The sequence below is a fragment of the Amblyomma mixtum genome, chromosome 7 (assembly GCF_055824585.1).
Source record: "Amblyomma mixtum isolate Tamu chromosome 7, ASM5582458v1, whole genome shotgun sequence".
NCBI classification, from domain to species: Eukaryota; Metazoa; Arthropoda; class Arachnida; order Ixodida; family Ixodidae; genus Amblyomma; species Amblyomma mixtum.
The window spans coordinates 24,173,024-24,243,542 of record NC_143018.1 but is presented as its reverse complement, the minus strand read 5'-3'; the positions used below and the strand labels follow the sequence as shown (position 1 = coordinate 24,243,542).

Below are 70,519 nucleotides of genomic sequence, written 5' to 3'. Positions count from 1 at the left end.
ACGCTTGTGTTGCGACCTCTCATTTCGCTGTGTGGGGCTATATCGTACAACAGCGCTGGGATGGAAGTTATTTGCCGCGACTTAAAATCGGGGCCCAGAGGGCCTATGCGCGAGCTTGTCATTTGCCGGATTAACAGACAAGAAAGTTAGGTCCTTTGTAATCAATATTACTGGCCTCAATGGGTAGTTGATGACAGAAGAGCGACAGAGAAAGGCAAATAACTAATCTGTATACAAGAACTCCTCCTCGGCTGTTTAGAAATTACAGTTGCTAATGCCCTCATGACTTCATCTATCGTGTCCCTGTGTCCACGTTGTATATCCTCGGTGTTCAGAATGTGGCAAGGTTCTCAAGTTTTGCGGTGATTGTGAGAAGGGATTCGAAGTCCCACTCGTCTTGTCACCTGCGGGCTGCGACAGTAAGAGGTTGGTCGGGAGTAAGCTTGGCGGGAAGGAAAAGTTCCCGTGAAGATGGCCGCAAGCTTGAGTTTTGTTGAATGAAATGTGGTCCGGAATCGAACGTTGAATCGGCATTATGTATAAGGTTTACTCAAATGATTGTAGTCAAAGGAGGCCAGTGCGATCGTTGTAACGACGGTGAGTCGTTGACAGAGTATAGGGGTCAAACATGCTCGAAGGCTGCGGTCGACACCGATGCGCAGGAAAATTGCAGTTCAAAGCTCTATATAGCTTACTCAGCAGCGCACAGAAGGTTAACAGTCACTATGTCTTCCGCTTCAGCCCAGTCAAGCTGCAGTGTAGCAGATTTTATCCCGGCCACCTTTTTCGCCATGTAAAATTGCTTTGATTGATTGATTGATTGATTGATTGATTGATTGATTGATTGATTGATTGATTGATTGATTGATTGATTGATTGATTGATTGATTGAAGAGAGGACTTCTCGGCTGCAGGCTTAGCAACACGTCTGCATGAAATGAGATATGTGACTTGTCTGCCTATAGTTGGGAAAACCCTGCAGGCTGCGTCTGAACGTGTCAGTCAGCGAGGCTGATTGTATACGCTTTCGTGTTGAACACACCGTGCAGTGTGGGGCAGCGGCAGCTGGTGTGCCTGGCCCGTGCCTTGCTGCGCGGGCCCCGGATCCTGGTACTGGACGAGGCCACCTCCCAGATGGACGGCGACACGGACAGGCTGATCCAGGCCACGCTCAGGGACGCCTTCGCCAAGTGCACCGTGATGGCCATCGCGCACCGCATACACACCGTGCTCGACTACGACAAGTGAGTGAACGGACGGCTTCGAAAATTGACAAAGCTGCTTAGCCGACGCCGTATTTGGCTACAAAACCTGCCGTCCGTGTACCGGGTTTCCTACGTAATGTGATCGAACGGAGTAGAAAAGAAAGTCTGATGCATGTCGTTGGAGTAAACTCTGTCCCGCAGTGCTAGGAAAATTCAGCATAAATGCGTAGCATGACCACGACAGGGACACACAGGACACACACGCGCAGCACTAACTTCTAACAATGGTTTATTGCGCACAGGAATAGGTAAAGGTCTGTAAGTCGACTGCCACGATTGTCAATGTAATCGCTGCTAAAAATATATATATGTTTAAAAAATCGCAAAACCGGTTGACAAGTAAAGTCACTGAAGCCGATGGATCACATTTTCGGGAAGAGATTGTGTAAGCGCCCCTTATCTTATGGCTGTCTTAGCAAAAGAACTCGCGCATCTGGGTGATATTGTTTGCTATCTTCTCTCGTTCCTGCACTGGCAATGAGGCTGTAATATATCCCCATAAACAATTTTCTTATGTGCGATAAACCACTGTTGGAAGTTAGCACAGTGTGTTTTCTTTTTGTCCCTGTCCTGCTCGTGATACTTAATTCTCCGTATCATGTATCAACAAGTCCAGGTGTATACCCTTTCTAGGGAATATTATTTTACTTCATGATGTGCTCTATATCTACATTTAATGTTCCATCCTTTGAAATGTGTTAAAGAATATTCAAACAAACCACAAAGGCTTTATGGAGTTTAACGTCCCAAAGCGACTCAGGCTATGAGGGACGCTGTAGTGGAGGGCTCCGGAAATTTCAACCACCTGGGGTTCTTTAACGTGCACTGACATCGCACAGCACACGTGCCTCTGGCGTTTCGCCTCCATAGAAATGGGACAGGCGCAGCTGGGATCGAAACCGCGTCTTTCGGGTCAGCAGCCGAGCACCATAACCACTGGGCCACCGTGGCGGCAAACCACAAGGGTGCTATTTCTGGAAACCCCCTTTAGTAAGGGCGTTTCCTCCCCAGTTCGGATCAAGCACTCAAAGCCAGTGAGTAGGAACGACTGCAGTAATCCTTGTGCACTATAATAGCGTAAAGTAACTGACGAGCGAATGGAAAATGTACTCCACAGTTACAGCAACGTAACGCGATATTCACCATCATCTAGTGCACAGCTTCAATGTTGTGAGATCCGCTATCGGTAACGCCTCCTATATCGCAGTTGGTAAAGACGATGGCAAACGAGGTAATTGGGGAACTACAGACGACCGCATGCACAAGAACTGTAACGAAAGGAATTGTCCCGGAAACTGCTCGTGAAACGACTTAGCGGATGATTTGGCTTTTGCTTGCTTCCGACGCCTTCTTTCTTTTGCTTGTGCAGCACGCACTGCGGGGTCTTCGCGTTCTACTGCACGAAGTGCCGCGGTTCGACGGGCTCGCAGCTTTCTTTTTCTGCCTTGAGCACGTCGTAACGCTTGTGCAGCAGCAGGGTCTATTACGTGTGGTTGTAATGAGGGGATAAATACGCTCTCCCCCGGTTAATCGCGGCTGACACGTTTCAAAACCTCCAGGCCCCAACACGTGATCGCGTACGCTACCGAGTGCATGCCGACCACAACCGGCATTGCTCTGAGAGAAACAAAGGAACGACATTTGGCTGACACAAACAGGCATTTATTGCCACAACAATAACGCCTGCTATGCGCTAAAGAACCGAGGTCGTCCGACTCACCAGCATGGTTACGAGCGAATGTTCGCCCGTGCTAGGGCATGGGACACTCCACGGCCGGGAGGTCGCGCCCCGCTGGCGGAGAGCGAAGCGCCGCGCCTCAACTACAGTGTGCTATAACCTCAACGTGAGCGGGCGTCGAGTGTCCCAGCCGAAGAGAGAGTGCTCTCTCTCTATCGCGCGCGCGCAGCAGTCACGCGGCGTCCGTGGCGCTCGTATAGCTTAGAGTTCCTGTATATGCTACCAAAGGTGTAGCATATACAGGAACTCTAGTATAGCTGCGACGCAGGCGCCCTCTCTTGTTAGTTGAGGTAACTAACTAGGGAGGTGCGTCGCGGGAAAGCAAACCAAAGGGAACGAGTAGAGCGCGTCCCCACAATTATTAGACACCTTTCGCATACCGTGCACCATGTTACTATTACCGAGACCGAAGTGCTGGGTACCCACCACGAGTGAACACGCGCTGATCGGTCCCAATGCGGAAGGCTTGCGCGCAGCTACCGGGCACCTGGCACCAACTGGCGCCTTTAAGGCGATCTGCGCATGCGCGCTGACGGCGCGCAGGCTCCCGGTACTCCGGTAACGGTAACACGCATGGAGGAAAAAAAAAAACTGAGGAGGGAGCGTGACGTCACGCGGCCAGCGTTCGCAAGCCGAGTGTTTACGAAGCCGTTTTCTCCCTCAGTTTTTCGCTCTCCGAGTCAGTCTTGTGTGTTTTGATTCTGGTATGTTTTAGTGCGCGCGTATGTGCGACCCGCGGCGCGGGCGTCTACAGCAAGGAGGTTGATCTACAGTCAGTCTGCCGCGCTAAATCCGCGCATGCGCGCGCGCAGCGGGGCTAGATTTTTTCCGCACGCTATCACGTGGCGTGGTCAGGGGGGGGGGGGGGGGGGGGACAAACTCTTTTTTTTACTATATTTTTACTTGTTAATACTAGGCTTCGAGGCTGTCGCCGGAGGCTGTCCTCAGTTTTTTTTTTTTCTCCATGGTAATACGGTTCATGGTATGCTAAAGGTGTCTTGTTCGTGGTTTTTTATGCCGCGCGTTGCGGACGCCATCGTACGAGACCACGACCTTACGAGGTGCGGAATTAACTACTGTCGCTGAAAAAAACAAACAAACAAAAAGGTCTCTTGTGTTGCGCCTAATTTAAACACTTCGTTAATTACGAAGGTCTACATTAGCTGACTTCAGTTTTAAGAGGGTCTTATTATCTTTTTGTGGTCTGTGGCCAAGTAGCCAAGCCTGAGACTCTATATCGTTGAAGCATGGAAAGGATTTTAGCACATGCCTCCTCGCTTCGACGAATGTTTTCTTTTGGTGTTATAATGTTTGCTAGAGGTTCAGCGTTTTATTTTCCGAGTTATGTGTCGTAACTTGATGACCACTGAATGTAAGCGAGCGCCTTTCGCTTTTCTCCGCCGCAGAATTCTCGTCATGGCCGAAGGCGCTGTCCTGGAGTACGGTCCACTGCAGGAACTGCTCTCCGACCCCAACTCCGCCTTCCACGGCATGGCCAAGAACGCAGGAGTTTTGCCATTCGAGACCGGCATCAGGGATTCCACGTGCTGCACCGAACTATGAAATGCCGGACGGCGTGCACGTACATCATCATCAGCGATGCTCTCCACTCATCTCATCTCAACACAAAACCATATTTATGACGCCCATTGCCCTAATTTGGGAAGGATATCTACAGTGGATACGGGTCTATTAAATCCGCAGCCCAATATTCGAGGGCACGAATCGAGCGCTTACAATCGATGCAATTTGCAAGCCTGCGCCGAAATAAGGCAAGGAACGGTTAGGGAACTTTACCTAATGCGTCGACGAAGTTTCGCAACGAACAGAAGTATGCACCAAAGGGTCACTTTTATGTTGGGTCACAGCAGGCGTGAATCCTGCTTAATGAACCGGTTTAAAAATAGAAAACGAGCAGCGGTTATAGTGAGCAAGTCTTGCCGCATAATCAGTTACCAGAAAGTTCCAAATACTACGGCGTGTAACACATTCGAAATGAAGTTTTTACCATCAACGATTCCGTTTGTGTCGGAAAAAAAGCAGCAGGCAGATTGTGCTAAGTCAAAGAAATTTTTTCACACTCACTGACCACTTATAGAAGCTTGAAGCGAACGAGTAAAACTGCGCAAAGGAAACTGGACGAGGCACACATAAGCACAGGCAAGGCGCAGACTCGAGACGCATGTTGACAGGGCAATCAGGTTCACATAGAAGAGTGCGGCTTGTTCCTTGTTCTTGAGACGTAGAGAAGAGCCCAGGGGAGAAGAAATATACTGAAGTAGGACGCTCTGGCGGGCTACTTGATTCATTTAAAGCGAACGAGTCAAACTGCGCTAATTCGTGCCTTTCTTGCCGTTCTCTTTGCGCAGTTCTACTCCTTTTACCTTAGCGCATCGTTACCGTCTTAAATCTCTTTTAACATGCGGTAATTGTATCCGTACATTACACAGGATTATAGAATTGCGGCACAACATGGCGCGTCTCTTTCTATCGCGTATACTGCTGGAGATGCGCGACCCAGCGGATGTGGTAATTTTGAACTTCTGTAACCCACATAGTGCATTTACCGTCTTGATCAATGCGCGTGCCTAGGATCTGTACAGAGTACAGGAGCTGGATATGTATGCAAAGGTTTGGAGGCGGTCCTGATAGCCACTACACCGGCCGTTCTGTGGACGGGTGGGGGTTCTACGTGCTCGATCTTCTGTGGCGATGTGGAGGTGCCCATGGTACCTAGCAGGTGGCGAACAGAATCTAGGCCGAGTTGAAGGGTACTTTCCGCACTATATCCGACTAACCCCGCTGACTTTTTCGTTGCAATGGCGATAATGTTGTCGGCGTGCAAGGCGTAATGCAACTACGGAATGCCTGAGCAGCGCAGCGAGAGACAGAGCCTTGCGGTGCCCCGATACAGTTACGTCGAGAAAGATGCGGTCATCCATCTGGACGATGCGGCCCGTTCAGTACACGAGGATAAACCGAGAGGAGCGTTGCTACTCTTGAGTGGATGTGATTACCTGCCGGAAGCACAAAGTGTATTTACCAGGAACTGGAACTCTGGGTATTTTATGCAAGTCAAGACTGATGGCTGTGTCGCCTGTGGGGCGTGAGCATCCGTTATCAAACTACCACCGGAGTCTGCGCGAAGTCTTGTAGAGGAGAGTCTGACATCAACTAAGTGTTCTTAGAACCAAATCTCAAATTCACGTGACCACGGGGACGCGAGGTCTGCTACGTGCTGACCTCGCCCCTGAAGAAGGCACCCGAAACGTTGGGGTTTCGTTTTTACAAACCTAGAGACGACTCTATGTTACGAGGCTCAGCCCGACGGACTTCGGGTGTACACTCTAGAAGCATCTTGTATTAACTGGCGCGCTCCCCGTAAAGCAGTTGCGAGAAACTAGTTTCGTGCTTTGAGAAGAGTGATCAAAGAGCAATAGACAGAGCACAAAAAAAAAAAGGTTTATGGTTTATGGTTTATGGGGTTTAACGTCCCAAAGCGACTAAGGCTATGAGAGACGCCGTAGTGGAGGGCTCCGGAAATTTCGACCACCTGGGGTTCTTTAACGTGCACTGACATCGCACAGTACACGGGCCTCTAGAATTTCTCCTCCAAAGAAATTCCAGCCGCCGCGGCCGCGATCGAACCCGCGTCTTTTTGGGTCAGCAGCCGAGCACCATAACCACTGAGCCACCACCGCGGCGGCGTCAAAAAAAAAAAAACGGCGAGACAAACGCTCCCTTTACTTCCAACGGAGCTTCATTCCATTGATTCCGCTTCGGAAGTGCGGGTCGTTGCGGTCAATGTTAACTTAAAGATACTGCAATAAAAAAAAAAGAAGAAAGTAAACTGGGCAACACAAAAACATTTTATTTTACGGAAAAACATTCCAGCTCACATTTGAATCAGTGCACAAAAAACACACCCGCGTTTACTGAATCTTAACGCTGACACGCGAAAGAAATGTTTGAAAACGACGGGTTTTGAAACGCACTCGACTTCGCTACAGTTTTTCTCGCAGTGACCTTACGACGGCGCAAATCTTGACAGCCGGTCCCAGTTTCAAGTTCATCGCCTTTATCAGATGATGTTCGTTGAGAAGAAACAAAGCTTCTCCATCGATGAGCTGTTCGCGGAACGCCTCGGCGTATTTCGCACATCCTGGAAGCCTCTGGATGTAGAGCGCCACCTCGTCGATCGTCCAGCTACTGGGGGGCTTGATCCTCAACAGCGGAGGTCTATGGGACGCAGGCACGTGTCTCTTCCCCAAAACCCGCAGGCGAGGAGTACGCTCCGCAGTGGCACGCGTTATCGGGATCGGGATCAGAGGCGGGGCCGGAACCGGGATCACATTCAGGTTCTGGTTCATGGCAAGAGTTTGGTTCTGGGACATAGCGGCGACGAGGGCTATGAGTTGGGAGAGAACCGGCTCCAGACTTGGACCCGTAACCGGGGTAGGCGTCGCTTCAGTCTTTACCGCAGGGATCGAGGTTCGAGCCGGGGCAAGGTTTTGCAGCTCACTTGAACCTGGAGGCGGGGCTACTGCAGATGGTAATTGCAGACTGACGGGAAGAGCAGTCCGTGAATCATCGTGCACGCTTGCCAAATAGCTTACGGGAAGCGGTTCTAAGCTTTCTTGGATTATGTAGTCATCGATGACGTGGGTCGCGGCGTTAGGCATAGCCATGAGTCGGTTGGGCATGTGGCGAAAGAGTTCCGACAGCGGCAGCATTGTCACTTGCGGCTGCTGCCCGTAACAGGACGCGGCTCCGGATCCTGGAACGGCGTTTCCGGCGTCGCTCATCGGCGCTGCTTGCGAACGCAACTTATCGAGTGAAAGGCGAGATGGGATGATACGCAAAGCGATTGCGATGCACGGCAGGGCACCGCTCGCTTACCGCAGCCGCTGGCGACAATGAGCTTGCGCGTCTTCGTCTTCACTTCCAGTCTGCGTCGTGCACCTCGGGATTAAAACGTGGGCGAATGATGATGAACGCCGAAGATTCAAAACGAGTGCGCGAGTATGAGAGTGTGGGAGGGATATCTTCTGCGTTCTGGCTGGCCGGTTCCTGATTTCGGTCCTTTTCGTGGTTTCTTAATTTAAGGCACTGATCTGCGTTCGCGTGTACTGTGAATGAGCGCCTCCCAGTTTTTTTTGTTTTTTTTACATTGAGAAAGCGCAGGCCAGAAAGTTAGGCACTTATCGCTGAACGACGCAGCAGTATCGGCATAGTGTCAGCGCATGCGCATTGCACTCAGCCGGGTGAGTGGGTCGTGCTAGTTTCCACATTTTTAACCGGGACACATTTATGTATCTGATGCACAATACGATACGATGCGATGTGCGATACGGCACGGATAGATGCGATGTACGAAGCGATAGTCAGGAGCGATTTTTCTTTTTGATGTCCTTCTTTATCTTCTGTGCCCTTCCTGACAACACTGTATTCGAACGAGGCGCACTGCACTATCGGCCGGAAAAGTATAAACGGGCACCGAGATACGCGAGGCAGTTACTGCGCCATTTCCTTTCCTCAAAACCAATTTTCATTTACCACAGCTCAAGGCTGCGAAGCGGCTGCGAGGCCGAAGCTGGATAAATTTCTAGTGTGGGGTTTGGCTGCTCTGCTGCTGACGGTCGCGACAAAGAGGCGCGCGCATCTCCAGAGGCTGAGCACGTCGCGCTGTAACAGAGCAAGCGGATTGCCGCAGCGCATCAAGCCGCTGCACTGTAATCGAACGTGGAAATTGGTTTTATTGCGAAAGCAATATTGCTAGCACTTTTCTGCCGTCGGTGGAGGTCGTTCCTTCGCTGTCACGTGGCGTGACAGCGTGACGTCACGACCAGAGGAGAGCAGGGGCCCCAACACGTCTCTTCGGCCGTAGTCGTTCCTTCGCTCGGCGCGGCGGCTACCACGTGACGGCCTCCTCGGCCCTCCGCGTGAGGGCGCTCGCTAGGAGAGGATACAAGGGGCGCCGCAGGCGCGCTCCGTTTAGTCATGTCTGAGGAGTTGTACAAGGCGTCGCTGGAGCGACGTGCTGCGCGCAAACGCCGGCGCCGTGCCGAGGGAACAGATGAAGAAAGGCAAGAGCGGTTGGCTAATCAATGCGCATATGCCGCAGAATGGCGAGCCCGGCGGCGTTCTACAAGTTCTCTTTCTTTCAGTCGCAACATCAAGGCATCGCGCCGAACGGGTGGTGGCGTTCCTCCCTTCCTTTACGCTGCGGTTAGGGTGTCCACCGAGATGACAGAGAACTACTGCGCCATTTCCTTTCCTCAAAAAGCGTGACCTGTAGACGCGGCGCATTGCGTTCCAAGACGCTTTCAGTCGTCGCGTAGCGGCGGCCGGTAGCCACGCGTGACCTGTAGACGCGGCGCACTGCGTTCCTTCACTTGGAGGCGCTGCGCGCTTTCGCAACCTACCAGGCTTAACCAAAGCTAAGCCCCCGCCAATTTTTTTGAGGAAAGGAAATGATGCAGTAACTGCCTCATATATCTCGGTGGAGACAGTGGAGATCTCCTGCCATTTTATTTGAGGCCAACCAACCAACTAACCCCGGAAAATATTTCGACTACCTGGTTTGGTTTGGTTTGATTTATGCGGTCTAACGTCCGGAAGCGATCCAGGCTATGAGGGACGCCGTTGTGAAGGGCTCCGGAAATTTCAACCACCTGGGGTTATTTAACGTGCACTGGCATCGCTGGAGATCTCTAACGTGCACTGGCATCGCACAGCACACCGGCGCCTATTGCGGTTCGCCTCCTTTGATACTCGGCCGCCGCGGTCGGATCCGAACCCGGGTATTCCGGCTCAGTACACGATCGCTTACCCACTTAGCCACCGCGGCCTTGAGTTTCGAAAGCAGAGGAAAGGCGCATAACTGTCCCCCTGGGACAGTGGACACCTTAGTCGCGCTCTAAGCTACGGAACCGATGGAGCGGGAGCTTCTAAACCAAAGGAAAGGCGCATAACTGCACCCCCCCCCCCCCTTTGGAACAGAGGACACCTCATCACCATCATCAGCCTGACTACGCCCACTGCAGGGACCTCTCCCAGGTCTCTCCAATTAACGCTGTTCTTTGCCATTTGAGGACACCGTATCCCCGCAAACTTAAACTCATCCGCCCACCTAACTTTCTGCCGCCCCCTGCTATACGCTTGCCATCTCTTGGAATCCACTTGGCCACCTCAGTCGTGCTTTAAACTACCTGACGGTAGTGACAGATGTGCGCTGCATGCGTTGGCATCGACAACGATGTGGCAGAAACGCGACACTGAAGCCATAGGCCGTCGGCGTTCATTGCGTTCATTGGCGTTGACAGTAAGCAAAGTGCGCATAACTGGCTACCTGGATCAGTGGACGCCTGAATCGCGCTGTGAGGTACTTACGTGGGGTGGTGAGAGAGAGACGCGAGCTGCATGCGTTGGCATTGACAACGTTGTGACACAAACGCGGTATTGAAGCCATAGGCCGTCGGCGTTCATTGGCGTTGGCGTTGACAACGTTTTAGACTCCGATGATTTTAATGAAAGTGCGAATAACTAGCTCCCTGTGTCAGTGGACGCCTGAATTGCGCTTTGAGGTACGTGGGTTGGTGCGAGAGAGACGTGGGCTGCATGCGTTGGCGCTGACAACGTTACGACAGAAACGCGGCACTAAAGCCATAGGCCGTCGGCGTTCATTGGCGTTGGCGTTGGCAACATTTTATACTCCAATGATTTTAATGAAAGTGCGAATAACTAGCTCCCTGTGTCAGTGGACGCCTGAATTGCGCTTTGAGGTATGTGGGCTGGTGCGAGAGAGATGTGGGCTGCATGCGTTGGCGCTGACAACGTTGTGGCACTGCAGCAATAGGCCGCAGCGTTCACTGGGTGAGCAAACTCTCGCGATGGCGGCAGGGAGGGCGCGCTGCCTATCCAGTGTCCGGAACGCACTCAACGTTACAGATTTTCGCCCTCTAACCCGGTTGAGCAGTAGTTGAACTGGAGGTAATTCTTTTTTTTTTGTTACTTATCGCACCAACGTGAAAAAGCGCGCGTCACGGTAGCCGCCGCCGACGCGGGACCTTAGGTCATGTCGCCTAAAATCGAGCAGCGGTCTCATTCTGTGGGGAGGTGGCCGACACCTTCCACATGGTTGGGCATGCAGGAAAAATCCTTCTCTCCGCCCCCCCCCCCCCCCCCCCATCACCTCTTCCCCAACCCGAGAGGACTGGGAGGCGGCCCTGCTCGGCTGCCAGGAACTATCGGCCCAACAGGCCCTGGTTCGGCGGACCTGCGCAGCGGTCATGACCAACGGGATCCCGGAATGAGGGACTCCGCCTTGTATCGTAAGGGGCGAGACCCACTAGGGCCCTCTCTCAGAGCACCTCTCTGTACACTGCCAAATAAATGCTTTTCACCACCACCACCAGCAGCGGTGGACGCAGGCGACAGGCAACGGTATTTAAACTGAGGGCAATATAAAGAGACAACAAAAAAATGGCTGAGGCTTAGCTTAGATTAAGCCGATTAAGCCTAGTCAGATGCGAAGCATATTGTCGCCGAGTTGCATATCAAGCACGCCGCTTGGCTAGATGTTCTTCACGCTCTTCATCAGTCTCTGTAGCACGCCGCAACTTTTGCTTCTCATTCCAACGAGCAGCCCTGCCTCCAGGAGGCATCTCTATCCCGTGTATGCCTAGCAGAGGCAGGCGCACCCCCTTGTATACCGCCGCTCCAGCATCACGTGTTCACTACAGCGCACCTAGCGGCAGAAGCAGGAAACACATTGGTCGCGACGCCTCGCGCGACGGCGCGAGCTGGGGCCCCGTTTCTCCTATGTCGTTACGTCACGCATCACGTGGTCCTCCTTGGTCGCGACGCCTCGCGCGACGGCGCGAGTTGGGCCCCCGTTTTTCATCTGCTGTGACGTCATGCATCACGCGGTATGACATGGAGGTCACGAAAGGTCAGTGGTAACGACACCGCCGCGCTCGAGGAGCTGGGTTGGGCTATTTTAGTATGCTTCGCATAATAACAAACAGAGCCTCGTTCCTCCACAGTGAAGCAGTTTGATGCTCTGCGGCCATCCGCTTGTCTGGTACAGCGCGATGTGCGTGACCACTGCGATGCGCGCTTCCCTTCGTCGCGACCGCCAGCAGCAGAGCAGAAGACCGCCACGCCAAAAATTTATCAACCGTCGCAATCACCTACACGAGAGCGACCGAGAAGTTTGTCGTCATTCGGGGCACTGTAACCACTAGCGAGCGGCACGAGATAATAGCGCCGCGGTGCGATCTCGTAGCCGCTCCGCGGCCCTGAGCGGTGGCCCATTTACTTTTCCGGCCGATAGTACAGTGTAGCCTCGATCAAATACTGTGTTGTCAGAAGAAGCACACGAGATAAAGAAGGGCACCGAGAAGAAATAAATATGGCTGCTGCTTGGCTCGGCTAGGCACGGTTATGCAAGCGCAAGCAGTATGGCCCGACGCATCTTGACGTTTTCGCCCCTGGGACCGAGGAAAACTTCGGCACAGATGGACCAACGTCCTCGTTCTCTCCTTCCATCGCACAAAGGCTGACTGAACTGAAGCACTGGCGAGAAACTGCGAGGCGGCGAGACAGTGGCGCCGTCTCTCTTTTAAGCGATCGGTGAGTCATGTGATTGGTCACGTGGACGCAGCTGTGCAGGCGCCGGTCGGTGCAGCTGCTGCCAGTCACGTGATATCACTCCTTCGAGTCCAAAATCTTACGCACGGCGAAACTGGCTCGGCTAGGCCAGTAAAGCTTTCGCTTTAAAAAAAAAAAACGTTCGTGGATGGATGGATGAAAACAACTTTTTTACACACACACACAATAAAAAATCTTCCAGAGTGGTCTCCTACTGGTCCAGGAGTTCATGGGCTTGTGCTTCACGTAAAGCCCGATCCACCAGCCATTTCTGGCAGGCGGGCTGAACAGTCCGTAAAGCAGCCTCCCAGGAAGAATGAGTGGGATGGGGGGTACTGCCTTTGGGGAAGGACATTCCCAAAGGTAGTGAAATCGTTCGTGACTATCGCTCAGTGTCCGCGCATGATATCACGAATGAGATAGTTCGGACGCCGGGACAGAGAGCTCGCTTGTGGTAGACTGAGAACAACTTTTTCCAGCTATTGTTCTTTGTAAAGAGAGAGAGAGAGAGAGAAAATTCATGGGCACTTTGGCTGTGTAAAGTGCGTATAGGCGAAAGCGTTTTCCGCACCACTTTGACTATGTGACACTGGTGACGTTACCACTGGATGACGTCACACATAATTGATGACTATGTAATGACAAATTACGAATTAGTGACTAATTACTGATTAATGACTAAATACAATTTAACTGCTAATTAATGACGCTTAAGCTTCGCCTTTAGGAGTGTAACGCGACTGCGTGTTGTAGCGCTGCCAGGCAGTCCACGGAACGCCACCACCCGTTCGGCGCGATGCCTTGCCCTTTGAACGCGACGCTTTTTGAGGAAAGGAAATTACGTAGTAATTCTCTGTCATCTCGATGTACACCCGAACCGCACCGTACAGGAAGGGAGGAATGCCACCATACGTTCGGCGCGATGCCTTGCCCTTTGAACGCAACGATGTTTGAGGCAAGACAGCCGAACCTCACCGTAAAGGAAGGGAGGAACGCCACCACCAATTCGGCGCGATGTCTTGCCCTTTGAACGCAACGCTTTTTGAGGAAAGGAAATGGAGCAGTAATTCTCTGTTATCTCGGTGGACACCCGAACCGCACCATAAGGGAAGGGAGGAACGCCACCACCCGTTCGGGGCGATGCCTTGCCCTTTGAACGCAACGCTTTTTTAGGAAAGGAAATTCTCTGTCATCTCGGTGGACACCCGAACCGCACCCTACAGGAAGGGAGGAGGTGGGAGTGAAAGAAGAGAGAGAAAGAGGGGCCGTAATGAAACTGAAAATTGTATTTGAGGAATGGAAATTACGCAGTAACTGCCTCGCATATCTCGGTGGACACCCGTGAAAATTCAGGGGGCACTTTGGCTCTCTAAAGTGTTGCAAGGGGAAAGCGTTCCCTGGCGCACTGTTTGTTTCATTTACTTTTTTTTATTTTTCATATTTTGTTTTTTGCTCCTTTTGTTATTTGTATTGTTTTTATTTTTATTCCCATATCTTTATATTTTTGTTTATTTTCATATTTTTATTTTTCCTTTCCTTAACATTATTCCTTTTATTTCATTTATGAGACCCATGCATTCATTAGATGCGCCTTTATTCATGCTCGAATCTTGAGACTTCGTGGCGGAGTGGTAGCGTCTCCGCTTCAAATGCCAAAGGCCCTGGTGCGATTCCCACCCTCGGCGCAGTTTCTTTTAAGCAGTGACGCCGAAAGGCGGACAAATCTGCCGACGCGTCTGTCGACACGGCTGCCGACGCGTCTGTCGACACTTCTGCCGACACGGCTGCCGACGCGTCTGTCGACACTTCTGTCGACACTTCTGCCGACGCGTCTGTCGACACGGCTGCCGACGCGTCTGCTAACGACAGTATGAGGCATTAAAGGCTTTCGCCTTAATAACTTTTATTTGCACTCGTCAAAAATGACAGGGCGAAGGCTTTAACCTAAACCCGCATTCATTCCCTTAACCGTCGGCCGGAATCCCTTGGGACTCGGCGGTGGTCAAGGCGAGACCGATCACTTTTATCTTCTGCTTCGTTTGATGTTGATGTTTATGGGGTTTATCGTCCCAGAGCGACTCAGGCTGTGAGGGGCGCCGTAGTGAAGGGCTCCGGAAATTTCGACCACCTGGGTGGACCACCGGGGTTCTTTAACTTGCACTGACATCGCACAGTACGCGGGCCTCTAGAATTTCGCCTCCATGGAAATTCGACCGCCGCGGCCGGAATCGAACCCGCATCTTTCGGGTCAGCAGCCGAGCACCATAATCACTAAGCCACCGCGGCGTGGTTGAGTAATAAGGTCTCCCAGGATTCTAAATTTCTACTCGGGTCGTTAATGAAAGGGCTGGTCCAGACCACGTGGACGAGATCCAGAATGCTATTGCAGTGCGTACAGTCAGGGACAAAAGTCTCCGGACCACGTATTCCTCAAACGAAGCTTATAGTTCAACAGGAAAATGGCGCAAAAGACGTGGACAAAAGAGACAAACACGACAGGACCAGCGCCAACTTACAACTGAATTTTATTTCGCACCAAACCCGCATTTATGTAGGCCAACACGCCCTAGCATCCGTGTAATCACGCACAGGCAGTAGAAAAGATAACTGTAAGATATCTAGCACATGAAGCGCAATAGCAACCACGTAACATACTATCATGGCTAAAAAAAAAAAAAAAAAAACCAACAAAAGTATAGCAAACAACACTAAAACGGTCATGACCAAGCAACTCTTCAACACCAAAAACGATACACACTCATGAGTGATACCAGATGACCAACAAGAAACGTGGAAAAAAGGTGAAGAATGAAGCGTTAAGACCAAAACAGTGTCAAAGGTAAAAAAAAGGTTGAAATGGATGGCGTTTCCAATTTTTTTTCTCGTTTTTATACTTTTGACGCCGACTTTGGTCTCAGCTTCGCGTCCATCTTTTTTTCTGGTTGGTCATCGGTTATCTTTCATGTGGCTGCTGGTTTTTGGTTTCCAATTTTTAAGGTTTGCACTCTTCATCCATTTCAACCTTTTTTTTACCTTTGACACTGTTTTGGTCTTAACGCTTCATTCTTCACCTTTTTTCCACGTTTCTTGTTGGTCATCTGGTATCACTCATGAGTGTGTATCGTTTTTGGTGTTGAAGAGTTGCTTGGTCATGACCGTTTTAGTGTTGTTTGCTATACTTTTGTTGGTTTTTTTTTTTTTTTTTAGCCATGATAGTATGTTACGTGGTTGCTATTGCGCTTCATGTGCTAGATATCTTACAGTTATCTTTTCTACTGCCTGTGCGTGATTACACGGATGCTAGGGCGTGTTGGCCTACATAAATGCGGGTTTGGTGCGAAATAAAATTCAGTTGTAAGTTGGCGCTGGTCCTGTCGTGTTTGTCTCTTTTGTCCACGTCTTTTGCGCCATTTTCCTGTTGAATCATGAACCAACTAGCCCAAACTAGAGTTCTTCTTGAAGCTTATAGCTCTACTATCAGACAGCGGCTGTAAACCGTACTTGTGGAGATGAAAGAACAAAAATTTAACTTTGACCTCTACAAGTGTGGTTTCCAGCCGCCGACTAATAGCCGAGCTATCGGCTTCGTTTGAGAAACACGGTTTCCGGAGACTTCTGTCCCCGACTGTACATCTAGGATTAAAGACTTCCGGATGCTATTTACTGTGCAGTTGAGGGTTTGGAAACACCCCGGTTTGCGATTTCTTCCACGTGATTTCCTCTATTCTGCTGAGCTGTTTATCAGCTGCTGGATAGGTCCTACGACCGAGGCTATGATGAGAACTGATAATTTTATTACCTGTCTGACGTGTCCGGCCAAAAAAGAAAGAATATTTAGAGCTAAAAAAATTGACTGTAAAAAAAATTGCCCCGCCACTCGATTCGAACATCCGACGTCCGGGCCGAGTAGGACTGACTGCCGCCGTTTTGAAGTGAATGGCGTTGTAGCACAGCATCCGGGATCCGCAACGAAAATCCGTTTCCTCAGTTTGCGAAATCGGGCGGTGATGACAACACCTGACTTTAAATACCGGAAAGTTGGATTAGTTGGTTATGCGCAAACACGGTAGCGCAAGACAACGAAGACAACAGACTATAGCGCGGAAGACAACAAACTAGCGCTCGTCCCGTCTTCTAGTCTGCTCTTTTGGTTGACTTGCGCTACTAGGCATATATACCTGACTATAGAGTTTGATCTTTTCTAGCTGTTAATCGGTGACAGCGGCCTCTTTGACTTTATAATGTCGCTTCACTCTAAGTTAGCGTTCATCTCTTGGTCGCTGTCCTTGCCGACGGCACCACAGACGACTGCAACGAAACTTGACAACACTCGGCGTCTTTGTTTAGCAACAAAGCGCGGCACTGCAGTGGGCTGGTCTAGGTGTAGCACAGACTAGAGCGCAGATTTCTGTATTTCGTGAGTGAGTGAAGAAACTTTATTTCCGCCAGAAGAAGACCCGTGCCCCTCCGGGTCCGCACGCAGGCGTCCGGGGAGGGGCAGCGTCGCAGCTGGAAGACTAGCAACGGTATAGTCGCGCAGCTTCTGCTGCCAGGCGGGTAGCGTATCGTTGTATGCTAAGGTCGGCACTTCTGAGTATGGTCTCCCATTCCTCTGCATTATTGATTCTGCCATATCCTGGGGCACTGGGGCATCTCCATAGTATGTGTTCGAGTGTAGCGGTATGCCCGCAGAACTCGCACACCTCCGCATCCTCCCTCGTGTCACCTCCTGTCCAGCTCCTCCAGAGCGGGGATGCGAAGTTTCTAGCTTGGAGTCTTCTCCAGTCATAGGCCTCAGCCGAGCTAAGCGATCTATCCGGAGGAGGATAGATCCTTTTGTTCTTTTTCTGAATGTCTGTGATGCTGTTAAAGGTATTGGTTTCCTCTTTAGTGCTGAATTCGTATGAGGTGTCCACGGCTCCCTTATCTTGTTTCTTGTCACCTGTTCCCTTTCAAAGCGACAGCGTTAAAGGCGTAGTTACGCAGAAAATCCGGTGTCGGCGTTGTGAGCGAAAAATTACGAGCATTACTCTGGCAGGTGGTCCCCAGAGAGCAACCTGGGAGGCAGGTTGGCCACCTAGACCACGTGACCTTGCTGCGTCATCACAACCTTCCCACCGTGGCAGGTTTCAATTAAATTAATTCAATAATTCATTGGTCGCTCGGCAAAAGCAACCTGGGCCGCACAAGGCTCGTCGTTGGGAGCACTTCCCATCGCAGGGCAATTACGCATCGCTTAACCGCTATACCACTGCGCCAGGAGGGGTATGAGGACTCCCAGAGATCTACGAATGTAAAGTAGACGATAACCTTTTGTATATATGGGAAATAACTGATTGCGCTATCGCGCCGTACCCTTTAGGGAGAGCTTAAGTGGCTCCTCCAATTTTTATTGTCTTGTCATTTGTCCTGCGTATATGCACCAACTTGCCCAGTGAGTACCAACTTGCCCATTTTTCAACCTTAATTAGCATCCCAAACTACTGCACAGTAGAGGTTTGCTAAAACATAATTCGCCAGGTATCTCCATCCTCCCACTCAACGCTAAAAATGTGGCTTGAATAAAATATTGTGTCGCTGTCCTTCAAGGCTGAGTTTTGCTTCAATATTGACCGGTACAGCTATGTACGGTTCCTGCAAGAACTCCTACACAATTTTGGACAGCTGAAGTACTCACCTTTTCATGATAAAAAGACAAGGGTGTGCATCGCCGATGAATACCAATTTTAGAAAAAAATGGAGAAGGATATATGACAGCCTAGCTCAATGTCTGCATAGATACACGCGCTCATTTCCTAGCTGTGCAGTGCAATATCGCGTCATGTTTCGTAAACGTCAGATGACGTCATTGTGTCGGACATTGCAATGATTTGCTAACGGCGTCGCTTTCTAAATAAACACATCTCTGTAAGTCTATGTTAACATTTTGCACCTCGTAACAGCAGAGCTTGCTTAAACAAAATTTTACTTAGTGCGACTGAGAGGGGCGCCAGGCTAAGGGCATCATGTGAGCATGGCTCACAGTGTCAGATGGGATTTCTTCGGGCTCCACAACCACCTCTCAGAATAACATTTAGTAGTAGTAGTGCAAAATGCAGCAGGGGTTAGAACGAAGCCTGAACCGTTAGCCGACGTTTCAGCGGCAGTACTTCCCTTTGCCCGGACGAAGACAGGCCCTCTTTCCGAAACACTAGCGTATTGGTCTAAGGCATAGTTTTACCCTTTGGTTCATTTTGTGCTGTGAAGTAGTCCACTTCTCCCTATGTACCATAGTAGTAGTAATAATCGCACGTCACTACGATAGAAAACGTATTTTGTGCGCCAAAGAAGCATTAAACATCCCTATCCTAAGTTACCCTAAGGGCTACCGCTATCCCCATTACTACTAATGTGTGGTCTTCGTCAACCAAAAAACACCGGCAATTCACATTCCGCTGCGCAACCGGGAAAGCTTGCCGGCACGCCACCTGTAGCGACATCTGGAGGCGGCGGCGGCGGCCAGTTTCTTGGACATCTCGTCCGTGCGGGGAGTGCATAGCTCGGCGAAGAAGACGAGAGCCGAAATGCCAGCACAGGCGAGCCACAGCACGAAGACGCCGAAGACGTCGGCGAAGCCAAGCGTGGAGGCCTGCTCGGGGCCCGAGGAAGAGGACGAGCCGCCGCAGCGGCTCACGTCACCCGTGGCGCGGGTCCACCAGTAGTTGACCAGGCCGGCCTCCACCAGTCGCCGGATGCTGCGAGCAGGTGTTGCCGCGGGCTGAAGGGTTGTGTTATGTTTTACGGCGCATCACTTACTGAGTTCTTTATGCACCAAACTAAGGAATAAAAACTTTTTTTTTAGTTCATCATCATCACCCCAGCTACGCCCACTGCAGGACAAAGGCCTCTTCCATGTCTCTCCAATTAACCGCCTCCTTTGCCAGCTGCGGCCACCGTACCCCCGCAAACGTCTTAATCTCATGCGCCCACTTAACTTTCTGGCGCCCCCTGCTACGCTTGCCATCTCTTGGAACCCACTCCGTTACCCTTAAGGACCAGCGGTTATCTTGCCTTCTCATTGCATATGCCCTGCCCAAGCCCATTTCTTCCTTTTGATTTCTACCAGGATGTCATTAACCTGCGTTTGTTCCCTCACCCACCCTGCGCTTCCGGTCTCTTAACGTTACACCTATAATTTTTCATTTCATAGCTCGCTGCGTTGTCCTTAACTTGAGCTGAACCCTTTTTGTTAGCCTCCAGGTTTCTGCCCCATAGGTGAGTACCAGCAAGAAACAGCTGCTGCATACTTTTGTCCATACCTTTTGTAGTTACCTTTTGTAGTTACAGTTATTATAGCGAGACGCATTTGGCCTAGAAAGATGCAAAGAGCCAACAGCTCAAGGAGTCTTGCTAATTAAGCTGAAGGTGACCTCTAGGAACTACGCTCCCCCGCGTGGAGGACGTACACCTTATTGATGTCCCTGAAGAGCATCGGGTCGATGTCCTTGCGGGCGAAGCTGTTGAGCGGGTGGGAGACCAGACCCTCGCGGGCCAGGTAGAACTCGGCCCCCTTGAACGACTGGCACACGGACGACACGCGGAAGACGAGGGAGGTGCCGTCGCTGATCACTGCTGCGCGACCCTGCACCACTCGCTGAAGGAGGGGCTGCCCGTAGAGCACGGACGCAGGCACTGCCGTGCTCCGGTCGCGCACCACACGGCCGATGTGGCGGAGCTCGGGATTCGTCGAGTGCTGCGGTACAAGAGCGGCCGCTATAGTTGGAACAGCAGCTGGGGAATAAGCCGCTGAGGCCACCGGTCATAATGTGCCAAACACAGTGGGGAACCATAGTTGTAGTTTAGGACGCACTGCAAAACCGCTTACTAGACGAGGACTACAGGGAACACGGACGAAAAAAAAATGGCTGAGGCTTAGCTAAGGTTAAGCCTAGTCAGATGCGAAGCATATTGATGGCTAGGCTTGGTAAAGTTCCTCGCTTTGTTCTTCAGTTGTTGTAGAACGTTGTCGCCGAGCCGCATATTGAGCACGCCGCTTAGCCAGACGTTCATCCCGCTCTTCACCGGTCTCTGTGGCACGCTGAAGCTTTCGCTTCTCGTTCAAATCAGCCCTGCTTCTAGGCGGCATCCCAACACCTGGCCGCCTCGTAAGTGCCCGGAGAGCGAGGCAAGCTCAGCTTTATACCGCTGCTGTAGCGTCACGTGGTCAGCTGCAGCGCCTCTGATGTGGAGCCTCCACCGCCGCGGCCGACCGCGCGAGCCGGCAGCCCATCTCTCCTCTGCTGTGACGTCATGTTGTCACGTGGTGTCACGTGGTCACGCTAAAGGTCAATGGTAGCTCCACCGCCGCGCTCGACGGGCTGTAGTGTAGCTCTAGTAATATGCTTCGCATAAAATGAGACACTTCTCCCATGTTAAGCTTCTCCCGCGTTTTGTTGCGAAAGCAACACTGCGCCCACCGTTTCGTCTCTTCAGCGTGGCCGCACTTTCGCCGTGGCGGCGACTCCACGAATGACCTTGAGCCGTCGCCTAGCAACCGCAGCAGCTGCCGCCGCCACGCTTCGCCAGATGGCGCCGCCGGCGCTCGCTTCGCCGGATGGCGCCGCCGTCGCCGGCGCTCGCTTCGCCAGCCTATCCACGCCTAACCACAAGCGAATCCTAAGCGTAGCTAGGCAGCCATTGCTTTCACAGCACAAGCAGGTTTAACCAGAGCTAAACCACAGCCATCTTTTTGTAGTTCTTTGTACTGCATGTCAAGAAACACACTCGTCCATGTGAAATGAGGAAAAACGTAAAACATTGACGTTTCGGCATCGCTACGGATGCCTTGTTCACAATGAGAGAGGAACGGATGGGCCTTTGCTTACGAAGCGGTGTCGAAACGTCAGCGTTTTACGTTTCTCTTCATTTCACATTGTAGAGCTAGTGTTTGTTTCTTGGCATGCAGAATTTTTCTCGCCAGACGGGTATCCGTCGAACCCTGAACTAAATTATTTGTACTGTAAGAAATTTTTCAACGTATCCTTTTCAATACTGGTCGTACCAACTAGCCCATACCAAACTTTCGTTGTGAGTTAGTTTCAGATGATAAATGTTAAGGTTTAAATCCCGAGGTCTCGATAATTTGAGGGGAAGCACCAACCTAAAGTTTAAAACGTAACAAAAACTATTCGAAATTGCCAGCGGCACGAAAGAAAAAAAAACATGTTTGTTCATGTGCGATAAGTGGCTTACCATCGAGCGCGAATTCCGGGAGTAGCGCATTGTTTCATGGACACATCTTACTGACGTAATTTTGACTCAGAATATTAGCATAAAATTAAGACAAGCAAAATTCAAGTCATTCCTGTAAGCTTCCGGATGTCACATATTTGGAATTTTAAGATTTGTATCCCTCATACAGACAATAGCTGCACATCAGGTTGATCTGTCGTGGCTTACAGGTAACTGACGGGCACAAATTCGGATGATCACTGTAGACACGACAATGTAAAGAGGAGCAGGAAAATAATTTATTCGAGGCCCGTATTGAAACTTATAGTGAAAAAAACTGCTTGCTCCGCTTATCCTCTTGGTCGTGGGCTGAGTCCGAGTGAAGCCAAGCACTCCAGGAGAAAGCAGGATTACAATCGAACTGTGAAACATTTGAGCTTGGGAGTCAGGTAGCGACAGTTAACGAGAATATTAGCCGTCGAAACATCAAAAGTCTAGCACTTTGTTATGTGGTATATCGGGTTTAGGTTCCAGTGCTGCCCATAGTCTATGAGGGACGCCGTAGTGGAGGACTCCGGATGGATTTCGACCACCTGAGATTCTTTAACATGTACCGACATCGCACAGCACAAAGGCGTTTGGTAGCGAGGGTTACCCTACCCGCAGTCTCGCTGTTTCGTGGGCCTTCTGCGCCACTTGTGCGCATGCGCGAGGAGCCGAGTGACGTCACGGCCGCGCCGCTCGCCTCCGACCAAGAGGAGCAGCCGAGTGACGTCACAGCTGCCGACGCGGTACGCCGACGCCGCTCGCCTCCGACCCAGATATGACGGTGATACGGCGGTGGAAAAAACACGCTGTCATGGCGGCCAAGGAGAGCGAGTCCGACGCCGTGCGGCGTAGGAGACGAGAGAAACTCGAGTCGTCGTAGCCATGACGATAAGCAAAACAACTAGACTGAGGAAGCGCTGAGGAAGGAAAATGCAGAGTTGAAGGCGAAGATAGGGAAAAAAGAGGCAGAATTGAAGAGGCAAGGAACGGAAATTGCGGAGCTGAGGAAAATGATAGCAGAATTAGTAAACAATAAGCCGAGGTCGGTGGCGCCTCCCACGCAAGCGGCAGCGCGAAAATTGCCGGAGGCGAAACCGGAGATAGAAGAAGCAGACGAGAAAATGGATACGGAGGTGGTTAGACCCTCTTCGATAAAGCGAAAGGCGCCCGAGACCGACCCCCTTGTGACGCTGGAGAGGAAGCTAACGAGTAAATTTGGAAGCAACATTGATAGGCTGGAAACGCAGATGCAGGAAGTGAATGTAAGGTTAAACGCTCTAGGGGACATTAAGGGTTCAATGGACAAGATCCTAGCGGCATTAAACGGCCTCACTGAGAGGATGGCGAATACGGAGAGTGTAGTTTTTTCCAACAATGTACAGGAATCAAAGTAAGAAAGAGAACGCCACCATTTGGCAATGGAATTGCCGAGGGCACCGACGGAAGCGAGCGCTATTACAGCACCACGTGCAACATGTAGAAGACAAACCAATTGCTATAGCGCTGCAGGAAACTGGGGGAAATCAGGTAAAACTGGCCGGATACCAAAGTTTCTATAGCGATAGGGGTGAAAAATGCAGGGTGGCCACGCTGGTGAAAAGGAATATAGCAACCCTAGAGCACGAAGTGAGTACGGGGGACATAGAAGCGGTAATGCTAGAAATGATTACGGGACGCAAGAGAGCAAAAAGCATATTTCTGCTTAACATCTACAGCAACCCGAAGCAGAAGAAAATGAAATTCGGAACGATATTTAGAAAAGCCATCAAACTGGCCGGCCAGAGCCCGTTGGTGATCGTGGGGGACTTTAACGCGGCACACCAGGAATGGGGGTACGCGAGGCAAGATCCGAAGGGCAGACATCTCCTTGAGGAGTCCCAAAATCTCGGACTTACCTTGCATACCGACCCATGTGCGCCCACTAGAGTAGGTAGCAGTGTAAGTAGAGACACCGCGCCGGACCTCACCTTCAGTAAAAATGCAGGCAGGGTAGAATGGGCAAACACCAGAGAAAATCTGGGTAGTGACCACTTCATCGTAGCTACGAAGCTGGGAGAAGGAATCAAGCTACGGAAACTCAAACAGGCGAGAATAGTAGAATGGGACAAATTCCGGGAGATTCGCAGAAGCCACAAAGCTAAGGAAATTGGAGACATAGGAGACTGGACAAAACAGCTGAGGGAAGATGCCAGGCACGCGGAAGCAGTAGCTGAAGGGGAAGATGCACCGGAGATAATGGATAGCAAGCTAATGAGCATGTGGAAGGAGAAGGAAAGGCTCGAGAAGAGACTCAAGTCTCAAAAATGGAACCGAAATTTAAGGCGTTCGTTAGCCAGACACACCAAGGAAATGGAAGCGTATGCTATTAAACTAAACGAGCAAAATTGGTACGCCAGGTGCGACGAAATGGAAAGGGGCATGAGCCTAGCAAAGACGTGGAATATATTGCGGCATCTCCTCGACCCGGGAAAATCTAAACAGGCAGCGAGCGCTAACCAAGTGAAAGCGAGACACGCTTTCCAGGGGACGGACAAACAGCTGATGGACAGGCTCAGGGACATTTACATAGGGGACGCGACAGAAGTACGACAGGCAGAAGTACGACAGGCAGAATATAGAGGAGCGTAAAATGAAGATCTAGACGCGGACATTACGGTAGCGGAGATCAGAGCAGCTATCGCTGAGCTAAAAAATCGCTCGGCCCCTGGCCCGGATAAAATATCCAATGTCATGCTCAGGAATCTAGACAACGACTCGATAGATGCAATTGCGCGGTACATGAACAAAGTATGGACGGAAGGTAAATTGCCAGAGGAATGGAAGCAGGCAGAGGTTGTTCTCATCCCCAAGCCGGGAAAAGAACCAAAATTGGAAAACCTAAGACCGATCTCGCTAACGTCTTGCGTGGGGAAACTCATGGAGCACGTAGTGCAAACGAGGTTAACGAGATACATGGAAGATGGAAACCTATGGCCGCACGAGATGGTGGGCTTTAGACCTAAGCTCAGCACGCAGGATGTAATGCTCAGACTCAAACATGACATTGTAGACAAGAAAGGATTAGATGCCAAGGTGATCCTAGGTCTTGACCTCACGAAGGCCTTCGACAACGTCCGACACGAGGCGGTGCTCAGAGGTCTGGAGGAGGTAAACGTGGGCAAGAGAACATACGACTACATCAAGGACTTTCTCCAAGGGAGGAAGGCGGTGATTAAATTCCACGACGCAGAATCCCCCGGCATAAGGCTGGGCAGCAAAGGTACCCCGCAAGGCGCCGTACTGTCCCCGTTCTTATTCAACATAGCGATGAGAGGTCTCCCGGCCATGCTGAACAAGATCCCTGATCTAAAATTCAGCATGTACGCGGACGACATAAACATGTGGATGAATAACGGAAGCGACGCGGAAATTGAGTGGAGTCTTCAAAGGGCAGCAGACGTAGTGGTGAAGTACGCGGCCGAAAGAGGCCTGGCGTGCTCACCGCAGAAGTCGGAGCTCTTCGTGTACAATAGCAACAGCAGGAACAAGAGAGACGTAGAAATTAAAGTGGTGGTGGGAGGCCTGGAGGTGCCCAGGGTCGAGGAAATGAGGATCCTAGGCATGTTTATCAACAAGAAAGGCAACAACACCAATACCATAAAGAAATTAGCCACATATGCAGACCAAGTGGTAGGCATATTCAGGAGGGTAGCGGTAAAAGGGCGAGGACTAAAAGAAAGGAATCTCCTGAGAATGTCGCAGGCGTACGTAATAAGTCGAATCTGCTACGCGACGCCGTACCTAAACATGAACAAGGCAGAAATAGAGAAGGTAGATAGAATATTGAGGAAATGCGCCAAGCGAGCTCTGGGACTTCCGATATCTACGTCGACGGAGCGGCTTGAAAAAATGGGGGTACACAACAGATGGGTTGAGCTGGCAGAGGGGGTGAGGATATCCCAATTAGAACGGCTCGGCCAGTCTGAAACGGGCAGGACAATACTCGAATGGGTAGGAATCCGGCCAGAAAGTAGCACGCACAAGATGGTAAACATCCCGGCAGGAATCAGGGCCAAGATATGCGTCCCACCTATGCCGCGGAACATGCACCCCGTGTATAACAAGGAAAGGCGAGAACATAGGGCTAAGGCCTACGAGAGGAAGATGAAGGAGCGACCGGCAGACCAGGTGGCGTACGTAGACGCGGCGTGCGGACAGCACGGGGCGGCTGTATCCGCTGTGGTCGACGGGGCAGGAGTACCAACGGTAGCGGCTTCGAGCCGCACGAGAGATGCCAATGCGGCGGAAGAGTTGGCGATAGCGCTCGCTTGCGTCGGTACCAAGGCCACGACGATTTTAAGTGACAGCAAAACTGCAGTAAGAAACTTCGCGAAAGGAAGAATCTCGGAAGAGGCCAAACACGTCCTCGAGGCGAGGCCGATAGAACGTAACATAGAGATAATATGGATCCCAGCGCATGAGTCTATTGCAGGAAATGAGGCTGCACACGAGCTTGCCCGAGCTCTCTATCACCGGGCGGCCGCAGAGCAGCCCTCCTGCATAGACATGAAAGATAGCCTAATTTCATACCACGAGATCACGGAACATTATAAGCTGAGCAGGAGGGTCTATCCGCCGCCCGACCGTTCCCTCGCAAAAGAGGAGGCAATTGCGTGGAGAAGATTGCAAGGGGGAATCATATAAGCCCCTTCTGGGTATACATAACAATCTCCAAAGAGGAGAAAGACCAATATTGCATAACGTGCGGGGAGAGGGGCACTCTCGACCATGTCATATGGGAATGTGCTGGAAGCCCGGGCGCCGAGCAAAATATAGGAGAGAGAGAAGCCTGGGAGACCTTGCTGCGGAGCGAGGACCCCGCTAAGCAGCAACAAGCCATCCGCCTGGCGGCTGAGGCCGTGAAAGACAATGTGTCTTCACCAGACCTTAGTTTGCGAGGCTCCTAAGTAGGGCTCCCTTAGGCCTGCGTGCCGGGGGGTCCAAAAAGGAGTCTCATTTCGGTGGAAATAAACGTTTTGATGATGATGATGCCTCCGACCAAGAGGAGCAGCCGAGTGACGTCACAGCTGCCGACGCGGTACGCCGACGCCGCTCGCCTCCGACCCAGATATGACGGTGATACGGCGGTGGAAAAAACACGCTGTCATGGCGGCCAAGGAGAGCGAGTCCGACGCCGTGCGGCGTAGGAGACGAGAGAAACTCGAGTCGTCGTAGCCATGACGATAAGCAAAACAACTAGACGTAACCAGGGATATACCGTACCTCTCGCTAAGTATACCCTGGCATAGCTGAGCTAAACCACTGCCAATTTTTATGCATTTCAGCTCAATCTAGATTCCCCATTTGAGGCCGTTTCGTCTCCACAGGGGCTTCGAGAGTCCCGGCTGATAGTCATACGGAGGGGTATAAACCGTCGACACATCACTTACGGCAACCATGGCGACGTAAGAGGTGCCGAGCCACATGTGGGGCACCGTTTGCGGCTTGCGCACCAGCTGGCGGGCGCTCTCGATCTTCTCCACCTCGGACTTGATCATCAGGCAGGCACGCATGTGGCCGCAGAAGGCGTTCATTAGCACCAGCGCCGCCAGCCACCAGGCGGCGCTCAGTAGCCGCTCGCCGCCCAACTTGGGAGCCTGCGCCGACGCTGGTGGGTGCACAAGGTCACCATCATTTTATTTATTTATTTTTCTTTATTTATTCAAATACCCTAAGGGCCCACTGGGGGCATTACATAGGGGGGGACAAATCAGAGCACAATTTTCCAAGGCAAAAAAGCACTTTAGGTGGTTAATACATCATGCTGAGAAAGAACATAACAACGTAAAAACTGTTAGAAAAAATGCACAAATAACAAAGAAAGAGAACATACTGGTTTGCTAGTAAGTGATATAAAAGCAAATCTGGTTACTGAACGCGCTGGGATTCCAGATATGTTAGCAATTCCGACCGAAATAAAGAAAACTGGGTTATGGTAGCGATACTGGAGGGCAACTCATTCCATTCTTTTATTGACAAGGTTAAAGGCGAATTCTTGTACTTTTCCGTACGAGCGAAGATGGGGTTAACTTTGTAGATATGATCGGTGCGACGTGAAGTATGAGGTGGCGGTAAGATGTGCGACCGAGCAAATGATGTACTGCTGTGAAAGAGAGTGTGAAAAAAAGATAATCTGGCAAATTTTCTGCGCATTGCGAGGGGCGGCATTTTGAGCTCTTGCTTCAAAGATGAAACGCTTTGAAATCTCCAGTACGACGATAAGATGAATCGCGCGGCTTTATTCTGAACGGCTTCAAGTATATTGGAGAGGGTGGTTTGGTAGGGATGCCAAATGATTGACGCATATTCCAGTGAAGGGCGAACAAGAGAATTGAATGCTTGAAGCCTGGTGTCCCTGTCGGCTAGATATAAGCGCCGCTTTAGAAAGCCAAGTTTTCTTTGTGCTTTAGATGTAATATTTTCGATGTGGTCTGTCCATGTTAAGCTAGAATTTAGCAGAATGCCGAGATATTTAACCGATGAAACCGAGTCTACTATGCTGTCATTTATTAGGTAAGTGTTTGGTTGCGATTTTGAAACAGAAGTGAATTTCAAATGTTTAGTCTTTTCTCTATTTATTTGCATCTGCCCTTTGCCGCACCACTCTGTTAGTTTGTTAAGGTCAGATTGTAAAGCTATGACGTCGTTAGGACTAGATATATCTCTGTAAATTACACAGTCGTCGGCAAAAAGGCGAACTGTCGAATTAATATTTAGTGCTATATCATTAATATATTGTCACGACCAGAGGAGCCGTGAAGGTAGACGTCGAGAAGAACCCAAGACTGGGAGCCCTTTTTTTAATTATGGAGCCAGCTTCCACGACACAGAACAGAACAGCGCGCCACGAGAGCCCACTGCCGCTTCGTCGTCGTCTTCGACTAAGCGCGGAGGCCACGCGGCGCGTTAGGCGCGTGGCATTATTCCCCCCCGCGAAAGCAAACATCGTCTCGATGTGGAATGGGGTATGTACAGTGAGGGGAGGAGGAACAAAAAAAAAAAAGACTGGGGGTGAGGTGAATTATACAGTGCGCTCTAGATGACATGCAGGGAGAGTCAAGTTCACACGTGGGGTAAGGGGAAAAGGTACGAAACAGCGTGAACACAGCGCTCAGTCACGCGAAAAGTACGGCTTTAAGCGCACTACATGCACGATTTCAGGCCGTTGACGCTGAGGGCCGGCGACCACAGTTCCATGGGGGACAACTTCGTAGTTGACGCTGTTCAGGCGGCGCAGGACTCTGTACGGGCCAAAATACCTATTTAAAAGCTTTTCGCACAATCCCTTGCGGCGCACTGCATGGTGTCCACACCCACACGTGGTCGCCCGGCTCGTAGTGCACGTCCCTGTGCCGAAGGTTATAGTGTCGGGCATCGGCGGATTGCTGGTCCTTGATGTGCAAGCGGGCCAGCTGACGGGCCTGCTCTGCTCGCTCCACGAAGTGGCCAGCTTCAGGGGGAAGCTCTGCGTCGCCGTACGGAAGCATGGCGTCTAGCATCTTGCGGACCTCCCTGCCATACACGAGACGGAACGGGGTGAACTGGGTGGTTTCCTGCGTCGCGGTATTATATGCGAAGGTGACGTACGGCAAGACCTCATCCCAGGCTTTGTGTTCAACGTCGACGTACATCGAGATCATGTCCGCCAATGTTTTGTTGAGCCGTTCCGTTAGACCATTGGTTTGGGGATGATACGCTGTTGTCGGTCGATGAGCAGTATGGCTAAGCGCTAAGATGTCACGTAGGAGTCGGGCTGTAAACGCCTTGCCTCGGTCAGTAATGACGGCCGATGGGGCGCCGTGTCTAAGCACGATGTCGTGCATAAAGAAGTGGGCAACTTCGGCGGCAGTACCTCGCGCCAGGGCCTTCGTTTCAGCGTAGCGGGTCAAGTAGTCTGTGGCGACTACGATCCACTTGTGGCCGGAATACGAGAGAGGAAATGGCCCCAGAAGGTCCATGCCGACTCTGTCGAATGGTATTTGTGGCGGCTCGATGCACTGAAGCAGTCCAGGAGGCTTGAGCGCGGGTTTTTTTCGCCGCTGGCATTGCCGGCATGTCCGGACATAATGCTTGACACTTGAAGTTAGGTTGGGCCAGTAATAGTTCTGCCGGATTCGGGATAAGGTGCGGGTAACTCCAAGGTGGCCGGAAGTCGGTTCATCATGGCAGGCAAGGAGGACTTCATCCCGCAGATCAGACGGTATGACGAGCAGGTAAGTTGTCGGACTTGAAGTAGAGTTCTTTTTATAAAGCACCCCTCTCCGCAGGCAGAACGACGATAGTCCACGAGCTAGGTTTCGTGGTATCTCAGGGCACCCACCTTCGAGATGTTCGATGAGCAGACGGAGCTCGGCGTCGGCACGCTGTCTGGAAACGAGCTCAGATGTGCTGACCGCTCCAAGGAAGCTATCATCGTCGGTGGTGTCTTGCGGAGGAGGTTCGACGGGAGCGCGTGACAAGGTATCAGCGTCGGTGTGTTTCCGGCCTGACTTGTAGGTGACGGTGAAATCGAATTCCTGCAGGCGTAATGCCCAACGTGCTAGGCGGCCGCAAGGGTCCTTTAAATTTTTCAGCCAGCACAGCGAGTGGTGGTCGGTGACGATACGAAACGGTCTGCCATAGAGGTATGGGCGGAACTTGGCGGCGGCCCAGACTACCGCTAAACATTCTTTTTCCGTGGTAGAGTAGTTCAACTCAGCACGCGACAGCGCGCGGCTGGCGTAGGCAATTACTTTGTCGACACCGTTTTGCCGCTGAACTAGAACGGCGCCAAGACCGACGTTGCTCGCATCCGTGTGCACCTCCGTATCGGCATCTTCGTCGAAATGTGCCAGGATGGGCGGTGATTGGAGTAGGCGTCGTAACTCGTCGAAGGCAGTCTGTTGTTCGTTGCCCCAAGAAAATGACGTGTCATCACGGGTTAGGAGAGTCAGAGGGCTGGCGAGCTGGGCGAAGTTTCTAATGAAGCGGCGATAATAGGAGCACAGGCCCAGAAAATGTCGGACTGCTTTTTTGTGGGAGGGGACCGGAAAGGCAGCAACGGCAGCAAGCTTCTCTGGGTCAGCGCGGATTCCGTCAGCACTAATGACGTACCCGAGGAACTTCAGTTCGGTGAACCCAAAGTGGCATTTTTCTGGTTTGAGGGAGAGGTTGGCGGATCGAACGGCTTTGAGGACAGTCCTGAGGCGGTGCAGATGTTCCGTGAACGTTGCGGAAAAAATGATGACATCGTCAAGATAAACAAGACAGGTCTGCCACTTCAAACCGGTGAGAACGGTGTCCATCATTCTTTGGAACGTGGCAGGAGCACAGCAGAGCCCGAATGGGAGGACGCGAAATTCATACAGCCCGTCCGGTGTAATGAATGCGGTTTTCTCACGGTCCCTCTCATCAACTTCTATCTGCCAATAACCACTTCTGAGGTCGACCGAAGAGAAGTACTTGGCTTGACGAAGTCGGTCGAGGGAGTCGTCGATACGCGGTAGCGGGTACACGTCTTTCTTGGTCACACTGTTCAGCTTCCTGTAGTCGACGCAGAACCGTAGTGTCCCGTCTTTCTTTTTCACGAGGACGACAGGAGACGACCACGGACTGCTTGACGGTTGGATGACGCCGTCTGTGAGCATCTCTTCGACCTGTGTTTGAATAGCATCTCGCTCACGAGGGGACACACGATAGGGCTGCTGATGGATGGGTCGGGCTCCTTCATGCGTGATAATGCGGTGTTTAACGATCGACGTTTGGCGCACTTTGGACGACGACGTGAAACAGGCACCAAACTCCCGCAAGAGGTCCTGGAGTTGCCTCTTTTCAGTGGGTGGAAGGCCAGGATTTATGTCTACGCTGGTGACCGCTTCGGCGTCAGCTTCAGGTGTGTCCTCCGCACAAGCAAAGCATTCGGCCACTTCCTGAACATGGTCGACGTAAGCGATGGCTGTGCCACGGAACAGATGTCGATGTTCATTGCAGAAGTTGGTGACAAGGACCTCTGTACAACCTTCATGAAAGGATCCAAGGCCCCGTGCCACCGCAACCCCCTTAGTGAGTACGAGGGAGACATTAGGCTCGACAACCCGGAGTCCCCTATGTGGCTCGTCGCAGGTAACTCCTACTGCGCTCCGAGGACCCGGCCAAGCAAGCCATCGCCACCGGCCGGGCTGCCAGCGTCATGAGCCTCCGGGACATGAACGTTTGAGTGCAGTGGGGCCGTGCGGGGGCCCAAGGACCGACGTGTCCAAAACTCCCTTGTTATAAATAAAGTTTTCATCATCATCATCATCATCTCGTGAGAATGCTGGCACGTGGTGGCACCGTAACGTTATCGTCGGCGACTCGCAGGGCGGACCGAGAACCCTGGCGCGCTGGTTCTTCTGTGGCCATTGCGGTAGAAAACGTCACCAAGCGGTTCGGGAGGTCTATGATCGCACCGTGCTCGCGAAGAAAGTCGATGCCAAGGATGACATCGCGAGAACATTCGCGGAGAACGAGAAACGTGGCAACGAATGTGCAGCCTCGAACCGTAACCCGGGCCGCACACATGCCGAGTGGTGCGACAAGATGTCCGCCTGCCGTGCGTATGTCGGGACCGTCCCAGGGTGTCTTCACTTTTTTCAGGGCCGTCGCAAGCCGTCCGCTAAGGATAGAGTAATCTGCGCCCGTATCGACCAACGCGCTAACCTCCTTTGTGTCGACGAGAACAGGGATATCCAAAGAGACCCTTCCTTCAGCGCGGCCCGTCGATGGCTGTTGTGGATGACTCAGTCGGTGCGGCGGCGGAAACTGGTCGGCGACTGGGGTTGCGTCGTCGGGTCGATTCAAGCGGCGGGTTGAGGGAAACTCTTCGGCGATGCGGCGTTCGGCGTCGGGGCGATTGGGTACGTGCGGCGGCGGAAGCGGGTCGGCGATTGGGGTTAGGGCATCGCGGCGAGTCGAAAGGCGCGTCGGGGAAAACTGCGCAGCGTTGCGGCATCCGACGTCGGGGCGATTAAGTTGCTGCGGCGGTGGAAGCTTTGCGTCGGAACGGCGTTCGGTGGCCTCGCCTCCAAAGGCCGCCGGAGCTAGTTTTCCCGACGAGGGCTCGAGGAACCACGTTGTCCTGAGGCGAAACGGGACCCAGAGGGCGAAGACCGGCGTGGAGAGGGCGATCGCGACTCGCGGCGCGGAGGAGATGGTGAACTACGCTGGCGGGTGACATACTCGGCGATGTCTTGAGGGCGCTCTCCAGGGCGTGGACGGGGGCTGTCGACAGAAAAACCGCGTAGTCCCATTGCGCGATAGGGGCACCGCCGGTAGAGATGGCCGGCCTCACCACAGTGGTAGCAGAGCGGGCGTTGATCCCGAGTGCGCCAGAGGTCAGTCTTCCGCGGTGCCTGGCGCCGATCCGCCCAGTAAGGAGTAGGCTGAGCAGAGTGCACCGCGACCAATGGTGCGGTGTATGGCAAAGGCCCAGGAGATGGGGCCGCGCGGCGCACGACGTCCGCGTACGTGACTGGCTGGACCGGAGTCGGGTACGGCGCGGGATCGTATGGAGTCGGTTGCGGCGCCGGCACAACTGCAGCGTCTGGTGCTCTGAGGGCCTGCCGGACTTCCTCGCGGATGACGCTGGTGACGGAATCGACGCGAGGGGCAAAGGTTCCTTGAAGGTGCTGCAGCTCCTCGCGGACCACTGAACGGATGAGTTCGCGAAGGGAGTCCGGATTCGTCCTGGGATCATGGTCGAATCGGTCCAACGTTGACAGTGTCGACGACGGACGCAGTTGCCGGGCGTACTGTTGCGATCTCTGCTGCAGCAATTTCTCCATGTGGACGGCCTCGGCCAGAAACTCCGCGACGGTGTTGGGCGGGTTCCGCACGAGGCCGGAAAAGAGCTGGTCTTTCACGCCGCGCATGAGGTGCCGCAGCTTTTTTTCTTCAGGCATGGCCGGATCGGCGCGATGGCAAAGACGCGTCACATCCTCGACGTACATGGCAACACCCTCATTGGGAAGCTGAATTCTAGAGGACAGGGTACGCTCCGCGCTCTCCCGGCGGTCGCTGTTGGCGTACGTACTCAGGAGCTGACGTCGAAAGTCCTGCCACGTCGAGAAAGTAGCCTCACGGTTTTCGAACCAGGTACGTGCAGAGTCCTCAAGGCTAAAGTACACGTTACGCAGCTTTGTAGCGGCGTCCCAGCAGTTGAAGGTCGCAACCCGTTCGTAGTGCGCCAACCAATCTTCTGCATCTTTAAACAGGTCACCGTGAAAGGGCTTAGGCGTTCGTGGGGTCTGAAGAGTGAGATAGGTAGGGCTGGCTGCAGGAACAGTCGGAGGCAGGGCGGGTATTGGCGTCGCCATGAGCGTAGGGGTAGTCGAGGGCTCACCGACAAAAGGGAGGGCCTCGGGGGACAAGCCTCGGATCCTCCGGCTGGCACGATGGACAGGGGTGGTCACAAGAGGCGGGCGTGTCGAGTCGTCCTCAGGAGTAGGGAGCATCGGCCGCACCTCCACCAGTGTCACGACCAGAGGAGCCGTGAAGGTAGACGTCGAGAAGAACCCAAGACTGGGAGCCCTTTTTTTAATTATGGAGCCAGCTTCCACGACACAGAACAGAACAGCGCGCCACGAGAGCCCACTGCCGCTTCGTCGTCGTCTTCGACTAAGCGCGGAGGCCACACGGCGCGTTAGGCGCGTGGCAATATATTAAAAATAAAAGCGGTCCTATTACTGAGCCTTGAGGGACGCCAGACTTGACAAGGGCTAGGCTGTAAATATTATCATTTAATTTAACCGCTTGAGAACGATTTGTTAGAAATTGTTCAAGCCATCGAGTTGTATTGCCGTCGAGTTCGATGCTGCGTATTTTCAGTGTTAGTCGTTTATGAGGTACACGGTCAAAGGCTTTTGAAAAATCAATAAAAATACCATCTACATAATGAGAAAGGTGCAATAAATTATGAAGGTCCGTTACCAACTCGAAAAGCTGTGTTTGGCATGAAAGCTTTGGGCGAAAACCATGCTGGTTGTTTGCAAGCAAATTATTTCGATTAAGATGGGCCATAATGTAAGTGTATAAAATATGTTCGAGAAGTTTGCAACTAACAGATGTTAGCGAGATAGGTCGGTAGTTACTGAAGACAGTGTTATCACCAGATTTAAGTATTGGCAGAACATGAGCTCAACCAATTAACAGGGCTATTCTAGGCACTATAGCAGGGCAAAGGCCTCTCCCATGGCTCTCTAAAAAACCCTGTCCTTCGCCACCTACGGTCACCGTATCCCCGCAAACTTCTTAATGCACGAGGTCACATTTCGTAACGATTATTTTCCTATTCTTTTGTTGCGAAGGCAACACTACGCCAGCCAGCTCGGCTCGTCGCGTGGTCGAACTTCAGCCGTATGCCGTGGCCCACGAACGACCTTGAGCCGCCGTTGCCTAGCAACGCCGCAGCCGCGCTCCAAGAGATGGCGCCATCGTCGCCGCTCGCTACACGCTCGCTAAACCATAAGTGCTCCGCTGGGGTAGAGGGAGAGGAGGTGTCGCCTCGCGGGGGGTATACATATATGCGCTTCACCTCAGTGGATTCTAGTCGCTATGGAGAGAGTGAAAGAGAGGCAATAACGAAAGAACAAAGCGAGGAAGAGACAACGCGCTCAATTGCTTTCGCAATTCAACTTGGGTTAACCAGAGCTAAACGACAGCCAATTTTCTTTTCTGACCTTTTCCCTTTGGTGCTTACAACTTGTGATCAAGACAGTTCAGCAAAAAAAATGACAGCTGCCGCCAGCTCTATCCTATAGCCCAGTCAAAAATAACAGAAAAGTGAGTATTATAGCAAAGTGGAAGTTTGGGCCAGTTGGTAAGTCATGATTTTGGAGGGGGCTAGCGCAAGAAAATACGCAAGTGGAAGGAACGCAGGACGAGCACTAACTTGCGACTGAAAGAATTGGAAGTGAAATTACGTGCTCGAGGAATCAAACGCGCAAATTTAGCTATTCACTGATCTGAGGAGGCGGCTAGATAAGAAGTTAAACTGAACTAAGATAACTTGAGGGCAAAAAGAAAGCAAAGGGGCAGAGAATGACTGGAAGCTCCTGCCACCCCCACCCCCTCCTTTTTTTTTTCAAACAGCAACAGCGAGGAGATTAGACAGCATTTAGTAACATCGATTCATTGAGGCAACATGCTGCCTCTTTCAAATCAGCCACAACAAACAACCTGCCTAAGCACTGTTCAATTTGCCATTGCCATCCACTTTTAGGGAAAACTAAAGTTCTTGGCCGCTGTAAAGGGAAGCTTGCAAGGGAGCTACTTGAGGCGTCGTTCACTGATAAGTTGGGATAGATAACTGACACACTGATAAGGGCGTCAGTAACAGCTCGGTTGTTTTTCCACAAAAAGAATCAGTGTTACTGAATGCTGACTAATCTCTACGGTGTTGCTGTTTGAAAAAAAAGGGGGGGGGGGGGGGGGGGGGTGCTTCTGTTTTCTCATGTACCTTTCATAGTTTAGTTGTTTTTTTATTTTTGGCCTCGTGTTATCTTAGTTCAGTGTACCTTGTTATCTAGCCACCTCCTCAAATCAGTGAATAACTGGGCATGCGCGTTTGATTCCACGAGCACGTAATTTCGCTTCCAATTCTTTCAGTTCCAAGTTAGCGCTCGTCGTGTGTTCATCCCACGTCGGTGTTTTCTCGCGCTAGCCCCCTCCGGAATCGTCTCGGAGGCTGAGTCACCTTCGAAGAAGAGGTTCTCCAGGTACTGCCAGATGGCGTCGCTGACGAAGCCCAGGAAGGAGTACCTTCGCCCCATTCTCGCAGCGTGCATCGAATTAAACAGGGCGGTGATCAGTGATACGATCACCAGGGCCACGCCGAGGAACATCCACACCTGTGGCAACATCGCAAGCAAGAACAATACTGGCTCTCTTACTGCTTATGCTCCAGTGCTTATTTTTTGAGTCTGTGCTGCGCGTTGTTTGGTCACATGCCTAATGTAGACCTTTCCCGTACGGCAAAGGTGTGGTGGGACTGATATGAACTGACTAATACATTACTGCGAAGCATTGTTTTATTTGTTCTTTGGTTATGCTCTTAGTTGTTCGCCGCTCGCGGCCTTATCACTTTTTCAAGCACGAATTCTCATCCTTTTGCTCAGAGAATGGCCTTCTCGTGAAAAAAAATCCCATACCTCTGCATACCTGGCAATCGTTGCAAAACGCTCTCAGTACTCCCCCTTGGATCTGGTGCGGAGACTTGAGATAGGATTGAATTGCTCCGCTAAGTCGAAACGCTAATTGCCAGATTACAGACGGGCGGCATACAGCGCATTCGTTTCATCAGGCAAAAGGGTAAATTTCTCATTTGTCTAAGGGGTCATCATAAGCCGGAAGAAGCGGTGTCATGGCTCTTGGTTATTTCAGAGCTAATTTGAGCAGCTAGTTTTCACTCATACCACTGTTCAGCAAGATCTCGGCATATGCTGACAGAAATGATTTGATGCCTTGCCGCCCCATGCCTTTCCCGTGTGAATTTGTCTTTGTCTTCAATCGTCTTTGTCTTGGCCGTGCAACTACAATGCATCGTCCAGCTGTAAGTTAGCCGCATCTAATTTTTTTTCTAATTCCTTCAAAGGCTTTTTTTCCACTTTTGGCAACTTATCTAGCCTTTAGTACTTGCTACTTAAGGAACAGCTTAATTATCTTTCTTCCTCCTTTCACACGTAATCTCTGTTTTCGTCTTTGTTCTCTTCTTTGCTTTTTTTTTTGTTCCTCCTACACAGCAGATAATCGTCTTCCTCGTCCCCAGCCATTATACTAGTGCTGTTCTTATCACCACGTGCGGAACTGGTATAATACCGCACTTAGGTACTGCCGTAAAGTGTGCAGGACTTTTCTTTTATCCCCACTTTAATTAAGAGGAGTGCTTAGTTAATAAGGGCACGTAATATTATAAAGACATAAAATTGTGTCATACCAATCAACTGCGCGGAATACACTTTTTGCCGCTGAATTTACAGAACCCCAAAGTGTGGCAATATTAGCCATAACTGTACGATCTGGATAAAGTGATACGCAAGTTAATGCCTCTCTCAAAACGCAGGCTTTTCGGGTCGCAGAGGTCGTCACACAGAATGACAAACGCCTATTTTGTTACCTCATATGTTATATATATATATATATATATATATATATATATATATATATATATATATATATATATATATATATATATATATATATTAAGCAAATAGGGGAAGGGGTTGGTTCAACAGCGCAAACACACACAGACCAAGAAGGAGACAAGACACACACTGCGCCGTTCAGCGCTGTGTGTGTCTTGTCTCCTTCTTGGTCTGTGTGTGTTTGCGCTGTTGAACCATCACTATGAATCGACACCAACTAGCCCAATCTGCAGTTCTTCTAAAGGGAAGGGGAATGAGGGGCTCGTTATAAATATGAAAGAAGCCAACAGCCACAGAAACAAAGGGGCACAGGGGATTTTTTTTTATTTATTTATTTTGTGGTGTTGATCAATTTAGAACATTACTGAATATGTTATCGCTTAAAGCTAATTGATTAGAAAAGCAGAAGAAAAAACAACCACATGCCGCCGGTGGGATCCGAACCCACGACTTCCGAACCCACCAAGAGCACCGGATGCGTAATACGGAGGTCGTGGGTTCGGATCCCACCGGCGGCATGTGGTTGTTTTTTCTTCTGCTTTTCTAATCAATTAGCTTTAAGCGATAACATATTCAGTAATGTTCTAAATTGATCAACACCACAAAATAAATAAATCAATTAAAAAAATCCCCTGTGCCCCTTTGTTTCTGTGGCTGTTGGCTTCTTTCATATATATATATATATATATATATATATATATATATATATATATATATGCCGCATCAAGCTATTTTGAGACGAAATATCTGTACCCGTCGAATTTCTGTAGGTAGACACGACTCTACCTCAACGCACGTTTAAAAAGAAGTTTAAGTTACGGCATATGCTTGGCTGCTAGACAGTGCCCAGTGGGATGTTAAATATGAAAGACCTACTTTCTAACCTGTCACAGCTTCTGAAGATAAGAAATATGAAGCGTATCTTATATGATACGATATGCGGTAAAGAGTTAAAGTAGGGAACTAAAATACAGCTCAGCACTCACGTGAGAACAAAGAACCCAACGCCGGCATTCGCTTGGGGTCATCTCGGCTAACAGAACGCAGCCGAAACATCACAAACGACGCAGCATTACGTCAGCCTTACAAGCCCTAAGCACGCGGCGGTAGCTGAAGCGCGATCCGTGAAGCCTGCAAAGGAAGAGTCCCAATGGGCATTGGAACTCCCTTCGACGTCCCATAGATGTCCTAAACGTCTACAAGACGTCCAAGAAACGTTCAATGCCTATCGGGAGGGGGGGGGGGGGGTGCAATGCACGAAGCTCCTGGCAACAGAAGCCAGTTTCACAGAAGTAGCAAGGACGGTTGCCTGCACCCGCTCACCATCCAGTCGAAGGCCAGAACGTATCCAAACACACTGCTCTCCTGCGCCGTTGTGCGGCCCGCCAGGATGCGTAGCTCTTCCAGGTAGAAGACGGCCGAAGGCTGGGCGATTTCCAGCCGCTCGGTGGCAGGGAAGAACGGGCCCATGGCCAAGTCGCTCTCCTGCGCCACATGCGATGATTTGGTGCGCGGGTACCGAAAACGTTTACATGCCTCCGGACATCAAAAACAGACCACAATAACGGATTTTGTTACCAGGACGACCACAAATGCAGCGCGGAATAGAGCGTGTGGTGTGCTACTGCCTAGAGCGCTGGCGCAGGCACCAATTTTGACGTCATGGTATTCGTTGCCAATCACGAACGGCAATCAGAGCAGACAGATTGGGCGTGGCTGAGGTCACAAATTTTCCGGTAAACATATCGTTTTACGCGTACTTCTCCAATAGTTTGTATATTGTGTGCGTGTTCAGGAGGAAAATAACTCTCTCAGGAGGCAATTTGGACTTAACTTTTTAGAAGCTTTTCAGCTTCCCTTTAAGGTTCACTTTTGAACCTTAAGATGAACCTTATGAAACGAGAGCTTCAGTTGAATAAGGTTATCTAGATGAACCTAATAGCGGAGGTCAAATACGGGCTGTAGCTGCTAAAGTACAAACCACGACTGTCAGATGTCCAAACACTTTTGGGAGGATCCGGCAAGACTATATGTTGTCACGATAATAATTCAGCGTTGAACGGTCTGCACCAAAGTGTTTTGTAGATGCTCTTGTTTGCAAGACGAGTGTGCGAAACGTGCACACGAAGCGCACTATACATAGAAAAAGCGAAGCTAGTTCTAAAGCGGGTGAGAGGCATGGAGGGCACTCGAATACTATCGCATCCAGTGCCGTCCAGTTGCTTGATGGGGTAATTTCTGAACATCACATGCAACAGGGGATCAACCACTAATTAACCGCGTCCTCGTTAAAATCGGTCGAGGCCACTGGCTGGAGCACCTCCGTTGAGTGACGTACGCCGATTCGTTCTCGACTTGCATCTGACTGCAGTGCCGCGAAGCTTTGCGCTTCGTTTCTTTGTCACTTCGTTTGCGGCGCGAGATGCAACCAGAGGCTTATCTCGAATGACCGTAGCCACACGAAACTACTTTCGCATTGCTCGAGATTGCTGTATCTGCTTTTAGAGCCTTATCTCGAAGCTTCTTAGCAAGATTTATATTGAGAGTGGTCGGGAGCGTCGGGGATTCAGTTCTTCTATGACTGCCGAACACGTTTGTTGCTATCGCCGCCGAGTTATTCAGTTGTTTGTGGGCGCTAGTCAGCCCCATGAAGAGTTCCTTTTTGAAGCCTTTCCGCTGTCTACCTGCCAACCGGACTTCTGTCACCACTATGTGACAATAGTTATGTAAATTAGGCGGTTGTCTGGGGAGCTGTAGTGTAACGGTACAAGCACTCTGCTGAATCGAAGATTGTACGAACAGAGTTGCGCGGCCTGCGATGTTCCCACTCAAGCTCAGTCGTATACTCGGGTTTCATACTCGTCCTCAACCTTCGTCCGTGCGAAGTTATGAAACCCAACGGAGTTGGCACGTGTGGTCTGATACTAGCCTCTGTTAAAGTAAATCCATCCGATGGCTTTGCTCTCCATCTGGGCAATCTTTGCCGGTGCCGTTTTCAGCCGGCACCTACACTTGGTTCTGAAAAGCTTGCTTACGTTGAATCAGGGATGTCCTGCTAACTCTTTTACTCCGTGGTTTTCATTTCTTTTTTTTTTATTTGCAGTGTAGCTAAGCCTCACTATATGGGGAGGGGGCTTAATTCCTCTTAGCCACGCTCATAAAGTGGGCCAAGGAGAGCTGCGCTTTATTTGTTACGTGCATTACTTTGTATTACTTGCATTGCTTTGTATTACTTTGTATTACTTGCATTTGTATTACTTTGCATTACTTTTTCATTAGAAAAACGTAAATGTGCCATGATCGAAGAAGAGCGCTGGGGAGCTGCATTTGAATGCAAGAAGTGGGACTCACGTTGCGGTGCAGCATACCCATGGACCCCGTCCAGGAGCCGTTAGCCTGCGGGCTTCCTGTCGTCACTTCCCGAGGCACCCCGATAGTGTAACTGAAAAATTGCCGGTCACATGTTCGGCTTTAAATCCCGACTGACATTGCAGCTGGAAAACGTCAAGAACGAGACGTGGACCCGGGCAAGACATGCAATTTGCAGAGTGAACCTCTATCAAAATGGCAGCTTGGATACCAACAGGCAATAGGGGAAGTTGGGGGTGGCATTGGTGCGTTGTGGTAATTGCGTTGCGCGTGGTGCGTTGTGGTGCGTTGTGATTACTGTTCGAAATATAGAAGGACACACTCAGTTTCGGCGATGTTAAAGTCTTACGGTCTTGAATTATTGGAAGATCGGTGCAAGAAGCAGAGGGTAAAAACGTTATTTCAAATAATTCACGGCGAACTAAAAATTAATAAAGATTTGTATTTAAAACCTCCAGGCAGACTGAGCTCCCGCTTAAATCATAGTGAAGCTATTCAACCGTACTTTTCCCGAACCAATGCCTTTCGTTGTTCGTTCTTCCCAGAGTCAATAGAGCTGTGGAATAAGCTGCCTGCAGAAATTGTTCGCAGTTCTGATACTGCATTATTTACAAATGCAATCAAGGTTCTTTACTAAAACTGTGCCATGTGGATATTGTAAAGTGTTTTTCTTTTCTCTTTTTTTCTCCTTTTCCTTTTTTTCTGTTTGTGTGCGTGCGGCAGCTGGTTGAACATTTGAATACATGTCTTACAGTCTGTATATCGTACCTTGTGTTGTATCCGTAGGACACTGTAGTGCATGTGCATATTTCTTTCTGTATCTGGCTGTATCTTGTATGAACGTATATGTAACATCCCTCCCTGTTATGACCCTCAACTGAGGGTTGACAGTATTTCTAAATAAATAAATAAAGTGAAGGGTGAGCATGTATGGTGGTAGCTATGGAGTTTTGGAATGCGGATAGATATGGTGGAGGCTGCTAGAGTTGGACAGCGAGAGTGCACATCGCCAAGAAAGACGCCTTTTCCGTCCAGCGTGCAGAAATCTGACGAGAATGAGGATTATGCCTATAGTTATATTCTTGGGGCTCTGTTTCTTCTGGTTAGTCGATGAAATCTGCTGCGTTGTTCCGCGTTTTCGTCTCGATAATAACTTACAAAATTTTTGAATTCTTGAACATTGAACATTCAATACTACAATGTGAAGAAAGTGCAATGAGCCCCATATCAGACAAATGATTACGGATAGGCTTTTCATTTCCTGTTTAATTTGTTTATACCTACAAGCGCATGTGGGTTCCAAACAGCGGGACCGCTTTTCAAGATTGGGATGATCGGTGTTCTGCGTGTACAGTCTAACCTCGTTATAACGAAGCGGCTTATAACGAAATAATGAATATAACGAAGGAATGATGATTCCCCTTAGAAGCTCGGTCAACACGGCCTATAAAAAAACTGCGGCTATAACGAAGTAATCACCGGGCCCGTTCAACTTCGTTATAGCGATACATATGTAGTAACGATATCTAGTGTTGCAACGCGTCAAGTGCGGGGATGGTATACGAGTCTTTGGAGAGTTTTATTAGCCGGTTAAGGTATGGTAGAGCGTCGGAAACCGCCCTCGGCGTAATCGAGTATGCAGTAGCAGTTTCAAGCCAAGGGTGACCAGGGCCGAATGCAAACTGAAGAGTGTGGCTCACTTGAAACGCAAGACCTGCACCAGAGAGTTGAAGATGTTTCCCAGGGGTCCGGAGAGGATGTACTCGCCGTCCGGGCCAAGAAACATCGTCGTGTGCGGCTTGTACTGCGCATGCGAACAACGTTAGGCGCACATACCAAAGGAGGACGTTTGAAATGAAGCAGCATGACCGTTCGAACTGCTGGAAAAGGCACTAAAGACAGCTTAATCGAACTTTTGTTTTCAGTAAAAGCCGATGAGCTGTGCCTTTCGTGACCTTGTTGGCAATTTTTTCGAAAAGCAAAAGGCGTTTCATTAGTGACAAATTTAATCTTGTATCGCGCCACTCTGACTTACTCTCATGACGTTGTTAATGGCGTTAAGAACATTAGTTTGGTGCTTTATTTCAAACAGTTATTTTTTTTTCTGTCCTCCTTGTGTAAGCTGGTAGACTGGTAGCTTCTTGTGTTGTGTTAATATTAAGGCGGCGTATACTGTTTTCTCTTCTCTGCGAAAAACGATCCCCCTGAGCGTAATCGCAGTGCAGTTGTAGAAACAGCCTATGGGGGCGATACCTGTCCGACTTATCGCGTTTTTTTTTTTATTGAGAACTCTGAGTCGAATAAAAGTAGCTATTGTCTTTATAAAGAGGCAATACATCGATCTAGGCCAATTTCAGTTTGTCCGCAGGATCACTTTAAAAGCAATTAACACGATGAGATGGACCGTTGAAGACCTTTGACAATAGAACAGAGTCGGCAGGTCTTGAGACAATAGCACAATAACATTTTTGAGTAAGTTTCAGGGAACTCGTTCCTTTAATTAGACGGGATCTGTCATAGTTATACATTCAGCAGACAGACACAAAACACTCGGTGTTTTAGCTTCTGTGTATGATCATGACGGTCGCAATCACAGCGGTGCACTTAAAGCGGGTATAGAAAATGGAAGCACTGTTGCGTTATCTGTTTTATGCGGTTTAAAATCCCAAAGCAACTCGTGTTATGAGGGATGCCGTAGTGGAGGGCTCCAGAAATTTCGATCCTCTGCGGTTCTTTAACAAGCACTGACACCTCACAGCACACGGGCCCCTATAGAATTTCGCCTCCGCCGAAATGCGACCGCCACGGCCGGGATCGAACCCGGGTCTTTCGGGTCAGCAGCCCAGTACCATAGCCGCTGTGCCACCGCGGCGGCTGTTACGTTTTATAGATGTGCTGTATATATAACCCCAAGTAACTCTTAAGTATTGGTAAATAAATTTCTTGGAGTAACTCACGTACTATCCGCGAAAGCTTTACCCTAAAGATATCGTAATAGTTCAGAACGGCCATTCTTGACTAATAGATAGAAAAAAGAAAGAAAATTCTGCGTCGCCTCATTAGACAAGGAAAATAGCTTACTACATATCTCTCAAAATTTCGAAGCATACCACATGCACAAAAAAAGATGAAACAATTGTGCTCCGTTGCCAGTGCGAATTACTCTGTTTTAGGTCATTTAGACGTACAACTTCGTGTCACTGAACATTGCTCTTTTTAAAACACTGCTAACTAAAACAGTTTTATGCAAATTTCCACACACGAGAAAATGCTGATCTCAAATGAAAACTGCGCCCTTTTGCAAACAAAGTATACTATATGTGTAGCAAACACCCTATAATGAACTTAAACACTACTACTGATTACACTGTCGACATTGAGAAACAGTGAAAGTTCTCCAAAGTTGTTATGCCCTCTCAAAGTTTGTTTCCGTCAAGAATCAATTAAAACTCACCGGTATTATTGAGACTCTAAGCATTTTCGGGTACATACTGACGTGCTTTGCGTCGGCGGAATTGAATAAACCAGCTGGGTCCGTCGAGAAGTTGAAACTAACACAGCTTTCTAAAGGAAGTTGAAAGTTACGAATGTCGGATGTGGTTTGCGAGACCTTCCGAACTTCGCTGCAATCCAGGTACAACTCTTCGCCAGTACACCACACCGGCGCTTATTGCATAAATACTCATTCACCCTGCCCTGTTCGGGTTCGAGCAAAATCTCATTCAGCTCGGGCTGACCAATCAGGTGGTGCAGGCACAAGCACGTGACGCTGAAAGCGGCCTATAGAGCACCGAGAGACATATAAGGTCCACCAATGGAATTCATTTCTGGCTGCGTATGCACGCCTTCGAAGGGCAAGAAAAAACAGAAAAAGATCAAAATAAAACAAATAGTATTCCTCTCGATCGCATTCAGCCTGTGTCCATTTGTGGGTGATTCAGGCGCACCAAGCCAGACAGCCCTCAAATCATGAGCACATTGCTTACAGTTATTGAATACTGACGTATGCGGTTATATTGACTGCACACTAAATACGGTGCGGTCCGCATTGTGGCTGTGACTGTAAGCGTCGTGGCGGGATGGCTGCGTTCCCAGGTGGCGCCGCCGATCTTCCACGAACTGAACGCCAAAAAAATACAAAAACAAAAAAAAGCCTGCCGTTATCCCGGTCATGTTCGCCGAAGCTGACAACAAGGAAGAGTCGGTTAACGATGTGAGGTGACCCGACGATTGCGGAAGAACAGACCGCACCGAAACGCGGCGGAGTCACCGTGAAGCTTCCGGTCATTAGTCATGCAGGCTTTGGACAGCTAATAGAATCGCACTGACCCGTAATCACTCCCGACTGGACGTATACCTCACAAGCGCATCCACGTTTCCCCTCGTCGCGGCAGCGAGCAATGTGAGGGAAGCCACGCAGGATTCGGTCGTTAATCTTCATTCAGACACAGAAGTGGTCTCGGCTGATGGGGCAAAAGGCAGATACGTTCTGCCCTATACCGGATCCCGGCAGGCATCAGTCAAACACCGGACGCCAAATTACGCTCCCTAATGACACTTCGAGCAGCGGCTATTAATCACCAAATGTCGATACCACGAGAGCACAGGGGGACTTTCGGCGCATGCAAAGAATATTCGCCCCCTTGCCTTTCCCTTCTTCAAAACAAAACAAAGAGTAGCAAAACCGCAGAAGATTTGATTGCTTCTTGCGCTATAGTTTTCTTGTGCAAGTAATATCCGGTAACTACACACGGTGTTAACGACGAAATGGGACGCGAAAATGATCCTCTTGAACGAATGTGTAGCCGAGGTGTACTATGGCCATGAAAATAAATCTATGAACCTAACAATACATCCTAGCACGTGGTGCAAGAGAGCAACCCGACTTCCTCAGGGGTGTGTGCTTGGAGGAAGCTCCGCAAACCCCGCTGCGCCCTTTCGGGGGCAAACCCAGTTTCGAACACTCAGCCTGCAGAGGTGGTTCGTTCAAGGTCGTGAGCTGTAACTAGCGTGCCTCAACAGACGTGCAGGTTCACCTGTCATTACTGCAAGCGATCCTTCGACGTTTCGAAGAGAAGTCGTTGGCAAGCGTAGCTGGGGGAGGCAGGAAGTCAGGTGGGTGGATGAGATCAACAAGTTTACGAGGACACGGTGGCCGCAGCTGGCAAAGGACAGGGTAAATTGGAGAGACATGGGAGAGGCCTTTACCTGCATGCAGTGGGGGTAGTCAGGCTGATGATGATGGTGCTGACTTTGCGAGAAAAAAATTGGTTCACAAGCGGCCTTTTACCGCACGAGGCGGATTTAGGGTTGTCTGACGGCGGAACGAATCGCTGGCCCGTCAACACACTGGTTTGGTCCAAGACCCTTTTCCCAAGTACAGCACCCAGAAAAGTCGACCACCAGGCCAGGGGTAATTTTGTGCCTATTAGAAAGCCGGTGGGTACACGGCGGCACTGGGCACTGGGGATCGAACCCAGCACCTCCCGAATACGGGGTGGATGCTCTACCACAAATCCGCTGTTTTTTTTTTTTTCAACGTGATATATTTTACAACGATGCGATTTTTTAGTACATGAGCTATGTACTGTAGAAACCTGCCCCCCCCCCCCCCCCTTCGTTCGACGCGGCCGACCATCATCACCGTGCGTCAAGACAACACCGGCTGGGCGAGGAGGGAAATCTCCCTCATGGGGTAAGCGAAGCAGCGACGGGAGCGCCACCTCGAAGGCTACGCAGAGCTCCGCGGAGCCGGTGACAGTATCTTCGGGATCCGGCCAGCGCACCCATTTTTCCACAGTACAAACATAAAGAAAACAGTAACAAATCAACACACCTAAGCAAGCACGAGAAAAGAGTCAGCACAGAGCACACACCTAATACATCATAAAACGAGACATCTAAGCAACAAAGACCGCTTCGCCACCCTTTTTCCATCGAAAGAGGGCGAGGTGACCAAAGGCCCTCTTCGCTTTCTTTCTTTGCTCCGTTGCTGTTAAAAATAACCACCACGCCGTTGGCGCCTTTTATTTGCACCAAACATCCATGCAAAAGAATGTGCATGACATGGTACAAAGTACAGGTAGTTCGAATTCGAGTCGAATTCGAAATCAGAGAACATAATGCTTGAAAACAACTTCCTCCGCACTTGATGCGCACAGTTTCGTTTTTGTGCGGAAATAAGCGCTGGGTTTCCCCTCGTGCGCCGAGCTTTAAATAATTGTTTCTCGTTTAAAAAAGTGATGTGGCATGGTCTTTTCCATGACAGCTCCCCTTTCGCACTAACCACCTAAATGTGTTGAATTTTAAAGTAACCAGCTAGTTTCAGTCAGCTAGCTATTATGCAGTTTTTTTTTTATATAGTAAATGAAGTCGTTATTCCTGGTAGTTCGTTCCAGAAAAGTATGCTTCTACTTCGAACACGCTATTTAAATAATTTTCGAAAGTGTTCGCCTGAACAGATAGCATAACCGAAGCCTCTCATTTACTGTTATTCAGAAGCGAAACATTACAGAGAAGACGTTTCTGACAGGGAAGGCTGCTGAGGTGCCGAGTAGTACGAAAAAAGAATAGCCACCTTTAGTACTCGCTTTTGTCTTTATCGAAATCAGACATTTCTCACGAGGAACACCATGCAGAGGAGCTTGATGCCCTGTTCACCTTTTGCTGACCTATTTCATGTAATTTTCATGCATATATATAGAACTTGATTATGTTTATAATTGCAACAAGAAGCTGCTGCGCATTCCCATTATCTGAGCCAGAAAGTAAGCTGTCATGTCTGACAAATAAATAATTTTTAAAACTAGCCGGTTACAAAGAAGCACAAATATCAACGTACACTTAACATCGAGGACCGAGAAGCGATCTGTTCATCAAAGCCTCTTAATTTCAGGTCTTTCAGGGCCCCTCAGTGTACGGTTTTTGACGGAAGCAGCTTTCGAATCGAAAAGGGTACTTCAGATGCTAATCACGTGGTTGTCACCTTCCGCCTCATTTGAATAACGAAGTCTATCTGAGTCCGTCCATCAAACGTCTTTCTGCAGTCGCGGGACCTGAAATCGTAAAGGCACCGCAGTATGTAGTCGTCGTGGCTGAAACGCCACTCCGGGCTCTGCTTCACCGCGCCCTTCATTACCCAACCCTTCAACGCCGGCGACTCGCGATCCCTTGGACGAAGCAGGAACACGTCGGGGAGGCCCCACTCGGCCGACGAGGTCGACTTCGCATAAACGGCCGCAAAATCTGCGTGCCTCGATACGAAGCACGTGACGTAGACGCCAGTTGGAGTCTCGCCGATGTGAATGGGGAATGCGCTCACGAATTGAGTCCTCGAGCCTGTGGTACCTTCATCCCACGGATGGCAAAACAGGGTGAGCACTACGAGCTCCCCAGTGGCGCCACCACCGGAAGTGGTATATCCGCGCAGAGCTGCCACCAGGGGCGCCGCGGGCAGTATTCGCTGACCGGCGGTGGTGAGGGCGTCTTCCAGTGAAGACGGAAGAGCACGGGCCACTTCTGGAGGCAGGGACTGCTTCAAGTTGGAGAAGCCCTGCATCAGCGCTGCCGACGCCTCGTTGCACGCCTCCAGAACACTGCTCATTGTTAAGGATCCGCCAGTTTTCTTCGCTCCAGACTGGGCGGATTCTACGTGGTTCATGAACTTCGAGCCAATGCTGACGAGCGTCTCGACCAACTGGTCCACGCCACCCTGTACCATAGCCAGGACGTCCTTGTACGCGTAAGGCGCCTCGTCGGCGACGACAACGTCAGACGCCAGGGGAACGGTGACCGCTGTGTCCTTGCTGGCGTCTCCCTGCGACGATGCGATGGCTGCGGTGCACCCAGCGATGTAGTGCCTCGGCAGGTTCTTGCGCAGCACGGTGTCTCGGCAGCGAGGGCACTGGGTGACGTGGAAGGCGCAGCGCTTCTCGAAATGCTCGAGGAGGTCCTCGGCAGGACCCACGAAGTCGCAGCCGTGCTGTGAATTCCAGCAGCGAACCTTCAGCGAGAAAAAGACGAGACCAGTAAACCATTAGCTGTACTCTCCCCGGAAATGTTCAGTGAGTCTGCGGATACAATCCACGACGGCTCCTCTGTCTCGCTTCCTTATTTCACTCCCTTCTTCCTCCCTTCTCTCACGACGCAGTTGAAGTACCCGCCAAGAAGTTAGACACTGACTCAATTTCTCTTTCCCTCAACTGGAAGCGGGGCTGCGCAAACAGAGTCTATAAAAGCACGACAGGGACACGTTATTATGGCGTTCGACCGGCCTTGCCACTGCCCAGCTCTACCATTTAGGTGACGCGTAGGTGAAATGGCTGCGCTGTGGTTTCAGCCGGCCGCATTGTCTGCGAACTCGGCGTGGTGCCTTCATTGAGAGTCGAACGTACCTGCAGTTGTGCCAGGTTTTCGCGTGGAGACGAGGTCCAGGTGACGTTCTCGCGCGTCTGGAATGTTGTCTTGTCCATGGGGCAGGCGTAGTGGTCGCTGTCGACGCAGCCGTCGAAGCAGGACTCGCACAGCAGGTGCGTACAGGGCAGGGCGGCCATTTTGACGGGCACGACGCCGCAAAGGGCGCACAGCCGGCTTCCAGGCAGTCGCTCGCTGAAGATGATGGGTCTCCAGTCGACCCCAGTGGCGAAACCGCATAGGCGGTACGTGGTGTCCGACATAGTATTGTGAAGGAGGAGCGTGGACTGCCTTTGTGCGCAGTGGTCGAAGCACACAGGTTGGAACGCTCTTCAATATGGTCGATATGGTTATCAGCGGAACCGTTTAATCAAGCTAGTGAAAATGCCGTCTAGCACTAATGTTCTAAGAACCGGCGCGTGATCGGCTTACTAGTGGACCACTAAAGACTGTCGCGACTCCTGCGGACATGTGGATAAACTGTTCGGATGCTGTCGGAGCCAACGGTGGAGAATCCCGACAGCGGATTTGTCTCTGATCCTTGCACAGAGGGGTCGCCTCACCTGCCCAAGAGATAGGGTGCCTGGATGCCCGCTTTGGCCATCGAGGCACCCTACCAACCGGGAGTAAGAAAGTTGCCAAGGAAGATCTGTTGTTGTTGCTTTAGTGATCACATGCCCGCGATGGGGGATAGGACAGGGTACAGTGAGGAGCGCCAAAAGAAGAGGGTAAATTGGTGCCAAGCTAATGATTTTAGCTTGGGTAAGAATTCAGAATAATTGAAGAGGAAGGTAAGCCGGCGAGAACATTAGAGAACTGAATAAATGAAAAATCGCTGAAAGATTTTTAAATGCGGAAATTTTGGATCTGTTGCCTTTAAAAAATCTGTAATGAGAAAGACGAAGTTTTCACAGGAAAATTAGTTTCCACTCTTGTATTACCTTTCCGGTAACTCTCCAGTCGCTAAAGAGAACTCATTTCGGCGTTTATCGAGACATTCATAAGCCAAAAATGGACAAAAGACTGAACACACTGGGCAGATAGGCAATTTCTGCTAACCCTAGACCAGTCAAAGGAGTTCTTTATTTCGCCGCTATCGCAAAAGTTGACAACACACAAATGAACACAAATAGCGAGCTCAGCAACTAGGTAAGATCCAAAGCCAAAACCCGCTGCAGTTATATATGGTTGCACTTACGACTAATCCGTTATCTTCGCTATGCCAGTCAATATTTTTACGCACACCAGGGCCTCGAAATAGCAAAGCGATGTGGCGAGGCCGAATTTACAATTCTCTCAATCATCGCCAGGTTCCGGCGGGCCCAGGTTCCAAAGTAAAGACTGGGTTTCGATCTGGTCTCGCTAGGGGTGTCAGACTACACTAGGCACTTTTCTTCGGTTATCAGCGATGATTTACATATCTACAGTAAAGTAATCATGACATGGAGCATCCGCGAAAAGAAAACTGCTGAACTAACTGTCCATCGCAATTGATCATGCTAGCTGTTAGGATGAATACAGACACGAAAATACAGCAAGGCTTAAGCCATGTTGATCATTAAGCCCGATGTCGGAATCTTGTATTTTGCCCTTAAGGTTTCATAAAAGCCTAATCTTATACAGGTGGTGTTGAGGAGAACTCGTGGCTTCAGCCCGGCCTGTATTGACATCAGAGCGGCGCTGTCGGCGACGCTGACTGAAGCTACTGGTCGCTGTCTAAAGAGCGCATGATCTGGAGGATGAAGAGGAACAGGTTGATGATGTCCAGGTAAAGCGTCAAGGCCCCATAGATGTAGTCCTCCGGGGAGACTGCGCACTGCCGGTTGGAACCACCAACAATGAGCTGCGTGTCCACGACGATGAACTGCGCAGGGAAGTATATGGAATACTTTCGGTCATGACTGCACTGAAAACAACGTTGCAAACCCTCATATCGGAAGTTTCAACCAATGTGAGGGGAATCAGTTCAGGTTACCCCGGCTCCCTAGGAAGAAAGCTTTCACCAGTGTTATGATCTCTTTTTGGCGTGGCTTTGTCTTTTGTAGTTTCAGGAGCGCATTACTTGAATTCTACGTTCAAACTATTAAGAACCCATCGTTCAAACTGGTCGTCTTAGCTTGAACAGTTTCTATGTTTTGTAGCGAAAGCTACATTGGCCACGAACGTGCGATTTCGCTGTGGCGGTGCTCCGAGGAGGCACAGAGACCGACCTTGAGCCGTTGCCTAGCAACCGCCGCAGCTGGCGGACGCCGCGCGCTTGCCGCGCCATCTGGCATGACGTCCACCGCGCGCCTCACCGCGGAGCCGCCGCCGCCGTTTGTTATGACGTCACACCGCTTGCCTCGTCGTTGCGCTTGCCTCCGCTCACTTCGTCAGCTGTGTCGCATGCCTGATAACATGTCGGAGGATTGAAAAGGAGAGCTCGCGTGCGCCGCAACCACAGTTGAGGCGGCATTATGGCGGCGGCGGATGCTGCCAACGTCTCCGCGTCGACATCGGCCACTGGTTCGGTTGCCTTTCGCCCCGTATAACCCGGCTCAGCCGAGCTGAACCACAGCCATTTTTATACTCCAGCACGCTGTATATTTTGAAACTTCGAGGCCGCCTAACACTGCCACCAGTGGCAATAAGGTGAAGTGTTCATCACAACTCAGTTTGCATATTGCCGCCGATAGCTCACGATAGAGGTGGAAGGTGGCGCTTCCCTTTCGCAAACTAGAAAACTGAAAGTAGCAGACGACATAACCTCAGACCAGTTATTCGCGAATTAAATCGAACAGAAAGTCTCAAAGACTTTTGTACGGTATTGTGGACAGCGTAGGGACGAGAAAATAAAATCTGAGCGAAGGAAATCCAGAAATTAACTCACAAGGCAGAACATCGCCGCTCCGCCGCAACTGTATACCATGAACAGCGCCTGAAAGATACATGCGTGTAATAAATTCACGAATGTGTGCATGCAAACATTACACACATACACAAATACATAAAATATATGTCATATTTACGAGGCGTATGCATACTCACAATGAAAGTTTACGGAACGTAATATTTGCGAAAAAGCAAAGCAGGAGCCACATTTATAAATGCTATTTTTTTCCTTGCTCAACAGCCGTGTTGAATGGCCTTTACAGCAACTGCGTATAAGTAGATAACAGAGGCAAATTTGAGGCGTTGCTTTGACTCAGTCAATGAATTCTGTTTTCTACGGTTTGATTTTTTTCGAATTCTTTGTGATGGAGGCGAAATTGTAGAGGCCCGTGTATTGTGCGATGTCATTGCACGTTAAAGAACTCCAGCGGTCTAAATTTCCGGAGCCCTTCGCTACGGCGTCTCTCATAGCCTGAGTCGCTTTGGGACGTTAAACCCCATAAACCAATCAACCATTATGCCATCACTCATCTCATTATTTCATGACGACTATCCGCCAGGACTGCACTCTGGCGACACGACGAGCTAGGGGGCAGGCCCGGGGAGGCTCCCTTTATCTCCCCTGGGTGAATAGCAGGGCGGGATGGAAATAAGGAATGGGTTTAGGGTTGATGGGAATAGAGACAGCGTTGTGTTTTGCTCAATAATCACTGAGTCGAGCTCCTTTCTTGGTAAGTTGTTGGGCGAGTTCGACAAAGCAAGCAAACTACGCTCGAAGACGAGGTAGACAGTTTTTTCCGTAAACTTAAAGAGCTTACTAACAGAACAAGCATGTCCAGGAAGCACTTTAAGGTGCATCATTTGGCTTCATCGCTGGTAGATGTCATTGGTATTAGCGTGCGTGTTTAGCGATATGAAACAATTAAAGGCCGCAAAGTAAACAAACGCTACAAAAAAAAATGAGGCAGCTGTAACAGCAAGCAGCTCAATACGCTACGAAATGATCCTAATGAGTAGATAAATATGTGGATGAACAAGCAGAAAGACATGGATGACTCCGTCATTAGTCGTACCTTCGAGGGAAATATGGAGACCACGATTCCGAAGATGAGCAGTATAATCATGAGCACTAATGTGATTCCCGTGCACGCTGTGAAGTCAATCTGCAATGACGCATGTTGCAGGAAAAAAATATAAATAAATAAAAATTGATGACGCTATTGAGTCATTCGGCGACTTCACTCGGGTGAAGTAGAGGTGCGGACAGCAGTAAATGGAGCCCTGCATTGCTTTGTAAAACTATTTATGCGTTGCATAATTTATATTGGATGGCATGGCATATACAGTATGTGTCATACTTAGAGGGAACGCGATAAGTGGTTACAAGAGATCTTGAGTCGATAAAAGTAGGTTTCACCTCGAAGCGAAAAACAGGCACAGAGAGGCTCGAGAGGAGAAGCCTGAAGCATCGCTACAGCTCACGGTGAAACCTACTGTTCTGAAGTCAAGAGCCGCTTTAAACATTTCTCGTGTTCTCTTTAATATGCCGGATTTTTCACATTCTGCCTGGCAGTGATCGATCGCCCGGCTGGTCTTGTACGTATACAACTGTCAGCCAACAGCGAAAACACAGACGGGGCTCAGACGGAACTTTGGACAAGCGCTGCCAACTGAATTTATTGAATAAATGGAACAAAATAACACGCAACACGCACAATAGCTGACTGGAATCTTCTGCCTTCACGTGTTGCAACTGCCACTGATCCGCATAAATTTTACAATTTAATGTCAGTCAAACGTTTAAGGGAATCCCCGAAGGTGGAGTACATTTGTATCATCATCATCATCAGCCTGACTGACTGATTACGCCCACTACAGGGCAAAGGCCTCTGCCATGTATCTCCAATTAACCCTGTCCTTCGCGAGTTGCGGCCACCGTATTCCCGCAGATTTCTTAATCTCATCCGTCCACCTAACTTTCTGCGTATACCCCTGCTACGCTTGCCTTCTCTTGGTATCCACTCCGTTACCCTTAAGGACCACCGGTTAGCTTGCTTTCTCATTGCGTACCCTACCCAAGCACATTTCTTCCTCTTGATTTCCACCAGGATGTCATTAACCCGCGTTTGTTCCCTCACCCACTCTGCCCGCTTCCGGTATCTTAACGTTACACCTATCATTTTTCATTCCATAGCTCACTGCGTTGTCCTTAACTTATGCTGAACCCTTTTCCTTAGCCTCCACGTTTCTGCCCCGTAGGTGAGTACCGGCAAGATACAGCTGTTGTAGACTTTTCTCTTGGGGGATATTGGCAAACTGCCATTTATGATCTGAGAGAACCTGCCATATGCGCTCCACCCCATTCTTATTCTTCTAGTCATTTCCCTCTCATGATCCGGATCAGCGGTCACTACCTGCCCTGAGCAGACATATTCTCTTACTACTTCCAGTTCCTCGCTACCAATTGCGAACTGCTGTTCCCTTGCTAGGCTGTATATTTGCAACAAGGGAGTAATTACTCACTGGCATCCACCCAAGCGCAGCCATACGGCTACAGAGGAAGGCTATACAGCTTCTACAGAAACTTCGCAGTTAAATAAATTCTTCCTGGTCCGGGGCTCGAACCCAGGACTACAGCTTCATCGGATCAATCACTCTATACTAACGGAGCTAATCGGTAAACTAGAATATGGTAGGGCGAAAGCGAATAGATCAATAACTTAAGTCAGCGTTAGCGCAGTATTGGTAAAATGTTTAGAGGAATCCCCCAAGGTGGAGCAGATTTGTAATAAGGAAGTGATTTCTCCGTGTATGTCTAAGTGTATATCTTGCCTCCCATTCCTCATAGCCGCAATTGTTCCGGCTTCGTTTAAAAATGCTGCAATGCTTTCTTGGCTTTTGTTTCCCACCGTATATATATGTGTATCATTTCTTCAATAAATTTAATTGATAGTAAGCGCTCATCTATGTTTTTACCGCTGTTGATGCACAATTAATACCAACTAGTCCAAATTCAGCTTTAGTGGCCGTACATGCGTCCTCATTTCTGTTAGCGAAGGTGAAAATGTGCCTTTACATACGCACCTTTATGTGAAAGTCCGCCTTCAAACGCTTAACATCAAGGGTGAGAAGATTACAGTCTTTTAATACTTTCCTGATGTAAGTAAACTTTTGCCTGAGGGTACGGCGCACCTCTTTAAGCCGCTTGGACTGACTGCGCATTGGCGCCACATCATATGCCTCGCATAACCTTTTGTTGAAAGTGATATCTCGGGATCGTTCAATACACACATGATGATAGCAGGACAGAAATATATCGGACTTTTGTCCTGCTGAGCAGGAGTAAAAGCAGTACGGACGCACAGAGCTCGAGTCTAAAAAAAAAATCATTTTCCTGTGGGAAAAAAATTGTAGCCAGTGCTTATTATTTTTTTCCTCTGGAGGCTAAGCTTCAATTATATATTACCACCAGCCGAGCAATCCCTGTCCACGTGCGGGACGGCCTCCATGTGTTCAACTGAGAGAACATAGCATACTGCCCAGACATCTACATCAGCTTCTCTCGTTTTGGTTGGTTGTGTTTGCTTATGCCTTGCGAGAAAGTTTCGTTAACGGTAAAAAATCTATCAAAGAAAGGAAGTTCACATGGAACAAAATACTGAAGGCTGGGCCATATAAGGCCGCATGTATTCTAACGTAAGTTTGTCACGTTTCATTACACCGGGTAGCCTACTAAGAGAGCGAATACTCATTAACATCCACACACACACACATCCTAACAGCTACAAAGCAAAGTTGCAGAGCTTTTACAGAAGCTTCTTAAGTGAAGAAAAATTTGCCCCGGTCTGGAGTACTCAGGTTGCGCTGTTCTGGTCGTGGATGGCGTACCTATATAACTATCGTCCTTGGGGCGGAATAACAGATACTCTTGCAGTTGCAGAGGCAAGTATCACTAATGAACAAGCAGAGAGATACTTACGGCCGTCTGCATCGCAAACATCGTGAGCAAGATAAACACTCCCTGTGAAAAGAGCGAAATACGTCGTTTAGATTCCAACATTGGTACGCTGTTCGTTAGGACGGGAAGCATCACCTTCGCTAAACTTCAGATGTTTTCTTTTAAAACAAGGTTATCGCACTCTTTATCGCGTCCTAACGGTAAGATATCGAAGGTTCGTTGCGAAAGGAGAAACACATCGCGCCAAAATGAATGCGCTTTAAAGAAGCTTGCTGGCAAAGCAACCTCTCCGGCGCACGGAACTCGTCGAAACAGCCAAAATTTGTTCGGCCGCAGCGCAAAGGGTAACCGCTTTTTCGAAATTCTAAAAACTGATATGGATGTTATTTACGTTGGGTTACACGCCTCTCATTAATTGAGGAGCGTAGCAGTAATAGTTAAAGTTAACTATTGAACGTTAGTTAACCAGCCTGCTATGCTAGCACGTCTTAGATTCTAATGTACTACGCCACTGACAACGCTATGCCGAAAAAAAGCGCTCTTATAACTAAAAAAAGGCTATTTTTAAAAATTGCTTAAAGTGTTAGGTGAACCGCCCTGTATATACAAGCAGCGCTCAGAACGCCACAACACAAGTGCTGTTGTGGCCGAGATCCAAGAACCGGGTACGCTTCTTGAGCTCACCGCTGTTATGCCTGCTGCCCACATGACTTCCTCGCGGCCATAGAACCTGCACAGTAGAGTGCGATACAATCATTATTCGTTATGCAGGAACTTCAACTTTACCTAGTATATCTGTTCGGTAACTTAGGTGCTATTGCCTTCCGTTAGAGTAAAATTAGCAAACGGAATGGTGGCAGACTTAAAGGACAACTGCATAGGTTTTAGAAATCGACGAGCCTAAAATGGACGAATGTGTGAAACTTGCAGGTACAGCATGAGAACTCCTCTTTGGCTAACTTTTGAAATGGTGACATAATCACCGATCAAAATCGCGACGACCTTCAAGCTTCTCCGCAGTGCACAACGCCAAGTGGAGGGTTCCTGATGACGTCATCGAAGGTATCGGTACATCTCCAATGCATAAACACCTGCTTTGAAAGAAAAAAAAATCAACGCCACAGACGGCAAAGCCCGCCGAGCGTTGTTTCTCAGCATCTAACGGTGCACGGCAGGGTGTGGCTGACGGCAGCGGTAATTTGAAATCGTACCTTCCGTGACGTCACAGTGAACTTCCGCGCACTCCTCCAGTGCTTTGAGGAAAAGCGCAAAATTCAATCGCCGATTACGTCACTATTTCAAATGCTAGTGCAATAACACTTGCCATGCTACACCTACAGCCTATATAGATTTTAATTCTTGAATATTGCGAAATTCTCAAAAAGTGATGCTGTTGCCCTTTAAGGTGAACGCGAATAACCTAGGTTTCATAGCACTTAGAAAAGGCGGAATTACTGCTGCAATGCTATTTTTGCGTGCAAACGATTTCTGGCGGACTAGGAACTCAGAAGATATTTTAGTTTTTGATACCCTGGAATCAAATGGCGACGACGGTGACAGGCACCGTTCCAAACACTCATGCGTTCGGATGGCAGGAAGTTTCTTCAGAATGAAATACTGGAGATTTTGACGGCGTCAGTTCGAATAAACGGGAGGTTCGAATTAAGTGAGTACGAATTGACCAGGTTCAATTGCACAGTGACTTCGCCTTCTGTTTGGCTGGTAAACCAATGATACAACTTAATTGCTTTTCATGTAGTGCTAAATCTGTAATCAACTTCATGTTCTGCGTTCAAACGCACTCAAATGCTGCCCCCCTGATTAGTCTGTACGACTGCAGTATGTTTAAATAAAAATAAGAACAAGTTCTCACACTTGGTCGCTGGATTGTGAAAGCTGTCTCTGACAGCGACAACCCCGTTTCATAAGGGAGTAATTACTCATTGACATCCACCTAAGCGCAGCCATACGGCTACAAAGGAAATCTATACAGCTTTCTCAGAAACTTCGCAGTTAAATAAAAATTCGTCCTGGTCCGGGCTTCGAACCCGGGACCACCGCTTTGCCGGAGCAGTCTCTCTACCTATTGAGCTAACCGGCACGGCAAGCTTATGGTAGGGCGAGAGCGAATTGATCAATAACTCGAAGTGGGAACAGTGTTGGTCAAATGTTTAGGGGAATCCCCCAAGGTGGAGTAGATTTGTAATAAGGGAGTAATTACTCATTGACATCCACCTAAGCGCAGCCATACGGCCAAATCTACTCCACCTTGGGGGATTCCCCTAAACATTTGGCCAACCCCGTTTCATTTTCTGGCTATATCATACTTATAAAAACGTCGCTTCTGTAGTTAACACAGCCTCTTTGGGATTAGAACGCTGTAATCAATGGATACTGACAAACTTCAATTTGGCCTCATTATCCTTTTAAAAGAAGAAACTTGTGAGTTCTTTGGCCAGATGAAGGATGGCACTCACACGCAACTCCCGGCCATCGAAATCGCCGTCAGGATAGTCTGAGGATAAAAAGAAAGGAAGAATCCGTGATGTTGAGAACGACCCTGTGAGAGGCCTTTTTTTGGACAAAACAGGCTATTTCGGGGTTATCCCTGGAATAGTCTGAGATACATGAGAAATTTTTCGCGCATATATGGTCTACAAAGGCAGCATCTACTATAATGCACGCCTTAGGATGAACATTGAGGCACACAGAGGTGCATTACACACGTGACTCGGCTTGGCCCCGAACATTCACTGTACAACTAACTGAGAGCAACTTCAACAGGTACAGCATGGGGAAACAAGCCCTTATTCTTCCACCTCGGAGCTCGCATCACGTTTCCAGAGGTCTACACCCCTCAGCTCTCCACGCTATCCATCGCTCTCGCCCTCTGCCTTCTATTATTAGCTTCACTCCTTCCTACTCCCTTTTCTTAATCTCGGCCTCATCCTTCGCGCATTCTCCCTCGACAATGTTTAACCCCTCCCCTATCTGTCGTGGACAACAGGACGGCATATAATGAACAGTGTATGTGCATCGAAAAATCCAAATAAATCCTAAGCATTAGAAAATGTTGGAGGCGATAGTTTTGCTTAGACCGCTGCCGTGAGCTATACATTGATGTGATACAGCATACGTGAACAACATCTTGATAAAATATATGGGTATTTTATGGCAATCATTTATGGATTTCTGTTTGTTTGAAATGTCAGCAAAAAGCGCGCACTAGTTTTTAGAGCGTTAGCTGTTATTAGCTCGCTCCTCACTTTCGCGCCGTCGTCGTCGTCGGCGTCCGCAGCGCCACGTGCCTCGGTTGGCGGGTGACATAGTGTAGTGAGGAAATCCCCTCCACTTTTAGAGGAGATGAAGGAGAGGGAAGATAGAGACGTTGGGAGGCGACGAGTGGCCATGATGGCTTGGGCGTCCGCCTTGGCCGTGGGAGGTGGTTGGTTCGAACCCCACCGCCGAATCACGATAGGTCTATGCTTCCCCTGACCCGGCGCCCGGTTTCTTTCTTTGCTGGCACACCACGCTCGAACATTCGCGTTACTCATTCATAACCATCCTGTGATGGTTACGAGTTTTTTTTTTCTTTTCAGCAGACTCAATCTGTCTCCAATCTAGGCGCTTCTAATTGTGAGGGTCACTTCTTCCTCACGTCAATGCACAGCGGCGCGTCTCATAATTTTCTTCTATTTACAATTATTCACTCAGTTTCAACCCAGCTGGGCTTTCGAATTCGAAGCACCTTTACCGGGAGAAGTACCTGATTAACGTAATTGCAGTGAGATAGACACGATGCCTGCTTCTCACGTTGATTATTATTATTTATGTACTAATTAATAGTTCTCAGCGCATGCCAGGCGCTCAGGAAGGTGTAACCACTTCTAAGTGCCCTGTTAAGCGTTGCATCTGGCGAAATGAAGTTTTCTACACTTACGAAACCGAAGAGGAGGAAGAAGTTCTGCGGGAAAGAGCGGGCGACGTTCGGGCAGCAGGTCAGAACTAGAAGCAGAGCAAAAGAGCCGATGCTGCAAAGAAGAGAGATGTGTCAGTTCCAGCTGAAGGAATGCTATCTGCATTCAGCTTCCGTCTGTGAATGCATAAACGTAATGCTAGCTTGGCCAACCGAACAAATTCAGTTTGAATAGTATCTCGAGGTTCTGAAAGCTCTTCACTAGACGTCTTATATGTTAGTGGATACCTTTCAGAAGCATGAGTCACCAAATCAGTTTATTTCGTTAGACAATGCCGTGTCAAGACGGACGTTTCTGCACACAGAAGCAGGTACGCGATTTTCTTTGACGATCGACTAAAAGTTCTCATGTCAGGCAGTCACGTGCTCTTCGTGGCTGGAGTGCTATCATGAGAAGTTTTTGTAAGTCCCCGTGATTGCCACTTTAGTTTCCAAAGCGGCGGTTCTGCGTTCATATTATGTTAGGGTGCGATCGTGTACTGGTTACATGGCGCATAAAGTTCTCATAACTAATAATTTCATGACAGCAGGGAATTTAAAACAATAAGATATTGCTAAGAACATTAGCGTCAGTAGCAAAAGACAGGTATTTAATGTAGACTTTTTGAACCATGTAACTTCTTTTTCGCGGTCGGAAACGTTTCCCTGCTGATCCCATACTCGAGTCAATTCCAACAAAGCAGTATCGGTAAACTTACTTGCTATGGCGCGCAAGAGGTGATAATTCATTTCTGATTCATCATGCTTCAGACTTCTTTTCGTCAGTTCAAAAAATTACAAGATCTCTGCGAGCTCGATACAACTACGCTAAATTAACGTTCATACCAGAAGGTTGTGGCCTCGAGCAGATGTGCCAGCTCACACGTACCTCAGACAAACTACACCCTGGACAGAAAGGAGCAAGAAGGGAGTAAAGTTGTCCTTTAGCGCACACCCTTTAAAGAAGGGTGTGCCCTTTTTACTCCCATATAGATGTATTCGTGTTTAGAGTGTAGTTGCCCCGGTTACACAAGTTCTGTGGTAAGTGTTCGACCCAACCTGGCCACTAAGCATGCCCAGCTGGACACACCGAGCCAGCCCTGTGCCAACTGACACTGGGCTGGACGGTATGCGTCTAAAGTACTAATACATCTGAGCTTCGCTAAAGCCCTCTATTGGCAACTGCATCTTTGTCAAAGCTTCTTAGGGAAGAGCGATCTCTATCCCTAAAAGCAACCACTCACCCGGCACCCATCATTACGAGTCCTTGAGTCTTTGCAAACTTTGTGAGTTCCGGCCTGCGAAAAAAATGGCATAACGTGTTACAGAAAGCCACGATGATTACGTAGAGCTAGCCGTTTATAAACGCCTCTAGTGGTGTTTTGAGCACTGGTGTCGACGACTAGAACACACACTAAGAGCGAAGAGTCAGCAGAAACCTGGTTTAAAGTCGTCCCCGCAATTGCTATTTGTCTAATAAAGAGCGCGAGGAAAAAAACTTTCTTCTCATTGGTCGAGACACAAGCTGAGCCTCGCCGTTGACTGAAAAACCAAATGGCTAGTAAATACGCCAAAGAAAGAATGGACTTTAGCTCTCTGCAACAGTTGGTCGTTGCACGCTTGAACCGCGGACGGCTTTTCAAGTTTTTTCGCCCCGTCACCTGCTACAGAGCGGAGATCTCGTGGTTATCGTCCGCATGGAGTGACGTCATCGTAACCAAAGGTCACATGACCCCGCGTAATTAGTCACATCATGATAAGTCCCGTAAAGGATCTATGAGGCTCAGTAATATCGTCCGTGGGTGTCGTGAGCATACACCCCATTACACATCACCATAGCCTCCCCTATAATTCATCTGCAACGACCCTCCTCTGAAACCTTAACTCCCCCAATACCGACACTAGACCTTGTAATAACACGCTACCAGAACGGCCCCTGGATGAAGCGACGAGTTGTGCAAGGAATCGCGGTAAACTGGTTACAAGACAAAAAGCACACGAAGGAATGATTGCACAGAAGATGCGCGCTTCGTCTGTGTTATGCGACTGTCACTCAGGCAAGCGAACAGCGAGCGGCGCTGCAGGCATCCACTACTATACCGGTTCAGCGCTTCGTCAGTAACCGATTCGGCTCAGTGCGTAATGCACGTTATAGACTATCGTTCAGCTCCGCGTTTCTAATGTGCAGAGTGGGCAATGAAAACACGTCATTGTTTGTGTGCCGTTTTATAAATGAATTTTAGCAAAACCAGGAATGAGAAATACTGCTGTACTTCTCATTCATTTTCCCAACGAGACCACTTACTCAAGGATTCATGTGAAGTGGAAGGTTAATCAAATTTCGTAGAAACATAGCGAGTGGAATTTGCATGTTTATGAATTCTATCAACAACAAAAAAAATGTTTTTCGGTATCGTTTTTATGCGCAATTTATTGCAACGTTATAATCGTTATATTCGCTGCAACAAAATCGAATTTCTATGCCTGAGCTTAAACAAAATACCAAGCCGAACACCTTGAAGCCGCTTTACTCACACCAACACAAACGCAGCGATGATGCCGAACGTGATCAAAAGCTGCACGCACAGGATCGCGTAGACCTTTCTGATGAAGCCTGCGACAAAGAAAGAACACCTCTGCTGGGATCGTACAAGTGGATACTTGAGTAAGTATGTTACAAGTGATTTTACAAACTAGCTTAGCATTAAGCTTACCTATCCGGACGTATTTGTCGGCGAACGGGTTCGGGCCAGCAGGCAGGCCGACCTCGGCATCGGAGGGCCTTCTGAACTGCATGTCGGACTGAAATTTGGGTCGGTGGTCCAAGAGACAATAAATCTGGATACGAAACAGAAGACAAAGCAAGAAAGGTAAGCCTCGGCACCAGACTTAGTGGGCGAAAAATTTGTGAGCAATGAAACAAATTTGCATTGTAATTGAATGGCAACACCGTGTATCCTGTGGAATTGTGTCTAATGCCTAGAGTGTTAGGAGAACGAACGTAATCTAACGGTTGCTACGAGCCCCTCCGAAAATCCCACTTTTGTATCAAGTCCCACTCCCTGCCCCTTTGCACCGCCCCCCTCACAGATATCACATAATTCCTTCAAAAATCCTTTTAAAATTTTCTTTCTTCACTTAAGCTTTTCTTGCTCGATAGAAACTGGTTTCCTCCCACGTTTATAACTCTTGGGCAAATAAAACCTATTAAATAATCTATTTCTGCTACTATTTGTTTTCATTTCGATCTTCTAGTATGTGTCAAATATGTATTGCATGCCAGTGATATTTGTTTCCCGCGTACTACCTTGCCGCAGCCCTTTCTTCGGCTCAATGAATCCGTTAAAGAAGGCAAACTGGATAAAGGTAAATATGCAAAATATTCGTGGTAGAAGCGTAGTAGTTTAAGTGCAGCAACTGCACGTACGTTATCGTGCGGCGCGGTAGCGAAAGGTTCTGTACGACTTTCTAACATTTTCAGTCTTCTAACGCCGGCGATATCTTACTGCATGGAGATACTTGGCTTCCGCTTCTGTTGAAATTCGGTTGCAGCTTCCGTGAATCAAACGCGTAGCCTGACGGCTAGCAGGCTTAAGCTGTAGACGCTATAAAGTATTGGTGCCATGATCTAGGCATTCATTCGATGGCGAGGATTGAGTTGCAAAGTGGTGGGTGTTTTGCGAGTGAGAGGACAACGAAGGATACGTTCTTAACCACAGTCAACACCGGAAAGATCACTATACTTAGCTTTTGTCGTTTCCTTAAGCATGATTTTTTTTTCTCAATTACTGTATGACTAAGCCCAGGAATGAAACGCAGCTCTCACTGAAAGCATAGCGCCTCAAACTCCTTGGCGTGGTCTGCCGAATAATCCTGTCTCCGATCAATGACGTCGCACGTCGTTTGTAGGCCTTTACTCCAAACAGGCTGCTGTGCGAGCGAAGTTATGGTGGATGCATCGCTGGAGGTTGATACACTTCCCTTGACGTCAAAAAGGGTGCAAAAAAAGTCAAGCCTTCTACCATAATTACGCAGAACAGTTGGCAAATAACCAGAACCTATGGGGGCCCTGATCGCCCACTGCGTAGGACTTCTTGGAGCTGTGGAGCTTTGCATAGAGAATGCCCGTGCCATGCCTGAAATTCACACTACACCATGAGCGCCCACTATAAGGGACGAAAGTATCCACGCCACGTGAAAGGGATCTACGCGTATGTTCAAAATAAGGTCTACCAAGCATCGTTCGGTTTGGCTACCGTGAGTTAAATTATGTGAGCCCCATTTTGATATTCGCAAGTATTTACCTCGAGCCACCGTCTAAATGTAGAGATACTAGCTTCACTGTCTGCTCAGAGCGTCCATGACAGTACTCTTCCAGTATAGTACGTTACTCTCCACGCTGTTCTTATTTATGCATCCGGCACGGGTTAAATGGTCTGCATAGGTTTTGTAAAGATAGAACATGCGTCTTAAGCTCTAACACAAAAGTGGCCTTCGGCCCGATGGCACACCTGGAAAGAATCAAAACATTTCTTCCAACTAAAAACATTTCGGACAGCGTTCATGATCTTATTTCTCTACGAGTTAGCTCCAAACGCGTCGACCTGTTGTGCGGGTTGAAACAGAAACTGCACTGCCTTCAACGGTCCGTGTGAGCGGTGAACGAAGGCAAACAAAACGAGACGAAAGCTCGAGCTCTCCTCGACGCATCGCCGTTCCTGGCCGAGCTGTCGAGCACCTCACGCTGCCTATCTGTTACTGCCACGGGTCGAGAGCCCGGATCTTCGTTTACCTTCGGAAGACGCTGTTGACGTACACCGCTGCAATCCGCTTCTCGAGGAGGGACTAGGCAGTCGGTGCGTCTTCGTCCTCTTCTTTTTCTCACGCGCCGGTCGCACAAAGTTCCAACAATATTTTTTTCTTTCTCGACTATACACGCCTTCAATCTCATAGAGAGGGAACTATATTACAATAAAATAAACAAGTAAATAAATGTTTGCCGTCGTGGATGAGCATCTTACTACGTACAAAATCCCAACGCTGGCCGCAGTCTCCCGCGCACGGCAGACCATGGAGCGGAAGCTGTGGTCAGAGCAAGTAGTGGAGGGACAGCCGGTGAGTGATCCCACGAGTCCATTGAGGGGTGGCGGATGGGCGGTTGGTGGGGGTGTTTGCACACTCCGAGATTATATGGTAGAGCATCAGGGACACGATGCAAAACCCGCATGTTGGAGAGGCGTCGGTAGGGTTTTCAGGCGAGGAGAAGGTATGGGTCTCTATAGCTGCCGGTATAGGACAGCTTCCTCGGAATGAACTTCTTCAACACCCCTCTCCTTTCGGCAGTGCTCAGCCAGCTGCCAGCACCCCCCGCCAGCCAAAAGAAATTTCCTTGGGCCCCTCCCGAAAAAAAACTTTTGGCTGCGTGCCTGCCAGTGACAACACCAGGTCCCAGGGATATCCGAATCATTGCCATATATCCCAACACCTTTGAGTACTTGAGAGGGATGTTCGTGGCAAGCCCTTGTTATAGATTTCCTGACACGTTAAATGGTGGATATCGCGTTCGGGTGATATTACGGACATTTACTTGGATCACGTCTCATTACGTCATTACGTCATTACGTCGGATGGTCAATTGATGACGCTGGTGGTAACACCCACGGCAGAGGCGGTGCCGGGCTCTCTCGCTCTCTCGCAGCTCGGGGGATGGGAAGGGGTAGATCAACAAACACTGATGTGTCGCCTTGATCACTGCGGCAAGTCCTCTGCTCGCTGCCTCCCCGCAGGTGAACGACCGTCCTCGTATTCCCCCGCCGGATGTCCGAAGCACGAGGCCTCTGTCGAGTACACAGCCGTCTTTCGATGAGCAGCAACAGCTTGATCTTGTGAGCACTGCTCCGTCGTTCGGCGACCCCTGGTAGACTCGGCCACTGGACGCCGCCGCAGTCGCCGCAGTCGCCGCTGCTTCCGCCGGTGCTTAGCCTTCGCCGCGTCTTTGCTTAACGACGATCCACGTCCGGTAGTAATTTCTCCCAGGCCCATGTCCTCGACCTCAACAGTGGTCAGCTCATTTCCATTTCTTGTTTGAGTCATCGCAGATTCATAAATGAATGAAATAATGTTTCTTAACGTACAAGGTCCATTGGCACCAAAAGGAGGGTCTTAGATTTGGAGTATGTATAAGCTCTTCGAATTTCTTCGCTCTGTGGATGCGGGCTGAATACGTTGATGCTGTTTGACTCCTGGTTTGTAGTGTTTCTGTAGCCTAATCAGTGTTTCGCATATGCTTATTGTTATACATGTTCTCCGTGACAGCGTGTGATGCTACGCAGATTTTACCCGTGTGTCAGCACTGGGCCAAGCAACTAGGCCATTGCAGACAGCTGTTTATTTCTTTCTTCACGTCCAAATCGCAGAAATGTAAATCAGGCTTTGCGAATGGTTTCCGCTTGGGCAGAGCAAGTTTTTTCTCTTGGGCCCATCGAAATCCGAAGAGAATTTACCGTTATTTGACCAATAACCAATATATGGCCTATTAAACTCATCAGGAACTCCCGACGGACCACCTAGGCTACAGAGAGTATGGCCAAAAAGGATATGCGAGTGATATCCCCGGGAGTTTCTCGCTGTTGATGCTGTTTGTCTCAAGCCGTACCACGCATCTGACGCGCTTCCAGCTAAGCACCGCAGATGTGGTATTGTCGCTGGAGGGTCCTAGCTGCACAAAGAGCAAGACGAATTATGGTTCACGTGCTGCTTTCCGCTTCCTGCTAGACGTAAGCCCATCTTTTGTAGATACGCCACGCAATAGCACTTTCACTAAATACGTTTTTCTTGTGATGCCTCGGTCAAATATCTTTCATACGTTATAGTTCAAAGCGGCTTCCACAGCGAAACGGCGTCAAGATAAGGTAGGGGGGAGGGGGTGCACTACAGGGCTACAGCCAATGCCCACTAGATAGCATTGCTACAGCGCCCGCGGGTGCTGTTCACCCTGATGGCGCCACTCCGTAGTGGAATTCTGTGCGGTGGCCCTGCATGTGTATGGAGCGTTAAGTTGTAATAAGGGAGGAGGAGGAATAAGAATAGGTTTGGTTGGTTTATGAGGTTTAATGTCCCAAAGCGACTAAGGCTACGAGAGGCGCCGTAGTGGAGGGCTCCGGAAATTTCGACCACCTGGGGTTCTTTAACGTGCACTGACATCGCACAGTACATGGGCCTCTAGAATTTCTCCTTCCAAGAAATTCAACCGCCGCGGCCGGGATCGAACAAGAGGAAAGGCAGGGAGGTTAACCGAAGAATAATCAATCGGCTTGCTAACCTACACGGGGGGAAGGGGTGTAATAAGGGAGTAATTACTCATTGGCATCCACCCGAGCGCAGCCGGCCACTACAGAAACTTCGTAGTTAGAAAAATTCTTGCTGGTGCGGGGTTCGAACCCGGGACCCATCGCTTCACGGGTGAAGAGGGGTTTATTGGCAAGTTCGAAGGACTGGCAGCGAAACGATGGCACAGGCTGTTCGAGTAGCGGCGGCACCAGAACAGAACCAAGAGCGAGCTCGAGCTCTCCACGCGCGCGGCCGCCGGAATCGGAGGACGTACAAATCGCTTCGTCGTCGTTGGTGCTGGCGCTCTGCCTTCTTCATTGCAACTGCCCCGGCGAAAACAGGGAGCCATCCTGGCGACTCAGGGCGAGCAGATGACGACAGGGTCGTAGTACGGTTTTAGCCGGCTCACGTGAACAATTTCGCAGCCGCGACGGCGGTGGTCCGAGGAAGGCGTGACCGGTTCGACTATGTAGTTCACTGGTGAAGTGCGCTGCGCGACACGGTAGTACAGTGTACTTAGTACACTGTAACGGTAGGGACCGAGGTACTTAGCCGCAAACTTGGATGCAGCCGGCACAGACAGCCAGACGAGCGAGTCAGTTGGAAAGTCATGGGTGGGCTTGCCTTGGTCAGTCTCATATTTGCGGAGGCTTTGAGTGGTGGATGCATGGGCGTCCGGAGGGGGGGGCAAGGGGGGGCGGCTGCACCCCCCTGGAAAATCACTCACTCTAACCGTGAGTGATGGCCGCACACCAGGGGCGGCGGTGCGCTCAGCAAAAAAGAGTAAAAGCGGCCCCGCTTCCAGCTTTGGGTCACATCTGCGAAGTGCCGCTTCCGGGGACGCGTCGTTGCAGACATACAGCGGCACCGGCGAGCATGTGTTTCGAGGCGTCTTGAGATGGGTGCCTGTTTCTTTGATCTCTAGAGAGATAGCCACACGGAGGCAGACAGTGCACAATCCGGCCACCGATGAATTCTTCAGGAGGGAGGGACAAATCAGCCGTGTCCACCCCCGCTTTGTCGGGCTGCTCAAGGGCAAGCAGGCGATGAGTTGGCGCCGCCGCCGCTCGCTGTCTCCTCCGATCCACGGGAGAGCGCAGTTCGGTAGAAGCGCCGCTTTCAGAATCTTCGGCAAAGGGGATTAGCAGTTGCTTTTGTTCACGGCGACGCAGTCTCCAGAGGCGCCCCCACACCAGCGTTCCTTGCATCTTCTCCGGAAGCCAGCGCCTTTGGTCAAGGCAGCCCGATGGCGCCTGCCTGGCTCGCCTGGCTCGCCTGTCACCTCTGGCTGGGCCTCAAATCCCAACAGCGCCCATGTACTGTGCGATGTCAGTGCATGGTAAAGAGACCCAGGTGGTCGACATTATCCGGAACTCTGTACTACTCCGTCCCTCATAGCCTGAGTCGTTTTGGGGCTCTGAACCCCATAAAAACACACAAAACAAATTTTCCGACCGGAGTGGCGAGTGTCCCTTCCCCTCGGAAGTCGCGAGGCGTTCCTTTCACCCCCAAAGTGCTATTAGGAACGACGACAACAAGTCTCGCCGGGTGGCCGCCAGCACGCCTGTTTCTACTGTGTATGGCTGCTAGCGACTTGAGGGTGATTGCTTTCGGGCCTGCCGCCATGGACCACAAGCACCGAGAGGACCCAGGTGCCAGCTGACTTCAATTACGGAGTTTGCCCGGTTGGAGTGCAGGAACAAAACCAGACCCCCTTCATAAAGTGCCTGCACGTGTAGAACGCCGCCGCCGCCTCGGGGAGACGAACGTTATCTTCCCCATTTGCCGTGACCGTGCCAGGGAACAAAGGGCCTCGTCTCCGGTTGCTCTCTGGCGTGCCCAAGCACCGCGACAAGCTGGCGGGCCTTCATCTCCGACCCAAGCACGAGGAACCACTTTCGGCGTTTTCGTGACCTCGCGTCTGGCCTCGAGCGGCGGGTGGCATTTGATGATCAACAGATGTCGGTGACCCGCAGAAACCTTCGGCTGGCCGGAGGCCATCACCTACCGCCGTCAACGCTACCTCGACGACAACCTTCTTTCCCTCAGACTCCACATGTGAAGGGGGCGTGACCATGAGTGCAGTGTCGTGTGTGTGCGCACAGGTGAAAGCTCTAGGCCCCTCCCACTCCGGCAAGGGCGTCCTCAACCTAGAGACTTTAGGGAACAAGAAGGATATAAAACTCGACAACGGATGCGGCAGAATCGTCTCACTTCTAACCACCAATGTAAAATGTAAATAAACCTATTCTCCTTTCGCCATCTACCTCTTCGCTCAGCGGCACTCCTGTCCTGAACCCTCAACTCCAACAGTGCGTATTCGGGGATACTGCGGCAAGTAGGCCCTTGCATGTGTGCGCGCCTCTGTGTTTGTGCTTCGGTATTTTTAGTGGCCGGTTGTCAACGAAGCTGAGAACAATCAAGACAGCGGACGAGAAAACGACGAGCGGCGAGTAGTGTGTGTGCAAATACTCGACTGTGCGGTTGCGCGAGCAAGATGGAGCGAGGTGTATG

The 70,519-nt window shown here is 49.8% G+C and overlaps 4 protein-coding genes across 7 annotated transcripts in view; 1 reads left to right on the top strand and 3 right to left on the bottom strand.

The window, feature by feature from the left end:
• LOC149335322 (ATP-binding cassette sub-family C member 3-like) overlaps positions 1–5,334 on the top strand; it is a 64,317-nt gene extending 58,983 nt beyond the window's left edge. For all 4 annotated transcript variants that reach the window (XM_089552009.1, XM_089552007.1, XM_089552008.1 and 1 more), the window contains 2 exons: positions 1,050–1,244; positions 4,410–5,334. In XM_089552009.1, the coding sequence (XP_089408135.1) occupies positions 1,050–1,244; positions 4,410–4,566 (352 nt within the window). In that variant the 3' untranslated portion in view covers positions 4,567–5,334. The remainder of the gene's footprint in view (positions 1–1,049; positions 1,245–4,409) is intronic.
• Positions 5,335–17,992: 12,658 nt separating this feature from the next.
• Positions 17,993–43,266, bottom strand: LOC149335321 (putative glutamate receptor). The gene is made up of 7 exons (XM_089552006.1): positions 43,181–43,266; positions 41,463–41,553; positions 39,435–39,596; positions 36,665–36,818; positions 27,345–27,562; positions 20,103–20,389; positions 17,993–19,391 (listed from the first exon to the last, which is right to left on the bottom strand). Exons 1-7 carry the CDS (start codon positions 43,264–43,266, stop codon positions 19,082–19,084), a joined length of 1,308 nt encoding a protein of 435 aa, XP_089408132.1. The 3' UTR covers positions 17,993–19,081.
• A 5,184-nt stretch (positions 43,267–48,450) lies between these two features.
• Positions 48,451–50,388, bottom strand: LOC149335320 (uncharacterized). Its single transcript, XM_089552004.1, has 2 exons — positions 49,874–50,388; positions 48,451–49,482 (listed from the first exon to the last, which is right to left on the bottom strand). Exons 1-2 carry the CDS (start codon positions 50,153–50,155, stop codon positions 48,451–48,453), a joined length of 1,314 nt encoding a protein of 437 aa, XP_089408130.1. The 5' UTR covers positions 50,156–50,388.
• Positions 50,389–51,420: 1,032 nt separating this feature from the next.
• On the bottom strand, positions 51,421–63,665 carry LOC149335319 (protein lifeguard 3-like). The gene is made up of 10 exons (XM_089552005.1): positions 63,391–63,665; positions 63,212–63,290; positions 61,921–61,974; positions 60,662–60,752; positions 59,199–59,236; positions 57,406–57,451; positions 56,743–56,784; positions 53,837–53,926; positions 52,762–52,809; positions 51,421–51,756 (listed from the first exon to the last, which is right to left on the bottom strand). The coding sequence occupies exons 1-10, from the start codon at positions 63,470–63,472 to the stop codon at positions 51,595–51,597; spliced, it is 732 nt and encodes a 243-aa protein (XP_089408131.1). The 5' UTR covers positions 63,473–63,665; the 3' UTR covers positions 51,421–51,594.
• Between the last annotated feature and the right edge of the window lie 6,854 nt (positions 63,666–70,519).

Coding starts and splice junctions, on each gene's coding strand:
- LOC149335321 (XM_089552006.1), bottom strand. CDS start 43,266: ATGTTTCTTGGCCCGGACGGCGAGTACATCCTCTCCGGACCCCTGGGA. Junction 36,819..39,434: donor TTCTGGCCTTCGACTGGATG/GTGAGCGGGTGC, acceptor ATGTTGCCACAG/GTGTGGATGTTCCTCGGCGT. Junction 27,563..36,664: donor GGAGAACCTCTTCTTCGAAG/GTGACTCAGCCT, acceptor TGCACCCACCAG/CGTCGGCGCAGGCTCCCAAG.
- LOC149335320 (XM_089552004.1), bottom strand. CDS start 50,155: ATGTCGGACACCACGTACCGCCTATGCGGTTTCGCCACTGGGGTCGAC. Junction 49,483..49,873: donor AAAACCTGGCACAACTGCAG/GTACGTTCGACT, acceptor TTCTCGCTGAAG/GTTCGCTGCTGGAATTCACA.
- LOC149335319 (XM_089552005.1), bottom strand. CDS start 63,472: ATGCAGTTCAGAAGGCCCTCCGATGCCGAGGTCGGCCTGCCTGCTGGC. Junction 60,753..61,920: donor CTCGTAATGATGGGTGCCGG/GTGAGTGGTTGC, acceptor TCTTCTTTGCAG/CATCGGCTCTTTTGCTCTGC. Junction 57,452..59,198: donor TCGATGGCCGGGAGTTGCGT/GTGAGTGCCATC, acceptor TCTACTGTGCAG/GTTCTATGGCCGCGAGGAAG.